The 70,062-nt window shown below is 48.5% G+C and overlaps 3 protein-coding genes across 6 annotated transcripts; 1 reads left to right on the forward strand and 2 right to left on the reverse strand.

Annotated features, from left to right (window-relative positions):
- Positions 1-573: 573 nt before the first annotated feature.
- LOC308506070 (uncharacterized protein C2orf92) lies at positions 574-10,728 on the reverse strand. Of its 4 annotated transcripts, none has more exons than XM_081068953.1 (7): positions 10,384-10,728; positions 8,336-8,428; positions 7,751-7,819; positions 5,700-5,777; positions 3,859-3,957; positions 2,311-2,461; positions 574-957 (listed from the first exon to the last, which is right to left on the reverse strand). In XM_081068953.1, exons 1-7 carry the CDS (start codon positions 10,397-10,399, stop codon positions 825-827), a joined length of 639 nt encoding a protein of 212 aa, XP_080925079.1. In that variant the 5' UTR covers positions 10,400-10,728; the 3' UTR covers positions 574-824. The 4 variants fall into 4 exon arrangements, 3 of the variants coding, with proteins under 3 accessions (XP_080925079.1, XP_080925077.1, XP_080925078.1); XM_081068951.1 differs by lacking the exon at positions 10,384-10,728 and adding an exon at positions 9,117-10,150; XR_013994658.1 differs by lacking the exons at positions 2,311-2,461; positions 10,384-10,728 and having other exon boundaries at positions 8,336-8,444.
- A 9,944-nt stretch (positions 10,729-20,672) lies between these two features.
- On the forward strand, positions 20,673-29,005 carry ACTR1B (actin related protein 1B). The gene is made up of 11 exons (XM_081068950.1): positions 20,673-20,949; positions 22,658-22,722; positions 23,894-23,969; positions 24,943-25,068; positions 25,355-25,479; positions 25,697-25,913; positions 26,021-26,113; positions 26,205-26,379; positions 27,447-27,508; positions 27,750-27,790; positions 27,983-29,005. Exons 1-11 carry the CDS (start codon positions 20,902-20,904, stop codon positions 28,083-28,085), a joined length of 1,131 nt encoding a protein of 376 aa, XP_080925076.1. The 5' UTR covers positions 20,673-20,901; the 3' UTR covers positions 28,086-29,005.
- Positions 29,006-33,012: 4,007 nt separating this feature from the next.
- COX5B (cytochrome c oxidase subunit 5B) lies at positions 33,013-34,554 on the reverse strand. The gene is made up of 4 exons (XM_081068954.1): positions 34,393-34,554; positions 33,806-33,879; positions 33,545-33,644; positions 33,013-33,204 (listed from the first exon to the last, which is right to left on the reverse strand). Exons 1-4 carry the CDS (start codon positions 34,493-34,495, stop codon positions 33,092-33,094), a joined length of 390 nt encoding a protein of 129 aa, XP_080925080.1. The 5' UTR covers positions 34,496-34,554; the 3' UTR covers positions 33,013-33,091.
- Positions 34,555-70,062: the final 35,508 nt, after the last annotated feature.

Raw genomic sequence — 70,062 nt, forward strand, 5'->3', positions numbered from 1 at the left:
CTCTCCCCACTCAACTCAGTCCAGTTCCCACCCACCTTGCCCTCTCTCCACCCCCCACTCCTACATCCCTCCCCCTCACAGGTGTCTTGGGCCAGTTCCTGCCCTCCATTGATTGGGACCCTTAGGCTGCACTCCTTCCTTGCTCACTGCCTCCCTCCTCTGACCTCTGATTTCCCTGTCCTTGCCCCTTGGAACCCCCACCTGGTGCTAGGAGAGCCTGTGCCTCAGCTTGGGTGTCGGGGTGGGACTGCTCTGCACCTGCTGTGCTCAGTCCTCCCCAGCTGCTGCTGTGACAGCCCAGGACAGCTCTCAGGACCCTCTTCTGACCTCTCCGGATCCGCCCTGCAGTGTCCAAGGGACCCTCCTGCCCCCCGCAACATCCGACACCAACTGGAGGGCCCCAACCTCAGAACAGAGCCCTAAGGGACCACCTGAGAGCTTCAGCCAGCCCCTGCCATCGGCTCAGAAACTTGCCAGGGTTGCACCTACCTCCCCTACCTTTGGTTGCCAAGTGTATTTTGATATTGTCTACATATTAGCTGTTCAGTTCATGTCTGCCAAGGAATGGCTGAATCGATGAATCAATGCTTTAATAAAGAAGTCCATTGGCAGGTTTGTCTGCAGGGAAATGCGCTAGGTCCCCTGCCTGCTCTGTCACAGTGCCATTCCACCGTAAGCATCCCGCGATGAGGCATTTTCTCTTGGTCCACCCAAGGTACGCATGCAGAGCACACCGCACAGCCAGAAATCCAGGGACCTCTCAGGGTGTGGCTAGAGACTGGCCGGGCCTAACAGCTCCCAGTCGCTTGGGCTGCCCGCGCGGCCTAGACACAGGAATCGCAGTTCAGCTGCTTCTGCTTCCCTGCAAACTTTTTGGAGTCCTTTTCTTCAGACTTTTGCCACCAAGTCTTTCCGTTCATTATAAAAATGTTATACGTTATGTGTGCCGGAGAGAATCTGAAACAAAACACAAGAGCCACACTGCACACCTGCACAATAAGAATCCCTGCTGTGCCCTACTGAGGGGTGGGGACTGTGTGTGAAGTCCATTCTGCCTCTGGGCAGCTCCTTCCCCCACGGCCTCCCCATTCAGGCTCCCACAGCTTTGATGGATCTCTGTGGGATAGAGCCCATCTTAATCCCGTCTTCTGGTGCCTCCAAGAGGCACGAAGGGAAATGGCGAAGCTAACGGATGAGCCCCCGTCAGAAATGGGGAGTGGCTCAAGGTTGTTTCCATGAGCTCCTTCCATCTTCCGTCTCTAACCCCTACCCCCTTAAGAGCTGTGCTTTGCTTCAGGGGACCCATTCCTATCTCAGAGAAGGAAGCTGGCTGTGAGACGGTGGTGACTGGCGGCAATGTGTCACCAGGCCTGGGAGCCCTGGCATTTTAAAGAACACCTTTAGGGAAAGCTGTGCCATGCTGCTGGGGAATTAAAACACTGCAGCCTCGGAGTCAGAGAGTGGGCAGGGCCAGGGCCGGACACTTAACACCTGGTGCCACACCACAGTCCCCTTTCTCTGTGCAGCTCAGCACCCAGCAGTGTCAGACAGGACCTGAGGGGCCTGCAGGGAGCTGCTGCTCCTGTGACCAGAGATGCAGAACAAGGGCCATAATTTCAAGGTGCAACGATACATGTATACAATCTTGTAAACGATGTACTTCCTGGCGCCTGCTGTGGTTAGAGCCACTGTGCCCGAGCCCTCCAATCCAGCGGGATAATCAAAATATTTAACATCTGGTACAGACAGGCACTGACCAGTCAGAGTGGCCACCGCTGGGCAGGTATTAACCCTTCATTGGCAGGACCACGGGGAAGACAGAGAAGTCTGTGGGAGGCTGTGGAGGGGGCATTTCCCAACCAGTAGAGCTGTCTGCCAATATCCAAAGCAGCAGTGCTGCTGGACCAGTGACGACAAGGCCTGCTGCCACCTCCTTTACCCTTTTACTGTACTTTTCCTTTTTTCTCCATCCATGTTCCTATTTTTTGGTCTTCCAGCCAGAGGCTGCATCATCTTTTCCAGTAGCCCTCACACAGAAATAGGGGTGGCCTAATCTGTGTGGCCTGTAGAGGCCAGCATGCCCCAAACCGGAGGCCCCCAAACCCCGCTGCACACAGAACTCCAAGGCAGCACCCAAAAACACCAGCCGGGTTAGTTGTGCTTTCGTGGCTCCTCCCAGGTGGTGCTGATGACGCACCACCAGGTTAGACGGCTACCCTCCTCCTGAACCCACCCAGGATCAGCAGGGGCATGGGACAAACACCCATGAATTCTGGGAAGGAAGGAAGGACGGAGCCGAGAGCCACTCACAATGGCCGCTTCCTCCTGCTGTATATGGTCAGCATGAGCAGCAACAAGCCTGTGGCCACCAGGATCCCTGCCACTGAGGCGGCGGCAATGACGATATTCCTCTGGAGGAAGCTCAGAAGCTGCGTGCACGGCACAGCCTTGCTTTGGGTGTCTAGATAAGAAGAGCCGTGGCAGGGTGAGCGGACAGGCTCCCACGCTGATCTGTAGGGACAACCTCTTACTGCTGCCTGTAGCAGACATGGAAGCTTAGCATCTGAGCTGCTGGCTCCAGAAAACTTCTCGGGGGAAGGAACTGGCTTTGTTCAGGAAAACACATTCATAAGCTTTTCGGGGGTGGAGGTGACATGTTCTGGGTGTGAGCTGCGAAACAGCAAAGCCACCAAGAAGAAGGTCCCACAAACCACACTTAGTATGAAGTGAGGAGAAGAGAGTTCAGATGCAGGGAAGAGGAAGTGGCACCAGGGGAGGTGACAAAGTCACACTGCAATGGCTTTTAGGGACAATGGCATCAGATACTCGTTTGAAGCTTTACCCAGGGCAGTGCTACAACCTCTCTCTGCTGTCCCCTTCCTCCCGTCCGCACCCCACTTTCAGGAAATTCTACCGTATACACAGCCTGCCTCATGTGTGTAGGTTTGGGGAATTTTGTGACATAATGCACACGTGATCCCAAGATGATCCCAAGCTCTTATGGCCCTCTGATGACATGCAGAAATCTTGAAGGTGGTGTGTGTGGGCTTGGGAGCACAAGGCAATCTTAGCTAGATCTCAAAGAAGGAGATCCCAGCTGATATCAGGGACTCCTCGAGCTTCTGTCACCCCGTTTGTAGTATGGACCCAAAAGGAAGAGGACTCTAGGAAATGGGCACAGAAGCACAATGACAGGAATCCAACAGTTTGGTGTGGAGAGCTGTTGAAGGGACAGTTGCTGGGTGATGCTGGTGGTGGTGCAGGCCAAGGGTCCTCCAGGGTTATGGGGAGAAAACCAGGCCTTTCCACGTGCTGCCTGCATGTTTGCCATGTCCGGAGGCAGCAGGCCACTGTATGGGCTCTGCTGGAATAAGTCAGCATCTAACTATCCGAGTCAGGAAGCCACAGCTGCGATTCTGACAGCGGGGGAGTGTGGGTGGGCAGCACTGGTTTGGGTACCCGCATGCTGCCGTGGTGGGCAAACTCCTCCCCATGCCGAATGGGTTCAGGCTCAGGTAATGCATGGCTGACGATTAGGGACTAGGTTCACGTGTGGCATTTAACTCTTCCTGTAGTGGGAGAGCCTCAGGGTCCCCTCCTGGGGGGGCGGGGGCCCAAGATGATGCCTGTGATATGCATGACCCTGGCTATATAGAAACAACATAAAAGTAGCATCTTTGTGAAAAAATGGCCTGATTCCTGGAGTTAAATTCATGTTTCACTGCAGTTCCTATGCTTTTGTGGGTGAACTAAAGGTGTGCCGACATTTACTCCGTTTAAATACCGTGAAAGGCCAACGGACACGCTCTGACTCCTCTGTATTTCAGTATCTCGTCGTGCTCACGCTATAGACATTACCTGGCTTTACTCTTCCTTGATCCACTGTAGCTAACTGCTCGCTTACAGCCCTGTCGAATAGAAAGGGTTCCTTACTCCTCCTCTCCTCTGAAATGTGACCTACAAGAGACAAAGGCAAACCGTGTTCCTTTAAAAACAACCATTGGGGGTTCGTGACTAGTTCTGTCTAGGATAAAAGTAACTTCCTCTTGAGCCCAAGTGAGGACTTAGGGAGGGTTTTGGAGAAGAGTTCAAATGTACATCAAAGTTATGTTCTTTATTTATTTATTAAATGATGATCTTTATTTTTTTTAAAGATTTTATTGGGGAAGGGGAACAGGACTTTATTGGGGAACAGTGTGTACTTCCAGGCCTTTTTTCCAAGTCAAGTTGTTGTCCTTTCAGCCTTAGTTGTGGAGGGTGCAGCTCAGCTCCAGGTCCAGTTGCCTTGCTAGTTGCAGGGGGCGCAGCCCACCATCCCTTGCAGGAGTCGAACCAGCAACCTTGTGGTTGAGAGCCCACTGGCCCATGTGGGAATGGAACCTGCAGCCTTCGGAGTTAGGAGCACGGAGCTCCAACCACCTGAGCCACCGGGCCGACCCCTATTTATTTTTTTAATTGAACAAATTTCTGGGTGAGCCACGTGTAGTCTGAGACAGTGGTTCTCACACGTGAGTGTGTGTCAGAATCACCAGGAGGCCTTGTTAAAACAGATCACTATTGAATATCAACTGTAATTGAAAAAAATTTGTTAAATTAAAAAAGAAAAATCGCTGGGCCTCACCCCCGAGTTTCTGATTCAGGTCTGGGAGAGCCTGGGAATGGGAGCTGATGCCAGTGGTCAGGCACCCAAGTGAGCGAGAACCTTCCAGCCAATTGTGAGCCTCTCTGAGCCTCAGTCTCCCCTCATATAAAACAGAGATAAGAACACCTACCTCACAGACGGTGTGATGTTCATGAAAATTTATAAACCAAAGTACTATAAAAATGTTTCTTGAATTTTAAGGGCAAGATAGGAAAATGAACTAGACTGAAATATTCATTTATGGGTAAAGGGACCGCAGAATGGTTTAGGAGAAAGAGGCCGGATTGAAAATTAGAAGTATCTGCATCCTACCTCTGTCATTGGCTGTCTTTGGCTCCTTTGCATACAGACCTGTCAAAGGGCCCGAGTGAGCTCAGCTTGGGCAGCCAGAAAGCTGTCTGCCCAACACAGGAATGGCCCTAGAAAGGGACTGAGGAAATTTCTGAGAACTTCCGGGCAACAAACTAGAACCAACGGGTAAGAGCTCTGGAGAGATCTGTTTGGACTGTTTACAGTTAGAAAGTAGGGCTGTCAAAAAGGGAATGGGGAAGAGTGAGAAGTAATGGAGCTTGTGCCCCCAGGAAACCTCAGGCCAGGCTGGAACCCCGGCCCAGATGGGAGAGCTCGGAGTGCCCAGGGGCAATTTTGATAAGTCTTCCTTGGCCTAGTTCATGAAGTAGAGAATGAGACTGTCATGAGGGGGTGTGATTACAGCCTCAGGAGGTCTTACTTATTTCTGGGCAAAGACAGAAATTTGGCTAAGAAAAGAGCGAAAGCTCCCAGTATAATATGACTCCTAATTACTTGACTTTGAATGGCCAGCTTGTCAAAGCAGAGCTGAGAGATTAACCACCACAGACAGAAAACTAGATAACATGGAGTTGGTCTACGAAAGGGCTATGTTTGCCTCACTTTTTCATGGAGTTGTAAAAAAGACAGACTCGTCACTTGAACACAAATGTTTTCCTTTCCTGGTCTCCGTACCACTAAAACAAAGAGGAGAATTAGGAGCCAGTGTCCCCACTTATCATCAGTGTGGTCCTACGTTTTCACTTACCTACGGTTCTTTGGAGAGTTTGAAGAATGTTTTCCACGTGTGGTGGGCTATGGTTTTGATCATTTGTGGGATTATTTTCTGTGAAGAAAAAAAAGCACAATTATCAAGTTTTGCATAATACAGTCAATTTCCAAACACCAACTTTAGAAACCCACTGGCTGTGAGAGCAGCAGCCCACTTCACTTCCAGAGCTGGCACAGAATGTGAGTCACCGGGACTTTCCCGTTGCCACTCACACCCCGGGCCTGGTCAGTGTCTTACAGGAGCACAGAACCGAGGAATTTTGGCTCTATGCTCAAGAAGTTGAAGTCTTACATCTTCATAATTTCTCTGTGTTATTTTAATAGTCTTAGGAGACTCTAGCATTGAAACGAGCCTTTGATTGTATGTGAACAGGACCTTATTGCTCCAGTGTTAGCTGAGGACTGGCATCCGTCCAGCGGACCGAGGATGAGCAGTAACGGGAACTCTGTGCACACCTGGGCACACCTTGTACAAGACACCTCACTCGTCAGAAGGTAATGTCCTCCCCCCGACTTCCGATCCAGACCTTCTAATCATTTGTTTGAATGGTCACCGTTGCTAACAGGTGAAAATCAGCCACAATGTGTCTTTAAAACAGACATTCGGCAAGGGTTAACTGCCGTCTCCTTCAGGCACCCTGAGTTCAAACACCAGCAGTGGCTCCTACTAGCTGCCCAGCCTGAGGCAAGTTACTTAAGTTCGTATGTAAAATGGGGGCATAATAATAATAATGTCACATACATAGGACTGCTGTGGAAATGAAATAACATAGCTGGAAAACTCCTATGGCTGGTCCATAGTGAATGCTCAGCATATTTTAATTTTCTTGTTATAATAGTGACTATTGTTGTTACAGACAAATGTACCATTCATTGGTTTACATATTTTCTCATTTAGCAAATGACTAAACATGTACTATGTGTCAGAGAGAGCTCCACTCCTCAGCCCTGGGACACAGTCTAATGAAGGCATAGATGTTGTTGTGATCTGTCTTATGGTCACTTCAGCATGTGTACTGGAATGATGAGAACCAGTGAATTTAAAGGGGGAAACAGACAGCCCTAAATACAACAAGGCATTGATTAGAAAGTAACTTTTGCAAAGATGAGAGGGAAACTCTAAATTAATTCTGATGTTAAAAAACCAAACGTTTTCTCCTGAGCCTCCTGAAGGAAACTATCCAAGTCAGTGGTTCCACAGGTCAGGGGCTGGTGGCTGCTGCCTGCAGACAAGTCACTCTGAGGAGATGTGCAGAGCCCTGGACTCCGCAGTTGGATTTTCGGGGGGTTCCAGGAAGCAGGGTTTCCAACAGGCTCTCCCTCCTCATCCTGCTCCCCACAGCTGACGCTCAGCTGCTCTGGGAACCACTAACCTGGTTCATGTTCCTGCACCCAGGAAGACCACACACTTGCTGGCCAGACAGTGACCTGTGGGTCTATTTTCCCTTTTCAATCTTTAAATCTCTTGAGGGAAGAAATGCTTCATGGGACTAGTTCCTCATCCTGTCTTCAGGCCCATCTGCCTCCTCCATCACTGGGACTGTGACATGGGCCTTTGCTAGCCAGCCGTCAGCTAGTGGGCAGCACTTTCCCACACTCTTCTGGGGCGTCCCTTCAGAACCATGCTCAGCCCCCCCCCAGTACCCCACCTCCGGGGAAGAAAGGGACTTCACTGGTAAGTTGGCTGTGCCTGCGGCCAGTACCTTCCTCTATTTGGCATCCATCTTCCCTGGGAAAAGCAAACAATCTGACCCGTTCCTCTATGTTGTAAATTTCACAGAAGCAAACTCTCTCACAGTGGGGGTCTGGAGAAGTCATGGGTCCCCTAAACCTCACCAGTGATTAGGGCACTTCCTAATTCAGGGTGAAGCACCCACATTATCCAGCCACATATTTCTCGAGAAGACAGGTTGCATTCCATCTGCTGGGCCCTTAGCTCAGCCTCACATATGGTTCTGAACTCAGACAAGAGGAAGAAGAGGTATTATGTATCGATCCAGAATGACAATTCTATCCGTTTGCAGTTACCATTATTGGAAATTCTGTCCACACGGCTGAGAAAAGATGCTGGTTCAGAAGTCCCTGCAATACTGGCTGCTTTAATGAAACACATGAAAAAAAAATGGAAAGAGAAAAGGTTTCATCAGTCTGTGAGCACCTCAGGCCCCCACTTTAAGTGTTGAAATGCTAATACCATAGACAATGCCTCTTGTACTTGGAAATGCGGATTCCAAGTGTGTGTCAGTGTTGGGAGAGGCACCAGTGACTATTGACTGTGAGGATGGAGCCCAGGCAGAATCCACGTGCAAAATTCCAGCAGCATCCCTCCCCACTGCCCAGGGCACTTTCTGCTGGCAATTTACACTATACAGTTGGGTCCTGGTGACCTGTGATCAAACACCTGTCTTAATTCCCAAAGTGCTGCCTTTGAAGGATAATATGAAGCTGCTTGAGGGAGGAGTATGCTCATTTCTGTCATTTTTCCCGTGTGCCGGGCTGCGATGGACTCGCCTTGGTCTCACCTGTGGAATGGGGTGCCCATGACCAATCCCACCGGCTCTCACCAGGGCCGACAAAGATACGTGCATTTACAGAGCTAGGACATATACTTGCTTTCTTCCATGGCTCTCCTTGTCATTGATTTGCCTGCTGTTCTTCTTGTCTCATGAAAGGGAACATTGGAAAACATCTGCAGGAGAATTTCATCTCGAGAGAAGTAAAAAGGGCACGTCAACACCAGCAGTGCAGCCCCACACTCTGCCACGCTGTATAGGGAGCAAGTGGCACAAGTTCAATGGACACGGGAAACGGTACTCCAAAATACCTACCCTTGGAAGGGCAAAGTCTAACTACCTAAATCACTTCGGAATATAATTCTGATTGCCCTATGTATCCTGGGCAGCAAACACTGTTCACTAAAGATATGTGGCTGGAAACATTGCCCAACATCTCATGATGTTTAGTGTCATAATTTCCCTTCTCATTCCTGTTGTCATTCTGACCACTTCTGACACCTTCCCCAGCTGGTCCATAAAAATGGGTGAAGGATATGTGGGTAAAAATAAAGAACAGGCTCTTTAAAATCAGAAAACACTTTCGTAATTCCTAAGATCTTTAGTTATCAAACTGTTCTGAATTTTTCACAGTTGTTTTTTTCTTTAAATATGTTTATTTCTCTTTCCCTTTTAAAAGTTTTTATTCTTCTACATCTCCCCGGGGAGAGCAGTTTTATTTTTCCTTCTACATTTACTTTGTAAAGCCATAGAAAACAATGATCACAAATTCCATTAATTTAGCATTCTTTGAATCCTTTTACAAAGGCTGTTGATACCTTGGTGGGTGGTCTACTCATCCCCTGAATAGATGCCGATGATAAGGACACAAAAAAACTAACCATCACATTCACTCATTCCAGATGATGAGTTCTCATGGCCAGCCCCTTCGTTGCTGAACGGGTTGACCTATGAGTTCCGGAATGCTGCTCAGACAGAACCCGGCAAGTTCACCAGCGGCCCACCAATGCCAAGGCCGACACTGCAGGGCACTGGACAGTCCAGAAGGCTCTCGAGGGAGATGGGATCCTCCCAAACCCAGAACCAGACACCCATCTTCAGGTGCACACATCCCCTCCCACATGTGCGGGTTCAGAGACACGGGGCACCTGCGAGGAAGAGAGCAGCCTCCTCCTTCCTACACGGGAACTGGAACTGTTGAGAGCAGGGACAGTGGGACTGCAGGAGCTGGCCGCACCCATTCCTTCATCACTCGCCACCCGTCAGCCAGCCAGACGGTCATGGCACCCTTACTGAAGGGTCTTTAACAGCACATGGGAGAAGGGTGCACCCAGAATTCCTCGCATGGGCCGGCGCCTGGAACAAAGGGCCACGTCTCCTATACAGAGACGTCCCCTTCCCAGCAGGACTGGCAGGCATGGCCCTGTGATCACAACACCCAGCAGCTCCTAACCCACAGGAAAGCATCCACAAGCCCGTCCCAGGAGCCCTTTTTTGGACCCAATGGCTCTCGGGGTCCACTCCTGACCCCACACAAGCACCAGCTGGGGTCTCACACCTTCCCCTCAGCCTCACCTCTGGCAGGACCCCCTGGGCCTACTTACTCTCCAGCAGTAAACAGGAGGCCTGGGCTAGACCAGAGTCCCAGCGGAGACTCACCTGGAGGGGTTAAACACTGCCTCACACAGAGGTTTCACCCCACACCAAGGAACCTCGTGGCTGGGGGGGTCTGGAAGTCTCTATGTGACAATCTCCCAGAGGACTGTCGTGCTCAGTTAGGCTGAGGACCTGGGCAGAAGGCCGAAATCGGCCTCAGGGCCTCACCACCTCCACTCCGAGCAGCACCTCCTGGGCACCTTCCAGGCAGCTGTGGTGCACCTGGTCCCAGCTGGCACTGAGGCTGCATTTCCGACACCTGCCAGAGGGTGGACCCCTCTGTGAGGAGCAGAATCCGTTCTGCATGTTGCTCTTCTATGCTTTTGATGATTTCTAGGGAATCTGCCTGCCACTTGGAGCACTGGTTCCAGCCTCCGGGCAAAGCACCTCCCTTCCCATCAGGGCAGCCGATAGGTCATCTGGGGGCCGGCCAGGGACGAGCAGGAGACGCTCAAACACAGCCCGACGGCTTCACGGGAGGGAGGTACTTACCAAATATTTTAGCCATACCTTCCTCCAGATTTTTTGAACTTGGTGAACGGTCAGTATTTGATCCTGTGGGGGAAAGTAAACCGTCGCTGTGAGTAAGTCTTTCTTTCACTGGCTCGGCGTGTAATCTCAAGTCGATCGTCTCCCGGTGGTGTTCCGAGAACAGCACCGTGCAGGGGCCTGCTCTAGGGGACACGGGTTCTAGGCCCCCTCTGAGTGCCTGTGGGTTTGGGCAGCAAAGTGCTGTGGGTTTGGTTTTCTCCTCTGAGACTGGTGAGCAACGTGCCAACCACAGGAGGCCTGCGAGGAGAGGAGATAAAAGGTGCTGATGTGCCTGTGGAAGGAGAAATGTCCTCGTGTCTCCCTCTCAGTGTCATCATCCGTTGTGACCTGCTGGCTGTGCTCAGTGCTCAGTGTGGGGACAACAGAGGAAGACAGACACACATCTCAGGTTCCTGAAGAGAAACTTTTCCCATCCAAGGAACGATGCCCATAGGAGGGACCGTCACCATTTTGAAATGTGGTGCTTACTTGTTTTGGAGGCGAGCAATATTATTGCGTACTCTGGGTCTATGTTTGGGAGGGACTCAGCTCTGAGGCTGTCCCCACTTGGGCTGTTTGCTCAGCCCAAGGAACGCTGATTTCATTGCCAAATGAAAACATGAAGGTACAAAAGAAATGGACTGGTCAATTCTCCTAGGACACTAGGGAATGAGGTTAAGACGTCTGCTCACATTCCCGTGGCTCCTCAAGGACACGGCTCAATTGGACCATAACACAGTAGCGACCTGGGTAGCTTTGGAGCTGTATTTTCAGGCTTCTCTTTATAGAGGTTGCGATGTCTCAGTGTCCAGACACATTTTCGCGATTTAAGGTCAAAGCCAGCCATTTTTTTCTTGCCCCAGGATAGTAGGTGACCACCAAGCAGGAGAAACACACTCCCTAATGAAGTGGTCGCCAGAGCCACAGCACCTCCTACTGAGTGCCACAGAGCAAGCATGCGTGTCTGCGGAATCTGAACTTTAACCCCAAACTGGTGACATCGCTGATTTTCACTTGTTTCCTGGCATACAATCTGCATAGCCATTGAGTAGTTTTGTGCACAAGACAGCTTTCTACAGGAAAACTGGTAGGACAGCCTGCATCGTAAACGCCAAATGACTTCAAGTCTGACTAGTTTGATCCGACAAATGACAAACACACAGGTCTCGGCCTTGAGACATTGGACACTCATTATGAATAGGTGTACTGAACCATGTGAGCACTTTGCTGAAAACGTATTGTTCATATGGTGTCAGCCAAGGGCGCAGAACCAAACCCCGCACAGGCACAGCCTTCTGACTGTAGTAAAACGGTCGCTGTTCTAATATGTGCTTCATGGAAGGCACTGGCAGGGCGTTAGTTATAAAATTGGTTTGCTCAGTCTTACAATTTCTATAAGGCATACATGCCTGCTTGTCCTGAAAACTAATTACCCAATTTTATTTTTTTCCCTATTGCAGAGTGTCCTCCTTACAGGGTGTCCCTGTCACTTGTGTGATTGGGGCTAAGGTGTATCTTGTTTCCATATGTGACCCCTGGCTTCCCCTCAGCTTTGGCATTTCACATCAGTGCAAAGGCAGAAATTGGCCCTGCTCCTCAGTGCAAGTATTTTCCAGAAGCTGGGGGTGGGGAGGGAGATGGGAAGGCTTCCCTCTCAAAGCCAGTGACCCAGGCACTCACGCACGCAGCACAGGCACTGCTGAGTGGAACACTATTAAACTACCCATGGCCAGTGTTACCAGGAACAGAGCATGCCGCTTGGAAGTCGGTTCCTGTCCTCTGAGCAGCCTGCACTGACAGAAGCTGCCCGACACCTGAACAGAAGAAATCAGCCCAAACCACAGGCCTATCCACACTGCACACCAGAGACTGCCATAGTTGCTAGAAGGGTAGAGAGAGTATTTCTTCCTTCCACATCTCCATTTGTGTTTGCCCCGACATACCTGGTTTAAAGGATGCTAAAACGATAGGGTAGTACCAGTAAGACAATACACAGGCCTGCAGAAACATGTGTGTCATAGTTTTAAAGATATATACTTGCTTTCTTCCATGGCTCTCTTTGTCATTGATTTGCCTGCTGTTCTTCTTGACTCATCAAAGCTAACACTGGAAAAAACTTGCAGGAGAATTTCATCTTAAGGGAAAGCAAAGAAAGGCAGGTTAATACCAGCAGGGCAGGAGTGACACAGTCTGTGCTGTGAGGACCTGAATTTGTCCAGGAGTACGGTGAGTCAGTGCATTCACTGACAAACGCATCTTTTATTGGATACGGAATGCCATGCTCTAACAGGCCTGGTCTTGGGCAGGGGAACTCCATCTGTCAAAAGCATTTCTGAAAAATTGTGATTTCACTAGCTACCCCGGACAGGAAACATAGACCTACTATAGAAACTGCTCCAAATCTCCTGCTATTTAATGTCATAATTTTTCTTCTTACTCGTGTCGTCCTTCTCCCCACCTCTGAGACTGTCCCCAAGCTGTCCTTCTGTCTGAACAAACCTCTGTCCTGTTTCTGTAAGAAGCACATAATTTCCTCCCTTGGAACCCGCTGCCCCTCCCAGGAAGCTGCTCACAGGGGAGTCTTGCTCTGGTGGCAGACAGACCTAGTCCGAGTCCAGAGACTGGCTGTTTACCAATGGGCAAATAAGTCCACCTCGTTCATCTTCAGATGACTCACTCATAGGACAGCAATACGATTCTTTAACTCATAGAACGTCTGTGACAATTGAGTACAAATATGTATATAAAAGCACATGACACGGGTCAGAGTGAGGACCAGGCTAAGGGCTCGCAGCTGGAAGCTGCTCCTCACCACCTGATTGTAACAAGGGCGCAGGATCAGGTAGTGCTTGTTTTCTGCTCAGTGGAACCCTGCACAAGTGGAATAATATGTGGGTAAGGAAGAAAAAAAGACATAAAGTACAAAGGAAACAAAGATGTAATTAACACATGACAGAAAAATATAAATATGTTCCGTAGATTCTGTGGCATTCCGTCACTAGCCACGCTCGCCCCCTTCCTGTCTACTGTGGTTGGAGCCTCAGGGGTCAGCCCTCAGACAGACACGTCCTTTCCACCCTCCCTGGTCGCAAGGGGTGGGTGGGGGGGCTGTGGGACTTGCAAAGTTCCTGAAGACTCCTGTGACCCTGGAAGAATCTTGCTCCTCCAGATGGAAGAGAAAGCAGTGCTGCGGCTGCACTTCCCCTCCCCTTACCTCCTGCCTCGAAGGTGGATGTGATGTCTGGAGCTGCAAAAGCCATCTTATGACCAAGAGACATAAGCCCCAAGGAAGGCTCTGATGATCTCAGACAAACAGGCCCCGACCTGAAGCCACTTAGCATGGCATCAAAGCCATGGCCCCCTCCCTCAGGCTGCTTGTGACAAAAGGAAAGTGAACTACTCTCTGTTGAAACCACTAAATTCAGGTCTCCGGTAATTGCAGCCAAGTGCATTCTTAACTGGCACGAAGGCGACTCTTAACTGGCACTGGCGACACCTGCATGTCCCTCACTCACATGACCTTGGCCAGTTTGTGTTTGTTGGTTTTTTTTAAGATTTTTTTTTTAATTGGGGAAGGGGAACAGGACTTTATTGGGGAACAGTGTGTACTTCTAGGACTTTTCCCAAGTCAAGTTGTTGTCCTTTCAGTCTTATTTGTGGAGGGCACAGCTCAGCTCCAGGTCCAGTTGTTGTTGTTAGTTGCAGGGGGCACAGCCCACCATCCCTTGCGGGAGTCGAAACGGCAACCTTGTGGTTGAGAGGACGTGCTCCAACCAACTGAGCCATCCAGGAGCTCAGCGGCAGCTCAGCTCAAGGTGCCCTGTTCAATCTTAGTTGCAGGGGGTGGAGCCCACCATCCCTTGTAGAACTCAAGGAACCAAACCAGCCACCTTGTGGTTGAGAGCCCACTGGCCCATGTGGGAATCGAACCTGCAGCCTTCGGCGTTAGGAGCACGGAGTTCCAACCGCCTGAGCCACCGGACCAGTCCCAACCTTGGCCAGTTTTGATGAGCCATTATTATATGGAGGACCCAAGCATCTAGGTTCCTAAAACTCATAAAGCCTATGCAAATTGGGACAGAATAGAAGCCTGTCATTCAGATGCCAAGCTTTTACTGAGCCCTAGCTCTGCTCAGAACTGTACAAGGAGCAATGGATGTTCAAAGGACTGAGACTTGCTGCCTGGTCCACGTCCTTGAGTCATCCAGACACGTGAGAGAAGCAGGTACACACAGACATGACCCGACACACCCACACACCCACAGAGCAACAAGGCCAGGGCTGGAGCAGAGAGGAGAAGAGAACAACCAATACAGCCCCAGGACAGCAGGAGGAGGAAGCGGGCCCTTCCAGGCCAGGCTGAGTCTGACTCAGTGACCACAGTCGTCACTGACACCCCAGGATCACTGCCGCCCACAGATGCTGGGTGCAGTAATCTCCCTTCACCTACACTCCGGTGCTCATCGTGGTACAGCAGCCCTGGTGGGTCAGGAAGAACCTGGAAGAAGCCCCTGGATCACTAAGCTGACGAGCTACAAGCATCATGCAAACTCCTTGAGCAGTCATCAGGCAGCTGCCGCAGACCAATGACAGCCCCACCAAGATGCCACAGGGCTCCCAGGGCCCAGAGAAGAACCTGGGTGGGGGTCGTGACCACACAATTCCATGTTCCAACAGGACTGCTGAGGACATGAGAAACCCAGAAGACATGGCTGCACTCAGAGGTTTCAAATCCACTTACAAATGTTCTCTATGAAAACTACACCCACAAAATTTGGGTGGAGGCTGGGTGGGAGAGGGGAGACGAATAACAGATTATATAAGCTCAGAAAACTTTTTATAAACTTGTTACTAATTTTTCATTGCCACATTTTTTGAAACATCAATTTCTCCTTCTCTTATAAAGTGTTTCGGTTTCTACCTGTCCCTGAAAACAACCATTTCATTTTCCCCTTCTAGGTTTACTTTGCTAAGCCACATTGATGTGATATTTATTCTGAGTCCTTTTACGAAGGCTGTTGATACCTTGGTGGGTGGTCTACTCACCCCCTGAATAGATGCCGATGATAAGGACACAAAAAAACTAACCATCACATTCACTCATTCCAGATGATGAGTTCTCATGGCCAGCCCCTTCGTTGCTGAACGGTTTGACCTATGAGTTCCGGAATGCTGCTCAGACAGAACCCGGCAAGTTCACCAGCGGCCCACCAATGCCAAGGCCGACACTGCAGGGCACTGGACAGTCCAGAAGGCTCTCGAGGGAGATGGGATCCTCCCAAACCCAGAACCAGACACCCATCTTCAGGTGCACACATCCCCTCCCACATGTGCGGGTTCAGAGACACGGGGCACCTGCGAGGAAGAGAGCAGCCTCCTCCTTCCTACACGGGAACTGGAACTGTTGAGAGCAGGGACAGTGGGACTGCAGGAGCTGGCCGCACCCATTCCTTCATCACTCGCCACCCGTCAGCCAGCCAGACGGTCATGGCACCCTTACTGAAGGGTCTTTAACAGCACATGGGAGAAGGGTGCACCCAGAATTCCTCGCATGGGCCGGCGCCTGGAACAAAGGGCCACGTCTCCTATACAGAGACGTCCCCTTCCCAGCAGGACTGGCAGGCATGGCCCTGTGATCACAACACCCAGCAGCTCCTAACCCACAGGAAAGCATCCACAAGCCCGTCCCAGGAGCCCTTTTTTGGACCCAATGGCTCTCGGGGTCCACTCCTGACCCCACACAAGCACCAGCTGGGGTCTCACACCTTCCCCTCAGCCTCACCTCTGGCAGGACCCCCTGGGCCTACTTACTCTCCAGCAGTAAACAGGAGGCCTGGGCTAGACCAGAGTCCCAGCGGAGACTCACCTGGAGGGGTTAAACACTGCCTCACACAGAGGTTTCACCCCACACCAAGGAACCTCGTGGCTGGGGGGGTCTGGAAGTCTCTATGTGACAATCTCCCAGAGGACTGTCGTGCTCAGTTAGGCTGAGGACCTGGGCAGAAGGCCGAAATCGGCCTCAGGGCCTCACCACCTCCACTCCGAGCAGCACCTCCTGGGCACCTTCCAGGCAGCTGTGGTACACCTGGTCCCAGCTGGCACTGAGGCTGCATTTCCGACACCTGCCAGAGGGTGGACCCCTCTGTGAGGAGCAGAATCCGTTCTGCATGTTGCTCTTCTATGCTTTTGATGATTTCTAGGGAATCTGCCTGCCACTTGGAGCACTGGTTCCAGCCTCCGGGCAAAGCACCTCCCTTCCCATCAGGGCAGCGATAGGTCATCTGGGGGCCGGCCAGGGACGAGCAGGAGACGCTCAAACACAGCCCGACGGCTTCACGGGAGGGAGGTACTTACCAAATATTTTAGCCATACCTTCCTCCAGATTTTTTGAACTTGGTGAACGGTCAGTATTTGATCCTGTGGGGGAAAGTAAACCGTCGCTGTGAGTAAGTCTTTCTTTCACTGGCTCCGCGTGTAATCTCAAGTCGATCGTCTCCCGGTGGTGTTCCGAGAACAGCACCGTGCAGGGGCCTGCTCTAGGGGACACGGGTTCTAGGCCCCCTCTGAGTGCCTGTGGGTTTGGGCAGCAAAGTGCTGTGGGTTTGGTTTTCTCCTCTGAGACTGGTGAGCAACGTGCCAACCACAGGAGGCCTGCGAGGAGAGGAGATAAAAGGTGCTGATGTGCCTGTGGAAGGAGAAATGTCCTCGTGTCTCCCTCTCAGTGTCATCATCCGTTGTGACCTGCTGGCTGTGCTCAGTGCTCAGTGTGGGGACAACAGAGGAAGACAGACACACATCTCAGGTTCCTGAAAAGAAACTTCCCTTGAAAGCACGTTAAATAAAAGACACCAGTCACAAAAGACCACATGACTCCCTGTATGAACTATTCAGAACAGACGAATCCATAGAGCAGACAGATTAGTGGGTGTCAAGGGCTGTGGGCAATGGTGAATGGGGAGTGGAAGGCAGTGAGTGTGACTGACTTTTTGAGGTGATGAAAATGGTCTAAAAGTAGATACTGGTGGTTCACAACCCTCTGAATATACCAAGCACACTGAATTCCACACTTTAAGAGTGAATTTTATGCTACACAAAAATATCTCAAACTGTTATTGAAAACAATGTGTGTGAGGGAGTAGTGACACGAGCTCGTCCTGATTGGCACGTGGAGGTGCATTCTACTAATCATTCTACTTTTGTGTGTGTTTGAAAACATTTATAATGAAAAGTTAAAATGTATGTTTATGTATGCTACCCTGCTGTGGGGCTCTGGGTTCTGAGAAAGCTGCAAAGTTAGGGAAAATGTGAAAGCTACTCCCTTCTCCTGAGCAGAAATTCCTACGGCAGATTTGGGGTGATGAGAGGCTCCAGGTTCACCACACTAGGGCCCGCAGGAGACTCACAGTGAGTCTCCCACGTCTCCATTTGCCCCAGAAATATACCTATGACCGTACCTTCGACCAGGGGGAAAGGGAGACGCATGTCTGCACACTGCCAACAGTCGAGAAAGAGGACAAATAAGAGGGCCCCTGCTCCTCTCATCTTTACCATGGTCTGGACGCCACTAGAGAGAAGCAAACCTCCTGAGATCCTCCGCCAGGACACTGTGAAGCCCGCCCATCTGTGAAGTCACAATCGGAATGGGTGCAGGTAGTTCTACAGCTGGTAGGGGGAGGGCCCAGGCTCTGTGCACAGGGAGCACAGGGGACTCTGGTGCCCGCAGGGCCTCCTCTGTCCTGGGAGCGCTGTGACCTGAAGGCGGTAGGATGTTAATCAGGACTCTCGAGTCGCGAGTAACAAAAACTCGACTAAATCAGCTTAAGTGAACTGGAAGCCGCTAGAGTAGCCAGGAAAATCTTAGGATAAATCAGGATATCACATTAAGTATTATTTATTGTGTTACATAAAATTATAACACCAAAAATATTACAAACAAAAGTATAAGCTGATGTTATCACTCACGTATCACTATTTCCCTTGTTACGTTTTATAAGTATTACACTACTTTCAAAGGAAAAATCTTTATATTTTAGCACCTTTAACTGCACTTTTTTCCCTGCATTTTCATTTTGTACTGGCTTGTGTGTGGCCATCTCCTCCCTATGTCTTCATATCTTCTTTCCTCCATATATATTTGTGTCCAAAGTTCCTCTTCTTATAAGGACACGAGTCCTATTGGATTAGGACCCACTCTAGTGACCTCATTTAACCTCAGTAACCTCTGTAAAGACACACCAAATAAAGCCACATTCTGAGGTACTGAGTGCTAGGACTTCAACATATAAATTTAGGGGTGGGAGGTAGGGGACAAAATTCAACCCATAACATTAGGTAATAGCAGCAACATAAATATTATTTCTCTAAAATATCTTCAAAAAAACAAACACAGAACAACAACAACAAAAGAACATATAAAACAACACAGAACTCACACTCTCAGCATAACCGGGAGGAGGTGGCATCAAGCCCAGGATCCCATCATCTCTTTCTTTTGGGGTCTGACTCTAGGGAAATTCTTCAAGGACCCCACCCTATGGGTTCTTCCATATGTGCTAAGAACTTACCTGCATCGGTGCATTTTGTCTTGTCAACAAAATGTTACTTACTGCCACTAATCCAAGGACAACAGGAATCCTCAATCCAGGGTGCAGTAAAAGGCAAGAGTTTATTCTGGGAAACTGAGGAAACTCAGAGGAAACCGAGTGTGCTTCTCCAAGACAAAGCGGAGGCCCGCTTACCTAGAGAAAGTGCCTGCCCTGGTCCCTGATCTGTCCATTTTTATGCAAAGAAAGATCCAAATTTTAAGTATGATTGGTCCAAAGGGCAATGTCCTGATTGGTTGGAATCACATGTCCTGATTGGTCCTTATGGAGCCACTCTGATTGGTCAGTAAATATGCAAATGAGTATAAAACTGTGCAGCTCTGATTGGAAGGGGCTGGTCTCAGCCCATTGGTCAAAATACATTCCAAAGAAGTCCTTTATGCAGGCGAGCTTTAGTAGGCCAAAACAGTGTAGGAGTCTTGGCATCCCAGGCTGTGGCTTTTCCCTGAGGTGCAGCAATACAGCAAGGCAGCTCTGTGTGGGGTTGGGCGTGGGGGCGCTGTAAACAATGGCTACTAGACTCGGGTTATGAATTTGGGCCCAGTTAACCATGAGGAGTCTTTTTGGACAGGTACAATCCTTCTCCCGACCACCAGTCCTTATTTTGTAAAGTGGGTGTAAGGAACAGTTACTGAGATTGAGAAGAAATCTAAGAGCTAGGGTGACATTCCGGAGAGAAGAGGAGGTCCTGTCTGGGAGGTGCTGAGAGGATGGCTCCGAGGAGCGGGAGGGAGTGGCTGCCCTACAGGGTTTGGAGGATTCTCTCCTGCACTGTCATTCTCTTACCCACCTCTCTCCCTTCCTCTCTCTTTCTCTTTGCTTCTCCCTCCAAAGTAAGGTTTCTGAGCTTCCTAGTTCTCTCAGTTGATAATTGAGGAGCCTGCCCTCCTGCCTCCGTAGCTGAGTTTTCTCTCTAGTCTTCAACGACATGTACAAATTATAATAAACCACTGAATGTATACTTACTGATTTCTGCACTTTATGATGTTTTTCAATTTTACCAAATTTAATCTCACCATCTAACGGGAAAGGCATATTTAGAGGCCATCACTACGGCTCAGTTTAATAAGTGAATTTAGGACTGTTGCACGTTGACTCCTGCGCGGCCGGAGGCTGCCTGCAGGTTAGTCCCAGCTGTTGTCAGCTCCATAACCTAGGGCAAGTTACACAAATGTGAGGCTCCTCAGTGCCCACAGCTGTAAAATGGGAATAATAATACAACTTCCTGGTAGACTTATTGCCTGGATTGAATAATGTAATCCACGTAAAGTGCGTCCAAGTGCTCCGCAAGCACCACAGCGGGCGCTGGCTAAACGCCAGCTACCAAGTTACCACGGAATTGCAATTGTTACAAGGGAGAGGGTCCTCCTCGGAGCTCAGTAAAGAAATGGTTTGAGTGATAATATCCAGCGCCGACCTCCTTGGGGACTGCGCGCCCACGAAGGTGTAGTCGGAGGCGCTGGGAACCCGGAAGACGTCTTCCTGGACAGGGGACCTCCCGCCCGCGAGCCTGACGTCTCCCGCGTCCCCTTTAAGAGCGGGGCCATGACGTCATCCCTCACACCGTGCAGCCTATCTTGGAAGCTCCAGGGCGGCTCTTCCCCGCGGCCGCAATTGGCTGGCGGGCTCCCTCTGCCCCGCCCCTTTGCCGGCAGGGGGCCGAGGGCGCGCGCCGTCGTCCGCCCGGGTGGGAACGGTGATTGGCCGCGGGGCGCGCCCTCGAGGGAGCCCCGGGCTCGCGTAGGCTGCGCGCTCCGGGCGGGAGGGGCGCGGCCCCGCGTCTGGAGCCGCTGCGGTCCGGTCCGCCCGCCTGCGCGTCCGCCGCTTTCTCCTGCCGCCCGCCTGCTGGGCAGGGCCGGCCCGGCCCGGCCCGGCCATGGAGTCCTACGACGTCATCGCCAACCAGCCCGTGGTCATCGACAACGTGAGGCCCGGCCGCTGGGGGAGGGCGGGCGCCCCGCGCGGGTCGCATCGGCGGCGCCGGGAGGAGCCCGCCTGCCTGAGCGGGTCCTCCGCACGCCGCGCCCGCCCGGGGCCCGCGCGCCCGCCTGGCCCCGGAGCCCGGGCCGTGCCCCAGCCGGCCCCAGGGTGACGGTCTCGGCAGCGCGGCAGTGACCGCGGGAGTGACCGCGGCGGCTGCCGCGTGCAGCCCTGTTACCCTTCTCCGGCTGTGCCTCTGGCTGCCCCTCTTGCTAGAGGAGGGTGGGCACGCGCCCTTTTGCGCACTGCTGGCCTCGCCTTTTGGGGAGGGTTGGCCTGGTGACCGGTAACAGCGCTTCCCAGGGGCCGCAGGGCCTCCGGGGTGCACAGCCCTGCCTGGGCTCTTCCCCTACGACTTCGGGGAAACGCAAGTGCAGCTCGCCCGGCCACAAATCCACCAGCACCAGGACGGCCCCTGCTGAAGTGCTCCCTGTGTGGAGCAGAAGTGCCACAGCCGCCGGGCCCAGGAGCAGTTGGGGATAATTGTTGGGAAGCCGCACAGAAAGATGCCTGGCTTCCTGCGTCTGTCCGACAGCCCTGGGACTCGGCATGCTGTCAGCTGCCCTCTGAGGATTTCTGGCCTCAGAAATTTCTGGTCCTGGGCAAGCAAATGAAGGGCAGGCGTCTATGGCATTGCCCCTCGCTGGCCGTCTGCCTGGTGTGCGAGCCTCGCAGTTTTTGATAACGACTGCCTACTCTTTCGGGGATCTGTCTCCCTCCCACATGATCCCCGTGTCATCCCTGAACAGCTGTCTTTTGTGAAGTACCCCTGTGGGCTCCTTGAGTCACACCAGGCGATGTTTACTAAGAATGCTAAAACAAGCTTAGGGGATGCTCTCCAGCAGGCGGCCGGAGAGACCAGGCCCCTCCCTTCTTGTTGGGCAAATCATTACTAGGCTAATCAACAAGTTTATGCCTTCAGAGAGCTACCTGCTGGCCTCCCTGGCCTGCAGCTACTCTGTAATTTGGGGATGGTTGTTCGTGCACTGCAGAAAGGAAGTGTCATGATGCCAATCTGGGAAGAGGGGGTGAGATGCTGATTCCTTCATTGGATGGGAGGGTGCATGGTCTCTGTGAGACCCGAAGTCCAGCTTCCAGGCGAGGGCAGTGGCAGGACAAGTTGTCCTTGGCTTGCAGTCTTTCAGAAAGCTGTCGAAGAGGTGCCAGTGTCCCCAGGCACCCAGTGGTCTTCCCAGTGGGCCCTGTATGCGGTCCCATCTGCTGGGGGGTCAGGGGACAGGAGCTGCTGAAAAAACCTGCGCTTAGGGACTGCTTCTAGCTGGCTTTGGGAGTAGCTGTCCCATGGATCTCTCCTGCCCGGAAGTGCCCCTGGAGTGTGCAGGGGGTGCTCCGTGGGCCTTGCTCTGGCATTCTGGGCTCGCTCGTTCTCACTTGTGAGGGGCTGGCCTGTGCATTGTAGGGTGTCTAGTGTCCAGTGTCCCTGGCCTCTACCACTGGGTGCCAGTAGCAACAAGACACTGTTGAATTTGGGGGAAGGGATGCAAAATCGCCCCCCAGACGCTGTTTTGAGCCACTGGTGTACTGGTGAATGAACGTGCCCTCTTGGCGTGATCTCGGCTTCCTCCCCAGCCACCATGGTCCCGTAGCCCGCACCCTCCATGCCAGCAGCTAAACATTGTTTTTTCTTGCAGGGTTCGGGGGTGATCAAAGCTGGCTTTGCAGGAGACCAGATTCCCAAATACTGTTTCCCAAACTAGTAAGTGTCGCCCAGGTAGCAGCCCTCACCCTTTTGTTTGCTTCCCGGGAGAACAGTGGTCCTGTGTCATAGCTCTCTTTGAGGCCAGCCTTACCCTCCACCTGTAGGGAAGGAAGGCACCAGATGTATGAAGTTCATGCTGCTGAGGGCTCTGGAGGAGCAGACAGGTGCTCTGGCTGCCCCCTCCTCTTTGGAGTCTGACCTGGGTCTCGGGTCTCTCCCTGAGCAGTGGAGGAGGAGCCGCCAGCCTCAGCCTGGGGACAGGGTGTGGTAGCAGCAGTAAGGATAAAAGGCAGACAATTTCCATGAGAAAGACCTGATCTCAGGAGGAAGAGTGGGGAGTTAGTGCACAGCCATCCCTTCCTCCTGGGAGAGCTTTTCTTTGGAAGTTACTTTTTTTCAGACTCTAGAAAAGATTTTGTTTCAGTCAAGGGGGTCTTTCCCAGAATGATGCTGGTGGTGGCAGGGGTCAGAGGAGGTGAAACCCAGAGAAAGCCTGGGGTGCGCCTTTGGCTACTCCAGCCCATCAGGAAATTTTCCCTGGCAGCGTCACCTCGCAAATCCGAGAGGCTTTTAGAGTGGTTGGCCTAAGCCCGGCGGGGGTCCTGAGGCCCCCAAAGTGGCTGGCTATGGTCTGGGGACAAGCCAGCATGAAGCACGCAATCAGGCTCCAGCTTTCCTTTCTGAACCCCACTGGGTGTAATTAAGGTTCCGGTTGATGTGCAGGGAACTTGGGTCAAATTGTGGAATCTCCATTCTGGAAGCCCTGGCAGTGGGAAGGGACCAGATCTACCGAGTGAGAGAGGGGTGCACATGGGGGCTGCCACCCAGCTTCCTGGGGCTATCTTCCTCAGGCCGCAGACAGTGAAGGCAGCCGGCCCTCCTGAAGTCAAGAGCATGGGCTGAGTGAACTGGCTGCAGCCGACCCTCGGCCACAGCGCTCTCTGGGAGGGAGGGTGGGGAGGGGAGGGGATGCCTGGGCCTTCTGTACTGCCAAGGCCCACTCTGTGGTCTCCTGTCCCATAGGCCTGGGTTTTGACCTTTGCCCCATGGCCACATCCTGACTTTGGGGTACAGTACTCCTTTGACCGCTGGAGTTGGCCTTCGGTTTTCTGGGGCTGGACTCAGCCGTGCCCCCCGCCCACCTCACTGACTTGACATGTCCTCACAGCGTTGGGCGCCCTAAGCACATGCGGGTGATGGCCGGAGCCCTGGAGGGGGACCTGTTCATTGGACCAAAAGCAGAGGTAACACCTATGGAGCCTGCCTTTGCCTGGGTTTGGGGTCTTCCCGGTCCCAGGAGCGTCTGTGGGCTCCGATCTATCCTGTGGAGGCCCCCAGGACTCTGTTTTCTGGACCATGTACCAGGTGCCCTCCTGGGCTGCCTAGGCTCCAGCTCTGAAGAACTCTGCCCTGTGATGGGGCAGTCGTTCGGGTGTTGGGGGACACCATGAAGTTAGACCACTTCATGCCTGTCTTGTGGAAGCTGCAGAGGAAAGAACATTAAAAAGTGACCTAAGGGTCTGAATCAGCCAGACTTGGTAACCAATCCCAACGAGAGGTGTGGGGCCACCTCTTGCGCCCCACTGTGGTGATTTGCCAGGGGCTGCACGGCTGGAGGAAGCCCCAAAAGGAGCAAATGTGGGGTGGGAGAATGACAAGCAAGTGCCGTTTAGGTGCCTGGGGAACACAGCGTTGGGGGCTTGAGCTGGGGGTGCAGATGGAGGCTTGCTGGACATGGCTCCAAAGAAGCCCAGTGGCATGCTGTGGGGGACATCGAAGGCAGGTCTGTGCAAGAGACGGGAACTGGGAGGAGGGGGTGACAGGTGAGCACAGGAAGGGACTGTCCGTGCTCGGCCACAGGGAGGCGCCTACTGTGACAGGAGCGGTAACGGTGAGTGGTGAGGTGGCAGCTGGGCCGTGTGTGGGGTGTGGAGGCGAGAACCTGCCAGCAGTGAGCATAGACCAGTGTGGGAGGGGAGGGAGCACATCGCAGTCCTCCTGCTCCCTGGCCTGCTCCTGGCTGGGCTCCAGGAGCCTGAGACGCTGGCAGACAGTTGAGCCTGCAGTGAGTTCAGGACCAGCGTGGGGACACTTAGTACGCAGCGGTGGGTTTACTCCGGGCAGGTGGAGGGCAGCTTCCTAAAAGGCAGAAGCAGGGGTTGGGGGAGGGCCTGGAGCCACAGCAGCCTACCCACTGTGCCATCCCTGTCTGGGCAGGAGCACCGCGGGCTGCTGGCCCTGCGCTACCCCATGGAGCACGGCGTGGTACGGGACTGGAACGACATGGAGCGCATCTGGCAGTATGTCTACTCCAAGGACCAGCTGCAGACCTTCTCCGAAGAGGTGCGGCAGCCCGAGTCCCTCCGGGCGGGCTCCCACATTTCCTGTACTGTGAGGCCCAGCCACCTCTTCACTGTGTGTGTCTGGGCACAGTGGTCAGGGGCGGCCAAGCAGAACCTTCCAGAGAGCTGGTTCTTTGCAGGAATAAGTGCCGGCAGATAACAGGCTAGTGCCCTGGTGAAGGAAGGACAGCGGGCTGCCGCCACGGTGCTGGCCTCTGGGTGGCTCCTGCCAGCCCCCTGCGGGGCCCAGGCTGCCTGCACATGCCCACAGCTGCCGTCTCTTGCAGCATCCTGTCCTTCTGACGGAAGCCCCGCTCAACCCGAGCAAGAACCGCGAGAAGGCGGCAGAGGTGTTCTTTGAGACCTTCAACGTGCCGGCCCTGTTCATCTCCATGCAGGCCGTGCTCAGCCTGTGAGTGCTCCCGGCCCCGTCCTCCCGCCACCCTCCCCAGGGGCCCCCAAGTGTCTGCCTTCTCTGCAGACAGCCCCCATGACTGTTCCTTTAGTGAGTTCCTTGTGTCCCTTTTTCAGACCAGATCATGCAGTTGTCCCGGGTCCCTCCGGGGGCGGGGGCGGGGGGGTCGCTGTGCCTTACTGGCGGATGTGAAGGGGTGCTGACCTGCTGACAGGTACGCAACAGGACGCACAACAGGAGTGGTTTTAGACTCGGGGGACGGGGTCACCCATGCTGTCCCCATCTACGAGGGCTTTGCCATGCCGCATTCTATCATGCGGGTGGACATAGCTGGCCGTGACGTGTCCCGCTATCTCCGGCTGCTGCTGCGCAAGGAAGGCGTCGACTTCCACACCTCTGCTGAGTTTGAGGTTGTCCGAACCATCAAAGAGGTGATGAAGGGCAGGAGGGCATGGACATATCCAGGAGGGGGTGTGAGGTCGAGCCTTGGTGAGTGTCCAGGTCCCAGCCTTCTGAGGGCGTGTCCCTGCCCCCACAGCGAGCTTGCTACCTGTCCATCAACCCCCAGAAGGACGAGGCCCTGGAGACAGAGAAGGTGCAGTACACCTTGCCAGACGGCAGCACACTCGACGTAAGTCGCCAGGCCTGGCCCTGGGTGACAGCAGAGCTGCTGGGACCTGGGGGAGCAGGTGGCCTGTCAGCTTCCATCTCATGTTCCGAAGGTTGGGCCAGCGCGATTCCGGGCCCCCGAGCTGCTGTTCCAGCCAGACCTGGTGGGGGACGAGAGTGAGGGGCTCCATGAGGTGCTGGCCTTCGCCATTCACAAGTCCGACCTGGACCTCCGCCGGACACTGTTTGCGAACATCGTGCTGTCAGGGGGCTCCACGCTGTTCAAAGGTACCCCTGCCGGCAGGTGGTGGCAGGGCCAGAGGCCAAGGCCAGCTGGACCCTCACCTGCAGCCTGGGCCGTGGCCCATTTTCTATAGGCGTTCTGGTACTCAGTGAGCATTTTTTAAAGAGTAAGATTTAAAATTAAATTTATTCACTTTGTAAATATAATATGTGGTAAGTTTATATGGGACATAAAATATGATAGATGAAGTCTCCCTTCCCCATTGTCCTGGCCACACAGGAGTTGCTGATTTCTCAGGTGGCTGTCAGCCACCTCCCTGCACAGCTGAGCAAATGTGTGCACCACAAACACTCACACACACACACACACACACACACACATATACACACATACATACACGGTAGTGTTCTCTACGATCCCGACGGGGCATGGGCCAACTTAGCGCCAATCTGAAAGGTCTTTTCCACCCGTGCAAAGTCTTTTATACGGCCGTGCAGTATTTCACCGAGTGGACAAGCCATTTAGCCGCTGTCCTGCTGATGGCCTTTCAGAGAGCTGCAGTCGCTTTCTAATCACAGAGGCTCAATGGCTACCATCCTGCACTGCCACTTACGTGGTGAGAATACACCTGAGGGCAAACCCTGGGGTAAAGCGGCTGACACAGAGGGTGTGCCTTTGTGATTTGGTGGATGCCGCCCACGTTCCCCTCCTGAGAGGGCCCCACCCGAGACGCCTCAGCAGACCCCGATGCTGCGGTGATCTTTGCCCCTCTGATGGGCAGAATGGTAGACGTTTCCTCCTGGTTTGTCATTGCCCTTGACTTTGCTTCCAGCGGGTTTTGGCTGCTGGAGTGGTGGGTAAGGAAGAGCGTGGGGGCCAGCAGCAGCATGTGACTTGGGGTTCCATCTCATGTTACCTTTTTTGGAAGCTGGATTCCCCTGCAGGTGTGGTGCTGGGTTTTTCTGCCCTTGGGGTGGCTCACCCCTGCCCTTAGTTCTGGAAAGAACTACTGAACAGAGGGCAGCAGCTGGGGGCACCAGGTTGGATATGGGGAGCTAGAGGTAACGGGGTTGGAAGTGCACCTCGGGCTCAATCAGCCTTGTGTTCACAGGCTTTGGTGACCGGTTACTAAGTGAAGTGAAGAAGCTTGCCCCAAAGGATGTCAAAATCAAGGTGAGGTTGCAGGGAGTCCCTGTGGGGCATTGGGTGCTGGGCAGCCTTGACCAGGGGAAGACAGAGCACCTGCCGCCTCCAGAGGCCCTGTCACATCCAGCCCAGCCACTCCTCCCTACCCACCAGCTCCGGGCTGGTGCACTTGCTGTCTGGCCTCAGGCCCTGCAAGAGCCACCCCCGAGGCTGGGACAGGGGCTGCTGTGTGGGGACAGGCAGTGATATTGCCACTTGCTCCCTCTAGATCTCGGCCCCTCAGGAACGGCTGTACTCCACGTGGATTGGGTGAGGCAGGGCTCACGGGGTGGGCTCTGGGAGGAGAACATTTTGCCCTGGACATTTGTCCCAGGGTTGGCCCAGGCCACATGGAGGTGGGTGGATTTTCCTCCCAGGTGAGGGGAAGGGAGCTCTGAGTGCCCAGGGAGGGAGGCCCGCTCAGCCCTCGGGTCCACAAGAACACCACCCTTCTGTCCTCAGTGGCTCCATCCTGGCCTCACTGGACACATTTAAGAAGATGTGGGTCTCCAAGAAGGAGTATGAAGAGGATGGCTGCCGTGCTATTCATCGTAAAACCTTCTAGTGCCCAACGAGGGGCGGCGTGTTGAGAGAATGGGAGGACAGGGAGCCACAGCCCTTGGCTCTCTCTGATCTGGGCTCATATTCCAGGCCTCAGGTCCCTTGCATGCCAAGCCCCAAGTAGGCAGTGCACACACACGTACACACACACGCGTGCACACACGGTAACATTTAGCTGCATGCGTGGGAGTCGAGCTAGAATATAGGAATTGGGGAGCCCAGCCTAGGGTGGTTCTGGGTGTCCCCGTTGGCAGGGCCAGTTAGATCCTTGGTTCCTGGCTCTGACCCTGAGGGATGCTTCCCCGAGCTCCAAGGCCAGACACCCAGATGCCTCCATTTCCCCCAATAGGGTCCCTCCCAGAGCCAGCATGCCTAGCTGCCTGTGTAAACAGCCTTGGGAGTGGGTGGAGGAGGGGGTGCCCAGCAGCTCCCCGCTAGTGCACCATTGCTTTTTGTGCCACCTCCTCTTATGACCTGAAAGGGTAGCACAGAAGGCCAGCCATTCCTAGGCGTCCCTGACCTTCCACACTCCGTGCCCCATCTCCCTGAGTGGACATCTTGGTGTAGGCTTAGTGCTGGGGTTCTGGCCCAGGGTTGGACCCTCTGGAGCTGGGCGGGCGATGCCCGGGGTCTGGGCAGCCAGCCTGTCACTCTCCCCTCTCAAAGCACTTGCTGACTTCTGCCCCCTCTCCTTTGCCCCAGCACCCTGGACAGGGAAGGGTTGAGGGCAAGCGACTGGATCAGGAGTCAGACCCGAGGGGTGAGGGGGCCACATCTCCTCTCCCAGCTCTCCCACAAAGGCGATCTTCAGCACCCTGGGCCAGGGCCCCCCTCCCCCTCCCAGATCTGTACAATAATTTAACACAGTTGCCTGAAGAAAACTTTTTTGTAAATCATTATAGTAATAATTATGGACAAGGCCCAGTGTGTGGCTGTTTCTTGCGCTGTTGTTTACGCACCCATCCCTGGGGACTTTGAAAGGACCAGTGAAATTGCAGCATGGCCTCTCCTCCAGAAGCCTGAGGGTTTCAGTGGTTGGCGGGCAGCATGGCACAGGGGGTCGCAGGGGGCTGGGCTGTTAACCTGGTGGCCGAATTCGCAGCCTGCTGCCCTCTGCCAGCAGAGGCAGAGAACAGGCTGCTGTCCTCGACCTTGTTCCCAGACAGGGCCTCCGGGCGGGCAGGGCTGGGGCGTGGTGCCCCCACGTCCACTCAGACGTGGCTGAGGCTGACAGACCCAGGCTCAGCGTCAGACAGGTCGGGAAGGAGAGTAACAGGGACATGGCAAAGGCTGTGTTGGTGAGCTGAGGACAGGGGGCTCTGAGAAGTGACAGTACGGAGAGTGCCCGCCCTTTCCTTCCTTCACCAAGTATTTGAACACCTAGTGTGTCCCGGAGAGTGCCACATGTTACGGCCAATGGTAAACAAGACGTATCTTTACCCTCAAAACATACAGGCCAGAGAAACAGACCGATTCAGTATGGAGTTGTGGGGGCCAGGGAGGGGCACCTAACCCAGCAGGTGGGCAGGCAGACTTGCACAGGTCAGGGAGGTGTCAGGTGGGTGGAGAAGGGTGTTCCGGGTGGAGGTAGGAACTCGAGGAGATGCCTGGAGCCAATGGGGCTGAACAGAAGGGCACGGACCCCAGTGATGCCAAGTCAGCAGGGAAGGGAAAGAGGTCCCTGGCTAGAAGGCAGGATACACCCAAAAGGTAGTTTGGGGCCAGCGTGTGGAGGGTCTTGAGAGTTCTAGCTTTGTTTTAGGTGATGGGTGGCCAGCCATGGAAGGATGGTTACTGCAGCTGTGTGTTGAAAGTAGTCGGAGTTGGGGCTGAGGGAGGGCCCAGAACTGAGATCAGGTAGGAGGGGAGAGATGACTGAGTCAGGTTGCCTTTATAGGGCACTTTGTGAGGCAGTGGTCAGAGCGCAGTTAAGCCCGTTCCCACCCTCAAGGTGGAAACAGTTTACAGAGAATCCTTTGTTTGGGGTTCTGTTCATGCCACTCTTTCCCACCCACACAAGTTGAATCCTTGTGGACTCCTTTCTTCCTTAGCTCCCCCACGTTCTGCCAGTTGCCAAGTTCTGTTGGTTCTCCTGTACCACCTCTCCTACCCATCATTCCTTTTCCATGATGGCCACTACCACCCTGTCTCCAGAGCACAGCTCCATTCCCTTTCCCACCAAATCCGTTTATTGTTGGAACTACCACCCAGGCAGCCTTGGTTCTGCCATTTCCTAATCCCAAATGGCAAGTGGTTCTCCCCTGCCTGGTGAATTCCCCTTCATGAACTACATGTTGCATTTGGTGCCCGCCCTTCGGGGTCTATCCCTTCCCTGTTTTAGCGTTCTGCATCAGCATGCCCTGCATTGCCTGCCAGCTCTACTCACTATTCTCCCTGCTGGGAATGATGTTCCCATATGTCGAGATCCCGTCCTTCAAGCCAAGCACGATGCAGCATTCTCTTTACTCCTTCCGGCAGGGATGGTGTGGTTACAGTCTGGCCCTGCCAAGTTTCTCACTGCTGGAGCAAAGCTACAGATGAGAAGGCGGTAAGGCTAGAATGAACCTGTGGGGGTGGGTTGGGATTGGAGTTAGGGACTCAATGGTTAATAGACATTCAGGTAGACACTGAAATTAATACGCATCTGTCTAAGTGCTAGGGTTAGAAATTTGTGTTTTTCCTAGCCCAGTCTGCTGGGAGGGCCTCGAGGCAGTGAAACCCCATGGCAATGAGCATATAGTGTTCAGATCTTGGTTTCTAAATACCATTCTTTGATAAAAAGGAACCCGAGCTCCTTGGAGAAATTCCCATCTGAGGCAGAGGGAGTATAAAACACGCCTGGAGTATCTTGTGGTGCATAAAGGACGTGCTCAAAACAGGAAGTGGGCTTGTCTGAAGGACACAGGAGCCAACAACTCTGGGAGGACCCAGTGGTCAAACTGTAATGGATGATAAGCCACTGAAGAAAATGGTCGTGATTCTACTCTGACATAATAGATGTATACATGGGGAGAAGGGACAGTTCTTCCTTAACATTCCAGTAAATGCTAATCTGCTGCCATAAAAAAATGACCACACACCTAGTGGCTTAAAACAACACAAATACAGTTGTACAGATGTCTGACATGGGTTTTACTGGCCTGAAATCAAGGTGGCCACAGGGCAGCATTTCTGGAGACTACGGAACAATTATTTTCTCTCCTTTGCCAGCTTCTAAAGGCTACCTGCATTTATTGGCCTGTGGCCCCCTTCTTCCATCTTCAGACCAGCAACACTGCATTGATGACCATTCTTCCAGTCACATTCCCCCGACTTCTGCCACTTTCGTGATTATTGGGCCACCCAGGGAACCAGAAGAATCTTTGTAAGTTGGGTGATTAGCAACCTTCATTCCATCTGACGCCATAATAACCTTTTACTATGGAACTTAACATATTCAGTTTCCAGACATTAGGACACATGTATCTTGAGGGAGCTGTTACTCTGTCCACCAGTTTGGACAAGTACTGGAGATTTTTCTTTTTTTTAGGGAAGAATTGGTTCAATTTTCTAAAAGACAAGGAAAAGCAGCAAAGTGGGCTTAGAGATGAGGGAGGAGACATCAGATCAATGGTACAGGGAGTCATTTAAGGTAGGAGTGGCAGGCATAGATTTCATTGTTCCCTAGGTGTTCCCCTCCCCAGAGGGAAAGGCCTTGAATGGCAGGTAAATGCCTGGGCATTTCCTGGAGACAAGAATGACTGACAGCAAGGAACGGAAGCAATTTTCACTGTACCTTTAAGAGGAGACATTGAAAACCTTGGGCAAAGGGTCTTTTCTCTTGGACTCTACCATCAATTCAAGTAAAAGATCTAGTTTAATCAGTCTTGTGGAGACGGTAACTAAAGCACCTCTGTGGCTAATCCCAACACAAAATGGAAAGGTACTGTTTCTATTTTACAGGTCAGCAGTTTTTCAGAACGTAACTGTCCAAATGTATACGTTCAATATTGAACGTATGTTGTCAAAAATATAAACTGGCTAAATTGGGCTGTTGGCTAGTTTCCTCCCCAACTCTTTCTTTGGCGCTGTTTTATTGTGATAAAGCCCAAACATATACAAGAGCAGAAAGAACAGTGAACCCCTCACATACCTGGCTACGAGGGATGACGTACACCCCAAAGCACTCTGTGTCTTCCTCTCAGTTTTAAAGCTAATCCCAGGCATATTTTACCCATCAGTACCTCAGTATGTATCTCTAAAGCATAAAAAATGAATTCCATTAACACACCTAAAAATGTAACAAATCCTTAAAACATCAAATATCCAGGGTTGAAATTTTTCTTCTTTACAAATCAAGATCCAAACAAGGTCCACACATTGCTTTTGCTTGCTGTCTCCCTCACATGCAGTCCGTTCCATAGGTTCTCCCTGCCCTTTGTTCTCCTTGTGAAATATCCGACAACCCCTGGTCATTGGCTTCTGGAATTGTCCCATGTTCTGGATTCTGCTAATGGTATTCTCATGAACTGTGCTTTGAACTTGGGTCCTTCAGGACTTGAAAACCCCCAAAAGTCTCTTCACCAGTTCATCCTGTCTTTATAACAATACTGTGAGGACCTACCATCTTCCAGGCTCCTTCTATGTTATTATGACTTCTGACACCTCACAAGGCATGTATCTTTTTTGCAGATATAACGTACCCTCGGAGAACATGTCCCTAGTGACAAAGTTAGATGATGGAGCCAACATGACAAATCCAGTCAGCCTCGCTCCAGAGCACATGCCTTTCCCTGTACAAGGTAGTCCCAATCGTGGCATTATGGGATCGTCAGTCTCAGTGTACTCAAGTGGATGGCAAGCTAATATCAACAGATAGCTATTCCTGATATAAGAATGACCCATATCTGTTCAAAAACACAGGAAAGAAAGAAAAGCAGCCAACTCTGGGAGACAGAGCCAAAGCAATAGCTAGCCTTTATTGGAAAGAAGAAACCTCACAGCTCATTGTGAGTGAGTGAGTGCAGGGGTTCAGTGGGCCAGCTGGTGGGGCACCAGCTTGTAATGGGTTCCACAGCTAGGGCAGCGCTGGGTCTCGCCTTTGTGCAGCCAGAACCAGATGACAGCACTGTTGTCCTCTTCACCTAAAAGGAAACAGGTGGTTGAGGACCCTCCAGCCTAGAAGGAGACCTTCAATATGCATCTCTTTTCCTGAGACACAAGGTTATGGTTGACCTCGCAGCAGATCAGTTCAAGCTCTCCTCCCTTTTTTCAGATGAAGAGGCACAGGACATCGAGTAAGGATGACCTACTTGGGCATAAGGAGGCTTGAGAGGGCCAGGACCCTTAGGACAACATATTTACACACGTACCCTGTTTGCACACATACATTCACACACAAGACGTGAAGCAGCTGACAGACATCCTGTGCGCACAGTAGGCATGCTGAACAAATGGCTGACACCACGGTGGGCGGGTACTTACAGATGCAGCCCACTATTCGCTTGTTGGTGATGGAGGGGACTAAATTAGGGTCTTCCTTCGTGCCGGAGGCTGCCTTCGGGGCTAGCATGTTGTACGGGTCCTGAAAAGCAAGATGCAGCCATTATGCTGGGTGACCCCCACCTGCGGGGCAACCACACTGTTCCCAGGTGTTCTGGACCGAGTGCTCCCGGACAGGACACTGCTCTGGTCCCACCCGTGGCCACGAGCCCCCGAGAACACAGAAAGGACTTTTGTCCTCACCAGTCCCTTGCGCGCGGCCATCATGACCTCCCGCTCCAGCCCCGTCGCCTGGTCATCATCGGTAGGGACACCACCTAAAGGAACACGTGCATTACGTCGTGTGACGATGACCGAGGCGGAAAAGGCCCAGGCGTCCATTCGCGCACGGTCTAAGTGGGCCCACACGCTCTGAAGGCTCCGGATACGCGGGGTCCCCCACGGACAGCGCTCCCGGAGCCGGCAGCACAGGGGCGCTGTCGTCCTTGTCCAAGCACGGAGGCCACGTTTTGTCTAGGCCAGTAACAGCCCCAGCGGGGTCCACCCGGCTTCGGCGCGCGCGGGTCCGAGAGGCTGCTCAGCCCCCGCCGCGCCGCGCCCCCGCCCCCAAGGTCACTCGGCCATCGTTTGGGGTTCTTCCCGAGCGGGGTCAACCCGGCGGGCGGCTGCGCGGGGCCGAGCGACAGGGAGGCGCCCGCGGAGCCCGAGGCGCTCGGGCCTGGGGGGCGCTCGCCGCGGCCCGGAGGAGCTGAGCCGCCCACCCCGCCGCGCCGCGCGGGGCCGCCCCCGGGGCCACGGCGCCGGTCCCTGCGGCGCGGCGGGCCGAGTACCTCCAGACGCCATGGAGCGCACGGCGGCCACCGCACCGGGGCCGCGGGCCCTGACGGCCTGCGCGGCCAGCGCTCCCGCTCCGCGAAGTAACCTTGAAGCCATCGCGCCCGCTACGACAGCAGCACTTCCGGCGCACACCCCGAGGCGCGGGACTTCCGGGGCGGGCTCCTTTCTCGGCGTCAGCCTTCCGCTTCCGCTCGGCGCCGCGCCGCCCCCTCACGTGACTGTGCCGGCCCGGAACGAGTGCGCGCGCCGGCGACGCCGGTGGCTGTGGGCCCGCCCGAGTCCTGGCTGCTGGCTCCGCCCTTCCCTAACGGAGTCTGGCGTTCGGGGCAGCTGCCTCCCCTCCGCGGGACTCCGTGCAGCGGGGCAGCCGCACTGGCCTTCGTGCGTGTGGCCTAGTGGTCGTGCTCGCCAAACGGGGACGCTGCTCAGAGCAGTCGTTAAGCCTGCGCTGTCGAAAGACTTGCTGGGTCCCAGATGGTTCACACTCAGGGGTGGGCTCCGGAAGGCCCCTGCGCTCGCTCTCGCGCGGCGCTGCTTCTCCCGGCGCTGTGGGAGCCGCCGCCCGCGGGCTGCCGGCCGGGCGACCGCGACGCGGGCAGGACGCCCCCGCAGCGCCGCCGGCGGCCGGGCGCCGGTACCGGGCTGCGGGGCTGCGGGCGCCGGAGGGAAGGGCCGAGTCCGGGCCCGGCCCTGGCCGGTGGGCGAGGGAATAGCTACACCGGGCGGGTGTTAACCGAACGAGACCTTCGGGAGCGGGGACGGGGAGGGGAGATGACAATGGGAAACGCAGTCCCGGAGCATTCTGAGCTCGCAGTTCTTGGGGTAAAACGGGAAACTCCGTCCGAGCTTACGTGACTCACAGGCCAACGTGTGCAAGCTTCTTAGCAGGCTGAGCATTCAAGGGCTTTGCGAACACTGCCCTCCATCAGCTCCCAGGACTTCGTCCCCTTGTTGTGTACCTTGTCACAGCCTGGCTTCCTGCGATGTCTGCGTTTTTTCTGCCAGAGAGAAAGCCCTCCCCGGGAAGGTGTTCTGATCTACGCCTCTTTGTAAGCCTCGGAGACCTCCGGAGACCTCGAATACAATAAGATCAAGTAACTTGTAGTGCACGTGCTGCTCGCACAGAATAAACAATGTGCTTTGTAGGGCCTTTGGACCGGTCAGTTTGAGGCAAGCTGGGACGGTTGAAGTGCTAGCAGTTCCCACCTGTCTCCTGCAGGCCATGATGTTTTCAGAAGCACCTGGTGGAGCATTCCTTCTCAGGAGCACATCTGGTGTTCCTTCGTGCCCGCTCCATCAAGAAAAAAATGGACTTTGTTCTGAGGCCAAAAATGTCCTCAAAGGTGGGTTTTGCTTTGAATGGCTGTCATTGCTACTCCATTACCACCACTGTAACCCCTCAATATGAGATTGAAAATCTCATATTTTCCTTAAATCCTAGGGACCTGAAAATATTTTTTTCCTTAAATCCTAGGAAAGATCCCCAAGACTCTATTATAATTAATTTGCACCTGTGGTTAGATGTCTAGTAGGGGGAAAAGGCCTGGGTCTGGAAGACAAGTGTTCTGGGATGGAACCCCAACAGCCACCAGCTTCCTCATCAGTAAAACTATGATTAGACTAGATCACTATTTCCCAAAGTACATTCCATGAATTCTAGTCTCAAGAGGTAAAAAGGACTTGGTCAGGACACCCTCTGCATTTGATGACCACGTTCTTGGAGATGCACATTGTAGCATATTAAAGACTCTAATGAGGCCTGTGTCGTGCTGGTCGGCCTGCGGGGTCTCAGCTCCCGCTCCCCTCATAAGAACGCAGGACATGGTGAGGCCAAAAGGGAACACCCACGGAGCCATAGGTAGGGGAGTCATATCACTATATTCTCGCTGGCGGCATCCGCCTCTGCAATCCGCTCTTGCTAGCTCAGCCACCACCTTCTTGCTAGCCCCCATTTGCCGCTAGCGTAGCCACAGCAGTTATATTAGTGGCCAGTGGCTCACTGGTTACAGCTGACGGCCAACTAGCCACAGCTGAAGGCCATCCAATCATAGTTGATGGCCATTTACTACCTGAGCCAGCACCTTTCTATGTGAGGCCGAGAGCCTGGAAACTGCACTCCTGGCTCTGTCCCCACAGCCTGGAACAAAGAATCCTATTTAATGTCCCAAGAAACACTAACCTCTCAGCAGACCCATGAGAAATTCAGACAGTTTAATTGATTTGTAGAGACTCTTTGAATGTTAGGGAGATTATATTGACTCCTTTCCATGGGCCAATGCTGGTCAGTGTTCCAAGAGTGAGCAAAATGTGGTCTCTACCTTAAATCACAAGAAAGTGGAAGAAGGGAGGTTATTCTTGATTTGGGTAGAGTTCACACAAGCTTGAAGTAATGGGGTCAAAAAAGGGACTTAATCTGCATCATTTCTGTTGCTGGACAAGCAGCTATGAGCTCTGACTAGACCACAGAGGCCCTGCCCACTTACAAAGTCACTTGGGCTGGTTTTTAATTACAGCAAGGGTGGGGGAGACAGTTGCTGTTTGCAGGCATCAGCCAGGGCAGCCCAGATGTTAGGGCCCCTCAGGTAGGCCTGAGGGAGGTGTGACAAAGTGCTGAACCTCGGCCGGCTGCTGGGCTCTCGGACCCTTCCTGCTGAACAGCCAGGTCAGAACAAATCAGACGGTTTTGTGTAGATGCCACAGATCCAAATAGGTCTTCTGGAACTGCTGTCAGCATGAGGTCTGCTGCAGCTGGGGCTCAGAGAGCTCAGAGCGGGATTGTTATTTAAAGTGTGTGTGTGTGTGTGTGTGTGTGTGTGTGTGTGTGTGAGAGAGAGAGAGAGAGAGAGAGAGAGAGAGAGAATCAGCCTGACAAACCAGTGGGGCAGCACAGGTCATCTCGCACAGGAGAAAACGTGACTTGCCACCCTTCCCCTCCAAGGACCCTTCTCTCACCCACTGACCTCCCTTCCCAACCCCACAGAGCCCCATTAATTACTCCAGATAGGAACCTGAGCTCCACTTGGAAAATCCTAGCTTCCTCTCTTTCCCTACATCCACCTCTTCCTCCCCACCTCCTCCCTCCCGCTCCTTCCACCTGCCCCTGCCTGGAAGCCGGTGGGACCTGTGCTTCCTAAGTCAGTCAGGGCCCCACTGAACCACACGGAAAGGGTTAGTAAAGGACTGTTTGCAGAGGGGTGACAGAGTTGAGGGAGTCTCAAGGAATGGTGAGGATCAGGGACAGCCACCCTCCACGTTCCTGCCAGTGAATGAACCCAACTGGGAACTAAAGGGTGAGGGAGTCCCTTGATGTGGGTTCTGGAGGACAGCTCCCTAAGCAGGGTGGAGGGTGGACCTGGAGGGGCAGACAGAGTGACAGCATGGTTCTCTGCCTGAGAGTCCTCTGCCCAAATGGTTCCACCACGCTGTCTCTGGCATTCTCAGTTCCTTACTCTCTTGTCTCATTGGTACCCAACACTAAATTTGTCCAACCCTTTGTTTTCTGGGTCCTTGCTTCGAGGTGGCGAGCACTGCTGGAGGAAGTCGTACACCATGACAGGCTGGTGTATGACTTCTTTATCAGCCCAGGATCGTCACCCTGGGCTGAGCCATTGATGTTGGGAGCTGGGTGGTTCTTTCACTCGCTGTCCTTAAGCCCCGGCCCTGCCTGTCTTGTATTTCACTCACCCTCCCCTCTTCTTCTTTTGCCCCTCTCTTCCCCTTCCTTCCCTCTGGTCTTGGAGGAACTGGATCTCCTCCCCAAGACTGCCCTTCACCTGCTGGGCTCTTTGCCCCCTTCCTGCATTAGGCACCTGCCCTCGCCTCCAAGGATGCTGAAACAGAAGTCTTCCCTCAGTACTGCACCTCTGTCATCAATCTGTCTTCCACTCGTTTGCAGACTTCTCAGAAGAGCTGCTCCCTCCCAGCATATACCTCTGCAGTGACCACTTACAGGTGGTGTCACCCATCCTGCCTTCTGACCTCCTTGTGCCCTCAAATTCTGTTGCTCAGGTCACGCCCGGCCTATTCGCCAGCCCCCAGGCTCTGTCTATAACCTCATTCTCTTAAACACCTTCCTGTCAATGTGCTGAACCTTGGCAGGCTTTTGGGAGCTAGGACGCCTCCTCCTTACTTTCCTCAAAACTAAGCATCCTCACCCTTGCCCGCTAACCTCTCATCTTGGCCCTTCTCCTTCTACTTGGTCCCCAGCCGCTGTTTCTCATTCAGGGCCACCAGAACTCTGTGTTCGCTCTGAGCCCACTCTCCCCAGTTAAGCTGCTGACCCCCATCTCGACCTTGTGGTGACCCAAATGCATCTTCTTTCCTCTCCAAGTTTCCTCCACCTCCTCTTTCCCATCCATCCCTTTCTGGCTGACAAACCTTACAAACTGCTCTCCCAGAGAGAGAAGGCCCAATGTCCTGGCAAGTCTTTAAAAGCTGCCTCCTGTGGCCCTTGCCCTTGGCCTTCCAGCCACACGTTTCTTGCAATTTTCCCAAAGACCTCACAGCTTTTTCCTTTGGGGACTTCAGAACCAGTCCAGGCATCTGCCCCCTGGGGTGGGGAATTACTCCTTCCACCATCTTGTTCTCTCACAGCAATTTACACAAATCTGCGGAGCTGAGTGTGGATCCAGTGTCCTTCTTTATTAGCTCTGTGACCTTGGCCAGATAGCCTTACTTCTCTGAACCTCTGTAAAATGGTGATGGAAATGCCCACCTTAGTCATTTATGGCCATACACATTTATGGCCAATTGATTTTCAACAAGGGCATCAAGACAGACAATGGGGGAAAGAATAGTCCTTTCAACAAATGGTGTCAGGAAAACTGCACATCCTCACATAAAAGAATGTGGACCTTTCTGTATCATGTACAAAAATGAACTCACAATAGGTCAAAGACCTAAACCAAAGCTAAAACAATAAGATTATTTTTAAAAAGCCTTAGTAAAAATCTTAGTGACCTTGGATTAAGCAATGTTTTCTTAGATATACCTAATGCACAAGCAAAAAAAAGTTGGATTTCATCAAAATTTAAAACTGTGTGTCAAGGACAGTATCAAGAAAGTGAAAAGACATATAGAAAAGGAGAAATTATTTGCAAATCATACATTTGATAAAGGTCTGGTAAAAAAGAAAACTCATAACTCAATAGAAAAACAACACAATTAACAAGTGGGCAAAGGATATGAATAGATGTTTCTCCAAAGAAGATATGCAAATGACCAATAAGCACATGAAAATATGGTTAACATTAGTCACCAAAGAAATGCAGATCAAAACCACAGTGAGAGACCACTTTATACCCACATCAAGTGGAAGCTATTGTAGAAATGAATAAAATAATTGAAAGTGTCACTCCCGGCTGGACTTTGGGAGAATAAGCCGCTACTCAGGGGAAGCCTTAGGAAGGAGCGAGGCCAGCTTGCCTAAAGTTCCTCTCCGGAGTCAGTCCCGTCACTAGGGTCACTATCCAAAGGACGCTTGGAAACAGCTTTTTCTCCCCGGTCTTACTGAGAAGTCGTTGGCATCCATCACTGCAAGTTGAAGGCGTGCGGCACGATGGTTCCATTTACATGGTTGGGAAATGACCACAATAGGCTCAGCTAACATGCATCTTCTCATACAGATACAATAAAAAGAAAAGAAAGGAACAAAACTTTTCTGTGAGAAGTCTTAGGGTTTACTTTCTTAACAACTCTCCCATGTACCCTACAGCATTAGCTCTAGGCACCCTGTGGCACACCAGTCACAGCGCTAGAACTTACTTATCTTAGAACTGGAAGCTCCTACCTGGGGTCACCTTCCTCCAGTTCCTCCTGCCTCACCTCCCACCTCTGGTAACCACACGTCTCTTCTCTTTTTCTGAGTTTGTTTTTCTGTTTTTACATCGCATATCAATGAGATTATACAGTATTTGTCTTCGACTTACTCCATTCAGCATAATGCCTTCAAGGTCTGTCCGTGTTGATGCAAATGGTAGGATTTCCTCATTTTTCATGGCTGAATAATATTCACATATATACATATATTTCATAATATATGTATTCCATAATATATATGCATCTATACCAGTATTACATATAAAGATGTCATATATCTATCTACATCTCTCTATATATTTTATTTTATTTATTTATTTATTTTTTAAGATTTTATTGGGGAAGGGGAACAGGACTTTATTAGGGAACAGTGTGTACTTCCAGGACTTTTTTCCAAGTCAAGTTGTTGTCCTTTCAATCTTAGTTGTGCCGTTCAGCTTCAAGTTGTCCTTTCAGTCTTAGTTGTGGAGGGCGCAGCTCAGCTCCAGGTCCAGTTGCCGTTGCTAGTTGCAGGGGGGCGCAGCCCACCATCCCTGCGGGACTCGAGGAGTTGAACTGGCAACCTTGTGGTTGAGAGCCCACTGGCCCATGTGGGAATCAAACCGGCTGCCTTCAGAGTTAGGAGCACGGAGCTCTAACCGCCTGAGCCACCGGGCCGGCCCATATATATATTTTATACATAATATATACATGTATTATTGTATATGTATATATATCTATCTTCTTTATCCATTTGTCTGTCGATGGACACTTAGGTTGTTTCCATGTCCTGGCTATTGTCAATAACGCTGCTGAAAACGTGGGAGTGCAGATATCTTACCGAGTTAGTGTTTTCATTATTTTTGGATATGCTCCCAGAAGTAGAACTGCCCAACCAGATGGCAGTTCTACTTTTAATTTTTTGAGGACCTTCCATACTGTTTTTCATAACGGCTGCACCAATTTACAGTCTCACCAACAGTGCATAAGGTTCCCTTTTCTCCATTAACATTGACACCATAAATAACATTGACACCATTATTTGTTATCGCTTCTATTTTTTTTTTTTTTTTAAGGGGAGCGCAGCTCACAGTGGCCCATGCAGGGATTGAACCGGCAACCTCGATGTTATTAGCACCACACTCTAACCAACTGAGCTAACCGGCTGCCCCTCATCTCTTCTATTTTTGATGATGAGCATTTATAAGTGTGAGGTGATATATCACTGTGGTTTTATTTTGCATTTCCATGATGACTAGTGTTGTAGAGCACGTTTTCATGTACCTGTTGGCTTTCCATATATCTTCTTTGGAGAAAGGTCTGTTCAGGTCCTTTTCCCATTTTTTAATTGGGTTATTTTTATTTTTTTTTGCTTTGAAATGTATGAGTTCTTTTTACGTTTGGGATAGTAACCCCTTATCAGATATATGGTTTGCAAATATTTTCTCCCATTTCATAGGTTGTCTTTTCACTTTGTTGATGGTTTCTTTTGCTGTGCAGAACCTTTTCAGTTTGATGTGTCCCACTTATTTTTTATTTTGTTGCTTGTGCTTTAGGTGTCATATTTTTTAAATCATTAGCAAGAACCATGTCAAGGAACTTTGTTTCTGTTTTCTCCTAGGAATTTCATGGTTTCAGGGCTCACTTGTAAGTCTTTAATCCATTTTGAGTTAATTTTTGTGAGTGGTGTAAGATATCGGTCCCGTTTCATTCTTTTACATATGAATATCCAATTATCACAGCACCATTTATTAAAGAGGCTGTCTTTTTTTCCACTGAGTATTCTTGGCTCCCTTGTCAAATATTAATTGGCCGTATATGCTCGGGTTTATTTTTGGGCTCTCAATTCTATTCCACTGGTCTATTTGTCTGGTTTTATGTTTTTGTTTTCGATTTTCTTTTTTTAAAAATTTTATTGGGGAAGGGGAACAGGACCTTATTGGGGAACAGTGTGTACTTCCAGGACTTTTTTCCAAGTCAAACTGTTGTCCCTCCACTCTTAGTTGTGGAGGATGCAGTTCAGCTTCAAGTTGTTGTCCCTTCAGTCCTAGTTGTGGAGGGCGCAGCTCAGCTCCAGGTCCAGTTGTCGTTTCTAGTTGCAGGGGCGCAGCCCACCATCCCCTGCGGGAGTCGAACCGGCAACCTTATGGTTGAGAGAATGTATTCCAACCAATTGAGCCATCCGGGAGCTCAGCGGCAGCTCAGCTCAAGGTGCTGTGTTCAATCTTAGTTGCAGGGGGGCAGAGCCCACCATCTCTTGCAGGAGTTGAGGAATCGAACTGGCAACCTTGTGGTTGAGAGCCCGCGCTCCAACCAACTGAGCCATCCAGGAAGCAGCTCAGCTCAAGGTGCTGTGTTCAATCTTAGTTGCAGGGGGCGCAACCCACCATCCCTTGCGGGATTTGAACAGTGGCCTTGTGGCTGAGAGCCCACTGGCCCATATGGGAATCGAACTGGCAACCCTTGGAGTCGGGAACACGAAGCTCCAACCACCTGAGCCACCGGGCCGGTCCCTGGGTTTTGATTTTTTTAATGCCAGTACCATACAGTTTTGATGACTATAGCTTTACAGTACAGCTTGAAATAAGGAAGTCTGATGCCACCTGCTTTGTTCTTTCTCAATAGTTTTTTGGCTATTCAGAGTCTTTTGTGGTTCCACATAAATTTTAAGAGTATTTTTTTCAATTTTGTAAAAAATGCCATTGGAATCTTGATAGGGATTACATTGAATCTATAGATGGCTTTCAGTGGTATTGACATTTTAACAATATTAAATCTTCCAATCCATGAACACAGGATGCGTTTCCATTTATTTCTGTCTTCTTCAATTTCTTTTATCAATGTCTTGTAGTTTTCAGCCTAGAGATCTTGTACCTCCTTAGTTAAATTTATTCCTAAGTATTTTATTGTTTTTGATGCTATTGTAAATGAGATTAATTTCTTTATTTCTTTTTCAGAAGTTACATTGTTAGTATATAGTAACACTACTAACTTTGTATGTTAATTTTGTATCCTGCAACTTTACTCGATTTGCTGATTAGATCTAACAATTTTTTGGTTGAGTATTTAGGATTTTCTCTATATAAAATCATGTTGTCTGCAAATAGAGACAATTTTACTTATTCCTTTCCAATTCTAATGCCTTTTATTTCTTTCCCTTCCCTGATTGTTCTAGCTAGGGCATCCAGTACTATGAGGTATGACAATTAAGTTCACAAACTCATCCTTGAAAAAGTGCTACAAACCTCATTTCTGAATATCACTATGGTCACCTTTGAAGTCCTCCCCTTGGGAATCTATGCACTGAAGCCAGTGCCTAGCCCACCCTTCAAAGCAATTTTGGAACTCTTTTTCTGGAATGGCCATTAGAGTTGTTGGTGTATTACCCTTGATGTCCTGAATGTCATCAAAATGTCTTCCTTTCAGTATTTCCTTTCTCTTTGGGTAAAGAAAGAAGTCATTGGGGGCCAGGTCAGGTGAGCAGGGAGGGTGTTCCATACAGTTATTTGTTTACTGGCTAAAAATTCCAACGCAGACAGGCACCACATGACCTGGTGCATTGTCGTGATGCAAGAGCCATGAATTGTTTGCGAAAAGTTCAGGTTGTTTTCATCTAACTTATTCATGCAGTGTTTTCAGCACTTCCAAATAGTAAACTTTGTTAACTGTTTGTCCAGTTGGTACAAACTCATAATGAATAATCCCTCTGATAACAAAAAAGGTTAGCAACATCATTTTGATTCTTGATTTGGACTGACAGAATTTTTTTTGGTTGTGGAGTATTGGCTGGTTTCCATTGTGCACTTTGACGCTTTGTTTCAAGGTCCTATTGATATACCTATATTTCATCACCAGTGATAACATGGCCCAAAACATCGTCTTGCCTCTCTAAAAGATCTTGACCAACTTTTGTTCTCCTTTGTTTTTGTTCATTTGTGAGCTCCTTCAGCACCATTTTTGCACACACCTTTCTCATGCCAAGATTTTCAATTAAGATTTTCCTAACTGTTTCTCTATCAATGTTCCTTGGTCTGCGATGCTTTTCACAGTCAGCAGACAATTTTGACGTACAATTTGATGAATTTTTGAAATGTTTTCATCAGTTCTGCTCGTTTTTGGCTGCCTTGACCTCTCATCATCAGTGACATGTTCTCTCCCCTCAGAAAAATGTTTAATCCATTTGTACACTACTGTTTTCTTCATGACATTATCCCCATAAACGTGGACTAACATGTCCCTGATTTCACTTCCACACTTGCCAAGTTTAACAAGAAATGTAATGTTTGTTCTTTGCTCTAATTCAAGCTCAGATAGTCTCACAACAGCACACAAAAACATGCAACAACAATAATGAACACCACTCAGCAAGACACCACCAAACGTCGACACAAACACAGCTGTGAGACACTGAAAAACCAAGGTTATGAAACCTTCCCGAGCTGTTTGTCCAGTGCTGCCAATGTAAGCACATGGTAGCAAGTTCACGAACTTAATTGTCAGACCTTATATGTTGAATAAAAATGGGGACAGTGGGTGGGGATAGTGGGCACCCTTGCCTTGCTCCTGAACCTAGAGGAAAAGCTTTCAACGATTTACCATTGAATATGATGCTAGCTGTGGGCCTGTTTTATATGGCCTTTAGTATGCTGAAATATATTGTTTCTATGCCTAATTTGTTAAGATTTTTGATCATCAATAGATGTTTAATTTTGTCAAATGCTTTTCCTGCGTCTATTGAGATGATCATATGATTCTTTTCTTTTACTCTATTAAAATGATGTATCACATTGATTGATTTGGGCATATGTTGACCCATCCTTGCATCCCAGGGATAAATTTCACTTGATCATGGTGAATGATCCTTGTAATGTGACGCTGAATTCTATTTGCTAGTATTTTATCGAGAATTTTAGCATCTATTTTCATCAGGGATATTGGCCTATACTTTTCTTTTCTCTTAGTATCCTTTTCTGGTTTTGGTATCATAAAATGAGTTTTATGATGAGGGAACGGCCTCATTAAATGAGTTTGGGAGTGTCCTCTTCTCTTTGTTTTTTTGGGGTGGGTGGGAGGGGGACAGGAAAATTTTGAGAAGGATCTTTGTTAATTATTCTTTAAATGTTTAGTAAGCTTTACCAGTGAAGCTGTCTGGTCCTGGGCTGTTCTTCATTGGCAGATTTCTTTTTTTAAATTACTGATTCAATCTCCTTACTAGTGATTGGTTTGTTCAGATTTTTTTTATTTATTCCTGATTCAGTCTTTCAGTAAATTGTATGTTTTGAAGAATTTTTTCAATTTCTTCTAAGTTATTCAGTTTGTTGGCATATAGTTGTTCGTAGTAGTTTCTTATGTTCCTTTGAATTTCTCTGGTATCAGTTGTAATGTCTCCTTTTTCATTTATAATTTTATTTATTTGTGTCCTTTCTCTTTTCACCTTGGTTAGTCTAGCTAAGAGTTTGTCAATTTTGTTTGTATTTTCAAACAAACTTACTTAGTTTAACTTTTCTATTATTTTTCTGTTCTCTATTTCTGCTCTCACCTTTATTGTTTTCTTCTGCAAATGTTGGGCTCGTATTGTTCTTTTTCTAGTTCTTTAAGGTGAAGACTTAGGTTGTTTATTTGGGATCTTTCTTGCTTCTTAATGTAGGCATTTTATTGCTATGAACTTCCCTCTTAGAGCTGCTTTTGCTGCATCCCATAAGGTATAGTATGTTATATATATATAGTATGTTTCCATTTTTGTTGTCCCAAGAAGCATTTTTATTTCCCCTTTAATTTCTTCTTTGAACTATTTGGTTGTTCAGGAGAGGGTTGTTTAATTTCCACATGTTCATGAATTTTCCAGGTTTTCTCTTGTTATTGATTTCTAATTTCATGCCATTGTTGTTAGAAAAGACACTTGGCATGATTTCAATCCTCTTGAATTTGCTAAGACTTGACTGTGGCCTATCATATAGTCTATCCTAGAAAATGTTCCATGTGCACTTGAGAAAAACGTGTATTCTGCTGTTGTTGGATAGAATGTTCTATGTATGAAATCTATTATGTCCATTTGACCTCTATTGTTGTTCAAAACCACAGTTTTTGTTATTGATTCTCTGTCTAGTTGATCTATCCATTGTTGAGAGTGGGGTTTTTTAAGTCCCCAACTATTATTGTATTTCTCTTTATTTCCCCTTTTAGCTGTGTTAGTTTTTGCTTTATATATTTAGCTGCTCTGATGTTGGGTGCATAAATATTTACAATTGTTATATCTTCTTGATGTATTGACCCCGTTATCATTATATATTAACCTTCTTTGTCTCTTTTTACCATTTTTAATTTAAAGTCTGTTTTGTCTAAGCATAGCTACACCTGCTTCTTTTGGTTATCACTGGCTTGAAATGTCTTTTTGCATCCTCTCACTCTCACTGTATGTGTGTCTTTAAAGCTAAAGTGAGTCTTTTGTAGGTGGCATATTGTTGGATGTTGTTTTTTTAATCCACTGAGTCATTCTATGTCTTTGATGAGAGAATTTAATCCGTTTATGTTCAAAGTAATTTTTTTTGACAGATTCTGCCTCAGCTTTATTTGTCCAAATAGCACAGGAGGACACCAGCAGCACGCAGACAGCAGCCCAGGGGTCACACCAGTCCTTCCATCCTCACATCGGCGGACAGAGGCCTCTGCTCTGGAGCCTTCATGAGGGCCTGGGAGCTGGCGACTGAGCTGGAGGCGGAGCTGCGGCTGCGGCTGCAGGCATGATTGGGGCCTTGGTTTGATCCTCGGCCTTGGACTTTGGCCGGAAGAGCCTGAGACCCTTGGCAATGTGGGCTCTAGCATGTTTCCCAAGTTTGGGGTGGGCAATGTAGGCAAGTCAACTGAGCTTGTGGCTGCCACCCTTTGGGATCTTGGGCTTGACCTCCTTGGGGTTTACAAGGTCCTTGATGGCCTCAGCCTTTACACTGATGGCCTTGGCGTTGTTGGCCTGCATCTTCTTCAGGCCCTTCTTGTTGTGCTTGGCAAAGCATATGTTCCTCGGGAACTTGGGGTCCACCCCCTTAAGGAATTTGTACCTTTGTGAGTGGGGTTTCTTGATGCTGTTTCTGTGCCATTTTCATGCCTGGTTGTGTGTAGTGTGGTTCTTGGACTTGGCCATGTCTGCACCCAAGCCCACAGCTCCCAAACCCCTCTCAAAGTAATTTTTGATAGGTAAGAATTTACTTTTGCCATTTTGTAATTATTTTCTGATTGTTTTGTAGGTCTCTTTTTAAAAAATGTTTTTATGTCTTTTAGTATCAGTACGCTTTGACTTTACCATATTCTTTTGTGTAATTGCCACAAGATTTTCCACAGTGGTTACCATGAGACTTCCACAATGGTCACCATAAAATATCTTCAATTTTAAGACCCTATTTTAAATTAACAACTTAACTTCAATAGAATTTGTATGCTTTACACTTTTATTTTATTCCCCCTCATAGTTAGGTTATTGTTGTTACAATTTACATGTAACAGCATGTGAATTGTTTAACTAATAACAAATTCTTGTATTTATGGTTATTTTTCCTCTGTTAATTTTTTTAAAACTAGAGTGTGAGTTATGCACCACTATTATCATATTACAGAATCTATGGCTATGAATTTACCATTATCAGTGAGATATATGCTAACTTTGTTTGTGTTTTTATGGTATTAATTAGTATTCTTTCACTTCTACTCAAAGAACTCCCTTTAGGACTTCTCATAAGACAGGTTTGGTGCTAATGAACTCCCTCAGCTTTTGTTTGTTTGGGAAAGTCTTTACCCCTCCTTTATTTTTGGACAGCTTTTTTCAAGTATAGACTTCTTGGTTGGCAGTTATTTTCTTTTAATATTTTGAATATGTCATCCCATTCCCTCCTGACTTGAAAAGTTACTGTTGAGAAATCTGCCAAGAGTCTTGTGGGAGTTACCTTGTATGTAACTTCTCTCTTTTCACTTGCTGCTCTTAAAATTCTGTCTTTGTCTTTGATTTTTGACAATTTAATTATAGTGCATCATGGTGTGGCCGTATTCATATTGAACCTATTTGGAGTTCTTTGGGCTTCATGGATCTGGATATCTATTTCTCTCCTGAAGTTCAGAATGTTTTCAACCATTATTGCTTTAAATATACTTCTGTCTCGTCTCTTTCTCTTCTCCTGGAATTCTTGTCATGTAAATATTCTTTTCACTGTGTCCCATAATTCCTGTTGGCTTTCTTCATTCTTCTTCATTCTTATTTTTCTTTTTGTTCTTCTGACTGGGTAATTCCCAATGTCCTATCATCCAGGTTACTGATTCTTTTTTCTGCATGATCTAGTCTACTTTTGAAACTCTTTTGAATTCTTCAGTTCAATTATTGTTATTTTCAACTCTAGGATTTCTGTTTTTGCTTTTGATGGTTGCTATTTCCTTGTTAAACTTCTCATTTTGTTCATGCATTTTTTAAAAAATTTCATTTAGTTATCTGTCGGTGTTTTCTTGTAGTTCACTAAACTTCCTCAAGAGGGTCATTCTGATTTCTTTGTCTGATAGTTCATAGATCTCTATTTCTTTAAGGTCAGTTACTGGAGCTTTATTAGTTTCCCTTGGTGGTGTTATGTTTACCTGTTTTGTTTTTGTTTTTGTTTTTATGATCCTTGCTTGATTCCTTACATTGGCATCTGCACATTGAATAATTGGGTTCCTCTTTCAGACTTTACAGGTTTCTTTGTTAGAGACAGTTCTTCACCAGTCAGTTCAAGTTTGGGTTCCTGGGTATGTCTGCTGGTAATGTATTTGGGAAGGTGGGACCTGCTATTATGGTCTATTTGGGGGCAAGGTAACTATTCAAGCTCTGAGGTTAGGGATGGGGGTGTGTGCTACAGGCTGAGAACAGTTGGATAGGACTGCTGGCTTAGTTCCTAACCCAAGTGAGGCTATAGGATGGGCTCCACAGTTGCCTGGTCAGGCTTACTAGAAGGTCGGGCTGGGTACTATATTCAGTAGTAGATGGGACTATGAATTAGCTTCCTTGTCCTGAAAGGGCAGCATGCCAGGGCCCAGGGCCTGTACAGCTCATTTGGAGGGGAGCCCTGAATCAGGCCTGAATGTGCACTGAATTTCCTGGTTACATGAGGCCTTCAGTTTTGCTCTGCAGATGGGAGAAGCCATGGGCTGTGATCTCTGTTCAAGTGCAAGTATATGGAGGGTTGTTAAATGCGCTATGCAGCTTCCCATGTGCTTGGGTTAGGTTCCCTGGTCAGATAAGCTGAAGGCTGTATTCAGTGATGAGCAGGGCTATGAATTAGAGTCCCTGCCCACAGAGAAGCAGCTCTAAAACAGGTGAAGTTCTTTGTTTTTTTATCTTAACTCAAGCCAACCCACACTCCAAGTTCCCTGGCCAAAGAGGGCCACTGGCTTTGCTCTCCAGACTATCAGCTCTGTTTGCCCTTCTCTTGGCTTGAGCGCCACTGGACCACAGAGTTTCCAGGAGCTGTCACCAGCTCTTCTGGTCAGATTGGTGGGAAGGCTCTCTCCATAGTGGGTGGGCCTGTGACTCAGCTCCTTGCCTGGGCATGGGCAACCCAGGCTCTAGGGCTGGGAAAACTCATTTGAGGACTGAATCAGGCAGGTCTGCACCTGTTGAGTTCCCTGGTCAGAGTATGCCCCTGACTTGGTTCTGCAGATGAGCAAAGCCTCTGGTTGGGATTCCTACTTGGGCATTAAAGGTATTAACTCAGCCTGCAAAGACCCGTGTGCACGTTGTAGCAAGTCTCTCCCCTCCTTCCCCATCACGATCAGATTCCCCTACAATCCCCCTGGGGCAAGGTCAGAGTAGGGCCTCCCACAAAGCAATCCACAATGCTGGGGGAGCTGGTTGACCCTTGGGGCCCTGTTTCCCCACTTGAGAAATCAGAGACTTAGGGGAGACCTCATGAGGTGTTGTGCGGGCCTTGAGGAGGGGCAATGCTGCTTCTCTTCCCTTGTAATACAGTCTGTCTTGGTCTGAGGTGCAAGGGAGGGCTTCAGCCTCACTCCCATATTCTAGGACTCTTTCAGTGGTATCTTGTTCTTGAATAAATGTTAATTGTTCTTCTTGTTTGGGGAGCAACGTCAGGAATGACCTGTGTTGCCATCTTGGTGATGTCACCCTCAGAATGTAGCTTTATAAGTGGCTAAGAGATCAAGTCACTACTAGGAGTGGACACATGCAGCATGTGGTCCCATGGAGCAAGGCTAAGGAAACAGATCTTAGGAATAGGAGGAGAAGGAAGAGGAAGAGGAGTAGGCAGAGGAGGGAGACAGGCAGGGCCTCAGCTGGGCATGGCCAGGCCATGCAAGGGCCCTCTGTTGGGGTCCCTGAGCCACCTGAAGCAGCCCTATTGGCCAAACCTCCTTTTCTCCTTCCAGGATCCTCTAGAAGGAATGTGGAGGCCTCAAGGACATATAGCCTGAATACAGACAGTGTTTGGAAGAAGTAGTCCCTAAAGTGAGGGCAAAATGCTGAAAGATCTAGGATTAGAAAGATAGGTCAGTAGCAATGGGAGCCCTGGGCTTAAATGCTGGCTCTCGTAACTCAGTATATGCCCCTGGGCCAAGTAGGTGGCTTCCAAACCTCAGTTTTTGTCTGAAAAATGAAAGTAGTAAGAATGTGTCAAGCCTGCTGTGAAGATCAAATGAGGTAATGTTGGTGGAAGCAATTTTTATACTGAAAATTGGTTATTCTTGTGTATGTTATTATTTTCAGTTTTGCCTGGGGCCAGCTTTGTCTCTTCATATTAAAATGGATCTACCTATGAATGTTTAAAACATTTTAAATGGGGGGCTAGCCGGGTAGCTCAGGTGGTTGGAGCGCTATGCTCCTAATGCGGAGGTCCCCAGTTCGATTCCCACATGGGCCAGTGAGCTACGCCCTCTACAGCTGAGATTGTGAACAACAGCTCTCCCTGGAGCTGGGCTGCCCTGAGCTGCTGTGAGCTGCTGTGGCCGGCTGCTATGTGCTGCCGGTAAAAGCTGCCTTGGGCTGCCGTGCCTCTCCCACCGACCACTGGCAACTGACTGACTCAGCCGGAGGGGAACGTAAGGCTCATAACACCAGCATGGGCCAGGGAGCTGTGTCCTACTCAACCAGACTGAGAAACAATGGCTTGAACCAGAGTGAGGGGGGAGGCGGAAGAGGGGAATAAAATAAATACATACATACATACGTTAATAATTTAAAATGGTAGTTCTCCAAAGAACAGTAAGGAGTTTGGATATTATCTTTTCAACCCCTGCGATATCCCTTTTGACAACTGGAATTCAGATGAACTGATGGGCCCAAACTCCTAGAGGAGCTGATCAAAGGAATTAAAGATCAAGCAGCAATGTCGCTACGGCCTCCTAGCACCCCAGAGCTGCTGCCTTCTCCCCGTCACCCCGACCCCAGAAGAGGGGCTCAGTCGGGGGATGGGCTTGGCCCGAGCCCCGGCAGTAGCATTGACCAGCTCAGCTCACGTCTGCCACACTCATGCCTGGCGAACCACGTAGAGGATCATTAATTATTTATTCATAATGCCTAATTAAAAATCAGTTCCCCAGAAGAGTAGGATGTGAGTTTTAACTGATGGCAAGGCTGGCGGAGGTAAGAGGAAATAAGTGTGTACGCGGCCAGGCAGATGCGGGGCGCAGCCAGTAGGAGCGGGAATCCCAGCGCCCACGTCCTCCAAAGCGCGCTGGCGGGCTCGCGCGCTCGGACCCACGCTCAGGACAGATGACCCAGAGCAAAGGCTAGCGAGGAAGAACGGTGGGTGGTGGTGCTGAGCAGTGTGCTCGCAGCATGCGTGCCTGGAGTGCTTCAGCTTTGCAAAGGTCTTAAATGGTCAGATGGCGAGTGGCCACTGTCTGTCCTGGGTTCAAATGTTGATGCCACCCCCTTCGGTCCTGGGCCCTTGGCAAGTGGCTCTCCCTCTGGGCCTCAGTGCCCTCCTCTGTCCCCAGGTGAGGATCCATGACGTAACGCACGTGGAGCTGCGGGCACAAGCCTATGGTTTGGGAAAGGGGACCGCGGCCGAGCAGCATCGCCGCTGCCGTGGGGCTGCGTGGTGGGGGCGCGTCTGCGGCCCACGTGGGGCGGGCTCCCACTCCTCGAGCCGGAGACTAGACGCTGGTGCTCTGTCGGGACAGCGCTGGGCGCAGGCAGGCCCTGGCTACCCTGCAGAGAGGGACCCGCGCCTCTCCCCTGCCGCCTGGGCCCCGCCCCGCCAGCCCCTCCCCTGCCCTCCCCCACCCTGCGCCCCGATCCAGGAAGGCTGCTCCTGCTTCCTGGCCCCACCAGCCGGCCCCCCCCAAGGCCTGTGGCCGCGTGTCCGGCGCCGCCCCTGGCCCTCGGACCCCAGCCCTTCCGCCCTTGGTGCCGGAGGCGGCCCACACAGTGCGGGCCAGCCGCGGCAGCTCGGGCCAGGAGGCGGCTCACACAGTCCGCGGCTCGGCCACACCCAGCAGCTGGGCGGCCGCACAGCCACCGCCGCCTTTTTGAGGCTTTCGCATACCCCTTCACGCGGCTCGTGTGTCTGCCATTGCCTGGGACCCCGCCTAACCCACACCAAGACGGCCGGGCCTTCCTTCCCGGGCGCCACACCTCCAAGGCATCGTTTACTTGGCTGGGGTGGAACTTTCTTCAAACTAATTTGAGAATGGCTTCATGTTTTGGTTGATTTGCTGGGGGGATTTTTGTTTGTTTTGTTTTGTTTATAATGTTCCTCAGGCACAAAAGGTAGCTGCTGTCTGTCTTTCCAGAAAGGCTTTCTGTTTCCAGCCTCTGCCCAGTTTGATAGATGTGCAGTTCATGATACTGCAGACTGTCTGACTTTCCTTTGTGCAAAAAAACTCATCCCGAGTCATCTTTCAAATTGCGAGCTGAGTCCTTGCTAACCAGAGTGGCTGCCTTTGGTAACATTCCTAAACTGTTAAATATTTGTTTAATAGAACAGACATAAAGTATGGCAATAGGAATAAGGCATCTTGAAAAAGTATTCATAAAAACAGGATAGTTGTAATATTCTGAGTTAATCTTAGATCTTTTTTCAAGGCTTGAAGCACTTTGATTCCATAATTACTCAGCCTCATGACCACACTTTAAGACAGATTATTTTTCTTGTAGACAGGAAAGTAAAAGAACAAAAATGTGAGGTACCATGTTGAAACCACACCGTGAGACGGTACTGAAGGGTGGGAGGCCGAGGTTAAAGCTTTGGCCTTAGGCTTGCAGGGCTTGGGGAGGCACTGGCCCTGCAGTGGGATGTGTCAGGCAGATGGAGCTGCAGTCCGGCTGGATTGGAGAGGAGCAAGCATGCCCTAGCCAGGGGGCCAAGCTCCGAGACGGTTTCAGTCCTTACTCTGGAAAGAATAGCAGTGAGATTGTTGGGTGTTGGGGACTTGGGAGGGAGAGGGCAGAAGGAGAACTGAAATTTAGATGTTGTTTCTCCCCATTTGACTGTAGGGGAGCCTTGATATCATAACTTTTCTCCTCAGCACGTTCCTGTCTCGACACCTGAAACAATGAGTGGAGCATGTCAGACTAACTAGAATTACCATTTTATATAGATTCTAGGCTGCATCTCTGTTCACATTTAAACAGCAGTGAGTTGAACTGGGTCCCACAGTGGTTGATGTCTTCCTTTGTGTCTTCGTTTACCTGGCAGCTTTTTATTTTTCTTGGTGGCCCAGAACCTAACAGTGGCATCTTAGCTGATGAAGTACTGCCTATAGTCAACTGTGGCCTTGGTCGGAGAATAGCAGGTTTTGGAATTGGAGTCTCAGGCAGAAAAGATTACCTTTTATCAGATTACCTTCTACTGTCATTCATTTCTTTGTTTTGAAAATGCAAATGTTTTCAAGGAATGTAAGAGGAGGTGTTGGTAAAAGCCCAGAATAGCAGGTACAAGTATGCAGAATGTGTTACTTTGTGGATTGGAGAGGGAAGAAACAGCTGGTGGGTGTGTCTCCTTTCCCGGTAAAACTGCACTGCCCTAGTCATAGCTTTTTGACTTAGGTGATGGTTACCTAGACAAGAAAAAGAAATAAAAGACATTCAAATTGGAAAGGAAGAACCAAAACTGTCACTTTGCAGTTGACATGATACAATATAGAGAGAACACTAAAGATTCCACCAAAACACTGTTAGAACTGATAAACAAACTCAGTAAAGTAGCAGGATACAAAATTAATATTCATAAATTGGTTGCATTTTTATACACCAGTAACAAACTATCAGAAAGAGAAATTTTAAGCAATCACTTTTAAAATGCATCAAAATATACTAGAGAGGTGGCCAGTTAGCTCAGTTGGTTAAAGCATGGTGCTGATAACACCAAGATTGCTGGTTCGATCCCCGCATGAGCCACTGTGAGCTGCGCCTTCCTTTAAAAAAAAAAAAAAGGAAAAAAAAATTTGAAGAAAACAAAAAACCTAGAAATAAATTTAGGGGCAGACAGCTGTCTCAGTTGGTTAGAGCACGAGCTCTGGACAACGGGGCTGCCGGTTCGATTCCCACATGGGCCAGAGAGCTGCACCCTCACAACTAGAATGAAGTCAATGAGCTGTGGCTCAGCTCCTGGGTGGCCAGATGGCTCAGTTGGTTGGAGGGCCGGCTCTCAACCACAAGGTTGCCGGTTCAACTGCTCAACTCCCACATGGGATGGTGGGCTGCACCCCCTGCAACTAAGATTAAACACGGCACCTTGAGCTGAGCTACCACTGAGCTCCCAGATGGCTCAATTGGTTGGAGCACGTCCTCTCAACCACAAGGTTGCCGGTTTGACTCCCTCAAGGGATGGTGGGCTTCGCCCTCTACAACTAACTGCAGCAACTGGACCTGGAGCTGAGCTGCGCCCTCCACAACTAAGACTGAAAGGACAACAACTTGAAGCTGAACAGCACCCTCCACAACTAAGATTGAAAGGACAACAACTTGACTTGGAAAAGTCCCGGAAGTACACACTGTTCCCCAATTAAAAAAAAAAAAAAGAAAGAAATTTAACCAGGGAGGTAAAAAATCTGTACTCGGAAAATTATATGAGATTGAAAAAGATACTAATAAATGCAAGCATATACTGTGCTCATGGATAGGAAGAATTAGCATCATTACGATGTCCATACTACCCAAATTAATTTATAGATTCAACACAATCTCTATCAAAATACCAGTGGCATTTTTCACAGAACTAGAACAAACAATCCTAACATTTATATGGAACCACAAAAGACCCCAAATAGCCAAAGCAATATTGAGAAAGAAGAACAAAAGGGGAGGTGTCACACTACCTGATATCAAACTACACTACAAGGCTATAGTCATCAAAACAGCATGGTACTGGCATAAAAATACACATAGACAATGGAACAGAATAGAGATCCCAGAAATAAACCCATGCCACTTAATCTGTGACAAAGGAGGCAAGAATATACAATGGGGTAAAGACTGTCTCTTCAATAAATGATGTTGGGAAAACTGGACAAATGCATGCAAAAAAATGAAACGGGGCCACTTTCTTACACCATAAACAAGAATGAACTCTAAATAGATTAAAGACTTAAATGTAAGACCTGAAACCATAAACCCCCTAGAAGAAAACATAAGCAGTAGATTATCTGACATCGTTCTTAGTGATGTTTTCTTTGGATATGTCTCCCTGGGAAAGGGAAACAAAAGGAAAAAGAAATAAACAGGACTATATCAAACTAAAAAGGTTTTGCACAGCAAAGAAAACCATCAACAAAACGAAAAAACAGCCTACTGAACCGGGGAAGATATTTGCCAACCATACATGTGATAAGGGGTTAATATCCAAAATATATAAAGAACTCATACAATTCAGCACCAGAAAGACAAATTGGTGCAGCCACTATGGAAAATAGTGTGGAGGTTCTTCAGAATATTAAAAATAGAACTACTATATGACCCAGGAATTCCATTTCTCAGTATTTATTTGAAGAATCCAAAATACTAATTTGAAAAGACATATGCACTCCCATGTTCATTGCAGCATTGTTTACAATAGCCAAGATACGGAAGCCACCTAAGTGTCCATCGGTAGATGGTTGGATAAAGAAGATGTAGTACATATATACAAAGTGTGATCAAACAATAAGGTGAATGTTTAAATAAATTTATTACAGTAAAAGACACCTTGCCATTAATACCCATCAAAATAATCCCCCTCACTTCGAACACACTTATCCCATCGTTCTTGCCACTTTCTAAAGCAGTTCTGGAAGTCCTCTTTCATGAGTGTCTTTAGTTGTGCTGTCGTGGCTGCCTCAATGTCCTGAATCATTTTGACTTTGGGGAAGAGCCAGAAGTCACATGGTGCCAGATCTGGTGAATAAGGTGGATGAGGACACAACATGTGTTTTTATTTGACAGAAATTGCTGTACCAGAAGTGATGTGTGACATGGAGCATTGTCATGATGGAAGATGAAACCATTTGCCCATTTCTCAGGCCATTTTCTACACACATCGTTTTTTAAACACTCTACTAAGTCCTTATAATCAGAATTCACCGTAGTGTTCCTGGGTTCAAACTCAGCTCACACAATTCCATCAAGGTCAAAATGACCTTGCAGCAGCATTCACCATATGTTTTAATCACACCTCATATACGAGGTGTGACAATTAATTTCATGAACTTGTTGCAGCAATGTTGCTAACCTTTTTTGTCAGAGGGATTATCATTATGAATTTGTACCAACAGGACAAACAGTAACCAAGTTTACTATTTGGAAGTGCTGAAAAGGCTGCGTGAAAAAGTTAGACGACCTGAACTTTTCGCCAACAATTCATGGCTCTTGCATCACGACAATGCACCAGCTCACACGGCACTGTCTGTGAGAGAGTTTTTAGCCAGTAAACAAATAACTGTATTGGAACACCCTCCCTACTCACCTGACCTGGCCCCAAATGACTTCTTTCTTTACCGTAGATAAAGGAAATATTGAAAGGAAGTCATTTTGATGACATTCAGGACATCAAGGGTAATACGATGACAGCTCTGATGGCCATTCCAGAAAAAGAGTTCCAAAATTGCTTTGAAGAATGGATTAGGCACTGGCGTTGGTGCATAGCTTCCCAAGGGGAGTGCTTCGAAGGTGACAGTAGTGGTTTTCAGCAATGAGGTCTGTAGCACTTTTTCTAGGATGAGTTCACAAACTTAATTGTCAGGCCTCGTATGTATGCATAACACACATACCGTGTTTCCCCAAAAATAAGACCTAGCCAGACCATCATCTCTAATGCGTCTTTTGGAGCAAAAATTAATATAAGACCTGGTATTATATTATATTGCATTGTATTGTATTATATTATATTATATTATATTATATTATACCCTGTCTTATAGTAAAATAAAGCTGGGTCTGTGGGGAGAGAGACAGGAGTGCAGTTTCCAGGCTCTTTGCCTCACATGGAAAGGTCCTGGCTCAGGTAGTAAATGTCCATCAGCTGTGGCTAGTTGGCCGTCAGCTGTAGCCAGTGAGCCACTGGCCACTAATATAACTGCCGTGGCTACACTAGCAGAAAATGGGAGCTAGCAAGAAGGTCGTGGCTGAGCTGGCACGGTGGATTGCAGGTAGCAAGTGAGGTTGGTTGGCAGAGAGAAGTGGACGGAAGGTTGTGGACAGAGTGGCTCCTGCTTCCTGTGTCTCCAACCCAGCCGCCAGCGAGAATATAGTGGTATGACTCACCTATGGCTCCGTGTGTGTTCCTTTTTGGCCTCACCACGTCCTGCATTCTTATGTGGGGAGCAGGAGCTGAGACCCCACGTGACACCCTGCATTACAGGGTCTTATATTAATTTTTGCTCCAAAAGATGCATTAGAGCTGATGGTCCAGCTACATCTTATTTTCGGGGAAACACGGTATGTAAAAATTCTTAAGATTTGTGCACATTGTCTAATGTGCACATCAATAGAAACAAAGAAAAAATGTATATTGTGTAGATTATAGACCTAAATGTGAATGGTGAAATAATACAAGTTCTATAAGATGACGTAGACTATGTTCATATCTCTGGTATAGAGAAGTGTTCCTACATAGGACACAGAAAGCACTAGTCATAGAAGCAAATGTTGATAGATTGGGCTACATTAAACTAACAAGCTTCTCTTTATCAAAACATGCCAGTAAAAGAGTGAAAAGACAGGCCACACAGGGGGAGGGGATACTTGCAGCACGTATAACTGACAAAAGGCTCATTTTGAGAATTTATAAAGAATGACCTGAGCAAGACCTTTTCAAAAGGACAACTCAATAGGAAAATGGGCAACAGACTTGAACAGACCCTTTACAAAAGAAGATATCTAGGTGGACAACATAAAAGGTGCTCAGTCTCATTAGAATCAGGGAAATGCAATGAGAAATACTGCTCACCAATTAAAATGGTAAACATTTGAGAGACTGCCAGTCTCAAGTGTTGGCAGGAGTGGAACAAGGGGAGCTGACAAACGACTGGCAGGATTTATCCTAGCACTTCGAAACTGTTTAGCCTTATCTACCATAATGGAGATGCCTATTCCTGTGAGCCATCAATTTGACACGTAGGTGCATTCTCAGCAGAAATGTGTGTGATTGTGTGTATAGGGGATCATAGAAGCATTATTCATAATAAAAATTGGAAACAATGGAGATGTCCACCAATAGTAAAACAGACCTATAGTCATGCCGTGGAGTAAATGAAGCAGTGAAAATGAACGCTCGCGAACGTTAATATTGAACAAAAGAAGCTGCACACGAAAGCATCTACACTATGTGATTCATTTGCGTAATAGTAAAAAAACAAAACAGGGGCGGCCGGATGGCTCAGCTGGTTAGAGCGGGAGCTCTCAACAACAAGGTTGCCGGTTCAGTTCCCACATGGGATGGTGGGCTGCGCCCCCTGCAACTAAGATTGAAAATGGCGACTGGACTTTTAGCTGAGCTGCACCCTCCACAACTAGATTGAAGGACAACGACTTGACTTCGAGCTAATGGGCCCTGGAAAAACACGCTGTTCCCCTATATTCCCCAATTAAAACAAAAAAACAGGCAAAACAAATCTCTGGTGTTGAGTCTTACCTTTGGGGCAGAAGGGGAGCGTCCTGACTGGGTGGGAGCATGGGGAGAACTCTAGGATGCTGTACTATGCTGGTTGTTTTACTTGGTTAATCGTTACCTAGGTGTATTCACTTTATGAAAATTCATCAAGCTGTATTCTTACCCCGGTAGTAGGTTGTACTTCTTTAATTTAAACTTGATTGATTTGATCTGATCTGTACCTAGTGTAGTGATATTTGGTATATTGCGTGTCACTATGGACTGAATTGTGTCCCTACCCGGCCCCCTCAAAAAAAGAAAATTCACGTGTCGAAGCCCTAATCCCCAGTGTGGCAGTGTTTGGAGTTGGGGCCTTTGGGTGTTAATTAGTGTTAGATAAGGTCATGAGAGTGGGATTAGTGTCCTTGTAAGAAAAGGAAGAGACCAGAGCTCATTCACAGTCTCCCTGTCACACAAAGAAGAGGTCATGTGAGCATAGCGCGATGGTGGCCTCCCCCAGCCATGAGGAAAAGTCTCAGAAGGAGACCGACCTTGCCTGTACCTTGAGCTTGCACTTCAGCATCCAGAACTATGAGAAACAAATGTGTTGTTGGAGTCCCCAGTATGGGGTGTTTTATTATGGCAGCCAGAGCAGACTAAGGCACACAGGGATGGACAGCCTGACCACCTCATGTCATGGGGACCCATCCTGAGCCGGGCCCGGGCTGCGCGCTGCCACAAGACAGGCTTTGTCTGGGCACTGGCGTGACTCCCGAGGAGAACTGACGCGTTGGTGTGGTCAAGATGCATGAGTGTTACGGGGGTGACTGGTGGGGCTGACATACCCAGTGTCCTCAGTCAGTGGGACATCTCTCACAGACTCGAAGTGCCCCCCTTGAGCTCCATCGGGAGCCGTGAATGCTGAACTTTCTGAAACCAGGGCGTGCTGCTTTTCATCATTTCATCAGGGCGGCCAAAACGGGAACAGCGAAGCCCGTGGGCGCTGCAGTGGAACAAAGGCTGGTGTGTTCCCCAGCCCAGCAGGCTCTGCATTGTTCGGAAGACACAGAAGCGCTTGTGCTCGGAAGAGAAGCCGAGTTCAGCAGGACAGCATCACCCACCCTCCCCTTACGCACACAGAACTGGTCTTGGACGGGGGTCACCAGTTTCTGATCTTTCTGTTTTATTTTATCATCTCTATGGATTTCGGTTTGGTTTAAGGCAGCTTTCTTTGGCAAATGTTCCAGATTCAACTTTAAGAACCCCAAATAAAAGTTTCTTTAAGGGCACTTTTCATCCCCCCCAAAATTCTCAAAGGCACTATCATTTACACAGACGTTTTCTGGACGATTTTAGTGACACGTTTTAGTCTGTCTCTCTCTCCCTTCTTCTTGATCAGCACCTGCAAGGTGAAGAGCCTTCTCGGTGCTTGCCTGCTTCCCGCTGTGCTGTCCCTTATCCTCTCAGAAGGTTCAGCTTTACTTCAGCCCTGACCTTCGGTGTTAACCCTCCTTGTACTTGCTTTGTTGACTGTTTACTTTTTAAAGTATGGTTGGCATGCATTGGATTAGTTTCAGTTGTGCCACACAAGGATCTACATTTGTGTACCTTCCGATATGATCACTGTGATAAGTCTAGTAACTATCTGTCACCATGCAAAGTGAGTAGGTTCTTGACTGTATTCCCTGTGTTGTACATTATGTTTCTGTGACTTACTTATTTTATCCCTGGATGTCTATACCTCTTACTCCCCTTCACCTCTTGCACTTCTTTCGTTGTGTAAAAACAGTTGTATTGAGATGTAACGCACATGCCACACACCACAAAGAGGCCTGCATCCCTTAGCTGTCACCCCAGCTTCCCTCCTCCTTCTTTCCCAGCCGTAAGCAGCCACCAATCTGCTTTCTGTCCCTATGCATTTTTTCTCTTCTGGACATTTCATATAGATAGAACCACACATTATGTGGTTTTTGTGAGTCTAGCTTCTTAGCATGTTTTTGAGATCCAACCATGTTGTGATGTGTGTCTGTACTTGATTTCTTTTAATGGTTGAGTAATATTCTATTATATGGATTTACCACCTTTTGTTTATTCAACAGCTGAGAGACATTTGAGTTGTTTCACTCTTGGCGTTTCTGAGTAATGCTCTGTGGACATTCATGTACAAGATTTTCTGTGGACATGTTTTCCCTTTTCTCTGGTATTCACCTGGGAATGAAATTGCTGGGTCATATGGTACCTCTCTGTTTAACTTGAGGAACTGCCAGCCTGTTCTCCAAAGCCCTTAATCTTACCTTATCAGTAAGCAAAGGAAACACTTTATTGCTCTTTAACTTTTGTAAATTTTACTACTGGCCAGTTTTGCAGTTTGTCCTTTAAAATGCCTCTGTAGAAGGCGGAGGTATAATGAGTGTGTGGCACCCCCTTCTCTCCATGAACTTCTCACCCTGTGTGGGGTCCTGGTCTTCAGTGCTCTGAGAATGGAGACACTGACCCCAGAGGCACCACTTCTTATGGGCCAAACACCCTTCCAGGTCATTCTGGTTATAAGATCAGCTTCTTTGGCTGCTCTTTACCTGTGATCTCACTTTCAGATTAAACCGTTGAGCATTTAGGTAGAAGGCTGCTCACAATTTTTGGTTGCTTGAGCTGATGTCTGGGTCATCTTTTATGAACATGCTGATGTCGTGGCCATATTGATAGCCAAACAATGTCCAAATCAGGACCACAGGGAAGACCTTGACTTTGAGTATCACCCTTTCTGATACACATAGAGGATTTGAAATGTTTTCAGACACCTCACTGCCAGCCTCCATCTGCTGTGGCGCTCAGGGCTGCAGCTGTCAAATGAACCATACATCCTGATTGGGAACCCCTAAAATTCATATGTTGAAGTCCTAACCCCCAGCACCGCAGAATGTGAATGTATCTGGAGAATGGGTCTTCAAAAGGGTAATTAAGGTTAAATGAGGTCACTAGGGTGGGGCCCTAATCCAGTATGACGGGTGCCCTTGTAAGAAGAGGAAATTAGGACACAGGCACACATGGAGGAGAAACCATGTGACAACACAGGAAGAAAATGGCCATGTGCAAGCCAAGGAGAAAGCTTCAGAAGAAACCAATCCTGCTGACACCTTGACCTTGGACTTGTAGCCTCCACACCATGAGAACATAAACTCCCATAGTATAAACCGCCCTATTTATGGTGTTTAATACATGCACCCCAGTATCCCTTTGCCCTGACACCTGCCTGCTCTCCTGCCCTGCGGGCCTGCTGGACAGAACGCAACCCTACGTTCCAGACCATATCTTCCGCTTGGGTCATCCTGAAGTCCCCATTTTGGCTCACCTTACCCTGGACCCCACCCTTGTCCTTCTTGTTTCCCTAGGTCCAAAGGTGGCACCCATACAGAAAGCATACCCTAGTCCAAGTATCACGCCCCTAGTGGGAGAGAAAATGCTATCGGAGACCCTGGTCAAGCCATGGACCTCTCACCACTCCCACTTCTTTACAAGGGGAAGTTCAGTGACTCCTCAGCACTTGCCAGGATCCCCTGTGGAGGGTGGGAACAGAAAGGTCAATAGTGGGTGCTTTATCCACAAAGGTGGCTTGGTCTTCCCAGGAGCATTCATCCCATTTAACAGAATTTGCACCTGTGCTTTCCTCCCTATGATTTCTAATGTGGAAATAATTATGTGTAGAAAAGCTGGTCTCAACATTTGCTAAGTAGAAGCTGGTGCTATTTCTGAAGTTAGGTTTACCGAGCTATAACTCACCTACAGTAAAATTCACCCTTTCTAGATGTGCAGTTCAGTGAGCTTTGACAATTGTGTGTAGTGTGAGTAACCAATACGGCCACAATCGGGAATGTTCCTCTCACGCTCAGAGGAGCCCGCGTGTACCTTTATCTGGGGACAGCTTCTGAGCACAGGAAGTTACACAGTTGAGCTGATGCTGTTAGAAGGTTGAGTGAGAAGCAATTTTCAGGAAGGATGGGAAGGAAAACAGACTGGTTATATTTTAGGGCAGAAAAAAATGGGAAAATTCCACTGACAAATGGGTGGATAGCAATCCTGGGCAGTAGCTCCCTGAGGGCCCAAAGGAGGATAGGGAGTCAAGACCAGGAAATGGGGTCACTTTTAAGGCCACCCTACCTCACTCATCCCCTGAGAGCATCTGATCCTGCCCTCCAGTGTATAGATAGGTGCAAATTGAAAACATTTCATCATTTAACAATTGTACAAAAATTACAACCATACATTTTTTTTAGTATGGTGATTTCATACTTCTCTAAGTATTTTTCTCTTTTTAATTCATGATTGCTACCAAGTTGTGTCGACTTCTACTTACTTGCCATTATTTTCCATGCATTTTTTCCAATGTATAAATTATATATTTATTTATATTTTGTGGTAAAATACACATTTTTAACTATTGTAAAATATATAATTCAGTGGCATTTGGTACACTCACAGTGTTGTGCAACCATTACCACTGTCTAGTTGCAGAATATTTCCATCATCTAAAAAGGAAACCTTGTACGCATTAAGCAGTCACTGCCCCACGCCTCCTCTCTGCCCTCCACCCCCCAGCACTAATCTGCCTTCTGTCTTTGTGGATTTTCCTATTCTGGGCATTTCACAGATGGAGAATTGTACAATATGTGGCCTTTTGTGTCTTCTTTCACTTCACATATGTTTTTTAGTTTTATCCATTGTTATAGCTTATATCGGTGCTTCATTCCTTTTTGTGCCTCAGGAACATTCATTCCATTGCGCTGAGGTAGCACACTTTGTGTATCCATTCAACCATCGATGTGCATTTGCATTGTTTCCACCTTCTGACAATGTGAGTAGTGCTGCTATAAACATACATGCATAAGGATTTGTCTGCACATCTATTTTCATTTCTCTTAGGTACATATGTAGTAGGAGTGGAATTGCTGGGTCATAGGTAATTCTATGTTTACCTTCCCAGGGAGCCGCCAAGCTGTTTTCCACAGTGGCTGTATGCTATTACGTTCACACCAGACATGCATGAGAGTCCCAATTTCTCCAGTCCTTACTAATACTCGTAATTTTGTCTTGTTTTGATGAAAGCCATCCTGGTGGGTATGCAGTGGTATCTCCTTGTGGTTTTGATTTGTACTTCCCTAGTAAAGTGACTAGTAACACAGTATCTTTTCATGTGTTTGTTGGCCATTTGTCCATCTTCTTTTGAAAAATACCCATTTTGTTGTTGAGTTGTAAGAGTTCTTCATATATCCTGGATACTAGACTCTTATCAGATATATGATTTGCAAATATTTTGTTCCATTCTGTAGGCTTTTTATTTTCTTGACAGTGTCCTGTGAAGCACAAAACCTTTAAATTTTGATGAAGTTGAGCTGATCTACTTTTTCTTTTGTTGCCTGTGTTGTTGGTGTTATATGTAAGAAGCTAATGCCAAATCTGTAGCCATGAAGATTTACTTCATGATCTGTATCTGAGTCAGACAGTTTTAACATAAATTTAGGTTTCTACCTGTTTTGAGTTAATTTGGTATGTTGTATTTCTGTTTTCACTTATTTCTAAGTGTTTTCTAATTTCTCCTATGATTTTTTTTGACCCATTGGTTAAGAGGTGGTATTTTGTTTGTATATATTTATGAAATTCCTAATTTGTCTCCTATTGTTTATTTCTAGTTTCTATAATGATTGAGAAAGATACCTTATATGATTTCAGTCTTTTAAAATGTTTTGAAACTTGCTTTGTGGCCTAACATATGATCTATCCTGAAGAAAACCCCGTGTGTACTTGCAAAGAATGTGTATTCTGCTGTTGCAGGGTGAGGTGTTCTATACGTCTGCCATGTCTAGTTGCTTTATAGTGTTGTTCGAGTCCTGTATTTTCTTTTGATCGTCTGCCTAGTTCCATTATTGAAAGTAGGATATTGAAGTCTTCAACTACCAATTAATATTTCTCCCTTCAACTCTGTCAATTTGCTTCACATTTTGGAGCTCTGTTTTTAGGCACAGATACGAGGTCTGATAATTAAGTTCGCGAACTCATCCCAGAAAAAGTATTATATACCTCACTGCTGAATATCACTTTGGTCACCTTCGAAGTACTCCCCTTGGGAAGCTATGCACTGATGCCAGTGCCTAGTCCACCCTTCAAAGCAATTTTGGAACTCTTTTTCTGGAATGGCCATCAGAGCTGTCGTCGTATTACCCTTGATGTCCTGAATGTCATCAAAGTGACTTCTTTTCAATGTTTCCTTTATCTTCGGGTAAAGAAAGAAGTCACTGGGGGCCAGATGAGGTGAGTAGGGAGGGTATTCCAATACAGTTATTTGTTCACTGGCTAAAAACTCCCTCACAGACAGTGCCCTGTGAGCTGGTGCATTGTCGTGATGCAAGAGCCATGAATTGTTGGCGAAAAGTTCGGGCCATCTTTTTCAAGCAGCCTTTTTAGCATTTCCAAATAAACTTGGTTAACTGTTTGTCTATTTAGTACCAATTCATAATGAATAATCCCTGTGATATCAAAAAAGGTTAGCAACATCATTGCAACAAATTCATGAACTTAATTGTCTGGCCCTGTATATTTATAATTGCATCTTCTTGATAATTGACCTTTACATCAACCTATAATGACTCTCTTTGTCTCACAGTAATTTTTGACTTAAAGTGTGTTTTGTCTGGTATTAGGGTAGCTACTCCAGCTCTCTTCAAGTTTTTATTTGCATGGAATATCTTTTCCATCCTTCCACTTTCAACCTATTTGTATCTTTGGATATAAAGTGAGTCTCTTGTAGACAGCATATATAGTTAGATCATGTTTTCTAATTCCATTTGCCAATATCTGCCTTTTGATTTGAGAGTTTAATCCATTTACGTTTAATTACTGATAAGGATTTTTGTTTCGCTATTTGTTTCCAACACAGCTTATATCTTTTTCATTCCTCAGTTCCTCTGTTACTGCCTTCTTTTGTGTAATCAATTTGTTTGTAGTGTACATTTTGATTCCCTCCTCATTTCCTTTTCTCAGTATTTTTTAGTTATTTTATTAGTGGCCACCTTGGAAATTATAATTTATGTCTTAAATTTATAACAAACTACTTTGAATTAATACCAACTTAGTTTCAATAGTACACAAACTGCTCCTATACAACTCCACTCCTCCCTTTGTTTTTATTGTCACAAATTATATCTTTAAACACTGTTCATTAACATAGATATATAATTACTGTTTTACACGTTTGTCTTTTAAATTATATGGGGGGAAAAAGAAGTTACAAACCCCAAATACAGTAATACTTGCATTTTATTCACCTATAAATAACACATAGTTCACAGTCTACTTCAGATTAATACCAACTTAATTTCAATAGGATGCAAAAACTTTGCACCTATATAGCTCTCTCCCTCTCCCTTTTTTGTGCTGTTATTGTCATATCAATTATATCTTTATACATTGTATGCGCATAAGACAAGATTTATGATTATTGCTTTATACAGTTTATTTTAAATCAGGTAGGAGAAAAAGAGTTACAATGAAAAAATACATTTATACTGTCTTTTGCATGTGCCCATGTAGTTATCATTATCAGTGTTCTTTTTTCTTCATGTGGATTCAAGTTACTCTAATATTCTTTCACTCCATCTTGAAGGACTTACTTCAGTATTTCTGGTAGGACAGGTTTTTTAGCAACAAATTTTGTCAGTTTTGTTTATCTGAGAATATCTTAATTTGTCCTTTTTTGAAGCATAGTTTTGTTGGATTAGTATTCTTGGTCCATAGTCTTCAGCCCTTTGAATATTTCATCCAGTACTTACTAATTTCCATGGTGTCTAATGAGAAATCAGCTGTTAATCTTACTGAGAATCCCTTGTAGATTATCAGTTACTTCTCTCTTCCTGCTTTTCAGATTCTCTTATTGATTTTTAACAGTTTGACTATGGTGTGTCTCAGTGTGGATCTCTTTGTGTTTATCCTACTTGGAGTTTTTTTAACTTCTTGGAAGTGTAATGTTCTCTCTCTCTCCCTCCCTCCCATTTCTCTATCTCTTTATTCCCATCTCTCTCTTAACTCCTGCTGAGACTCCTGTTATGCATATATTGCTATGTTTGATGATGTCCCACTTGTCTCTGAGGTTCTGTTTTTCTTCATTCTTTTATCATTTTGTTCCTCAGACTCAATAATCTCAATTGACCTACCTAGAAGCTCACTGATTCTTTCTTCTGCCTGCTCACATATGATATTGAAACCTTCTAGTTAGAGTCTCATTCCAGTTTTTGTATTTCTCAACTCCAGAATTCCTGTTTGGTTCCTTTTTATAATTTCTGTATTTTTATTGATATTCCCTACCTGGTGAAACATCATTCTACTGGTTTCTTTTAGTTTTATGTCCATCATTTCTTTTGGCTCTTAGAGCATATTTAAGAAAGTTGGTTTAAAGTTTTTGTCTAGTAAATCCAATGTCTGGGCTTCCTCAGGGGTGGTTTCTCTTCGTTTATTTTTCTCCCCATGAAAACAGCCATAATTTCTTGTTTCTTTGCATGCCTAGTAATTCTTGTTGAAAAATGGACATTTTGAATATTATAATACAGTAACTCTGGAAATATTCTCCCCAGGTTTTGTTGTTGCAGCTTATTATGAATTGTAGTTATTTAATTACTTTTCTAAACTATTTTTCTAGCGACTATATTATTTTGTTGTGTGTGGTCACTGGAGTCACTGTTCCCTTTAGTTAGAGGTCAGCTGGTGATTTGATAGAGATTTCCTTATATGCCAAGAGCCAAAACAGCAACAATAACCAAAAAACCCACCCAGCTCTCCTGGTCTTTGCAGACTGGCTTTGTGCTGGAGTTCTCTGTCAACTCTTAGCCAGGACTCTCACAACTCTGTCTTAGCCTTCATGTACTGACTAAGGTCAAAGCTGATGGTCTGCTCGGATCTTTCCTGTGCATGTGTTAGTCCTGGGCATGCATGTGGCCTGCCTGACCCTGGTTGTGTGAGAGCCTTCAGAACCTACTCCTCCATGCGTGTCCTCTCTCAGCCTCTTCCTTTCTAGGCTGTTCATTCTGCTTGCCCTATCTGTTATCCTTTGCCCCAGGTAGCTGTGGCTAGTAGATTGGCCTTTGAACACTTTTGACAAATGCTGCCCAGGAGGCCACTCTAGCCCTAAGAAAATTAAGGGGGTAAAAAAAGGCAGGACTCTGAGCTGATCCCTCAGGGGGTCAGCAGACATGTCAACACACACCAACCATCTTTGAGAACAAAGTTTGTACTGCTGCACACACACCAGCAAGCCATATCAGGAATGCAGTTCCTGGGGTGCCTCTGAGTGGGCGGTGATAGGGGAAATTCAAAAGCCAGACTGTAGTCTCACTGAAATTTGGCAGCTTTCTTCTTTGTTAAGCATCCCCCTGGTTGGTGTTAGTTTTTGGTTCGATTCCAGAGTTCTGTGCCTGTGGTTGGTTCTGACATTTTTTGCCAGCTTAATTGTTTTTTCTGTGAAGGGACAGATGTTTGGGGTTCCCTAATCCCAGGCATGGACATTTTTGCAGTTAGTGTTATATTGAGAGGTCACCCTCTAAAACGAATAAACTACCTTACGGTACAGACAGCAACGCATGTCCTCACAACCACGGAGACATCTGTGCTAAGTGTTTGAGTTCTTGATTATTTCATTCTTAGTGAGTAATATTTCACGGTCACGCTAATTTGAATTTCTGTCACTATTGCTGAGTTTGAACCCTTGCTGAGGTAGGGTCTGTTTTCTGTGACTGCTATTTCTTGAGATCATTAGAGTCCAATATTAGCCTTTCTCTTGCATTTCCCTTTACCTGAGCCTGGGCTTCATGTGACAGGAATTGTCTGTGCAAGTGGCATGGTACACCTTCGCTGGGGACAGGTAGCCCCTAACACTAAAGGAGGCTTGTTGGACCAGCTCTGGGGTCTCTTTAAATCATTCATTCATTCAGCGGAAATGCACTGAGCCCTACTGTGTGCCAGGCCTGTGACAGCCCTGTCCCCACCCCTTGTGAGCAAATAGCTATACAGGGGTGACACCAAACAAGCAAGATACACACGATGTCATCTCAGAACACACTTTCCTGTTGACCATCTGGTGTTAATTGTATACAGGTTTTTTTTAACATTGACGTCCTTACATTTACCCGTCGCATCCTTAAATGAGAGGTCAGACCGAGTCCCCGTCACCTTAGCAACATGATCTTTGTGGTGCATGTGCTCGGTCCTCGGGTTTAGCAGGAGGGGTGCCCTCCTGGGCACTGGTGGCTGGGGTACTGCTCTCTGGGAACCTAGGGTAACCTCCACCTCATCTGACAGGCGGTTCCTTCCAGGACAGAATTTGCATATGTCCAGGCCCCAGAAGACGGTTCTAGCCCTTCCTCCGAGAGAAGGCAGGTCTCTCACCTGCACAGGTAGAGCCACAAGGGAGTAGAAAAGACGTGGCTGAGGGGTTCCCCTGGAGTGCTGCCTGCAACATTTGCGAGTTGACCCCTCTCCTCACCCAGCATAATGCAGTGGTGGGATGGTGGCTGGTAGGTGGGGTCACTGTAGTACTCATCCCCCAAAGGGGTCTGGGCAGCTGCCACTATGCCCATCCTCTTGCCCAACCTGAGGCACAGCGGCTTCCACCACCCCCTGGACGAGAGGCTCCTCCAGCCCATCAGGGGCCTCTGCAGTTCCTCTTCCGCGCCAACTCCCTAGTGGCTGAAGATACAGGCCACCGGGGACATGCTCCCCACCACCTGGAGCCCACCGCCTGCTGAGTTCCTGACCTTGAGGGCACTGCAGGCCAGCAGGGGGCTGGGCACAGTG

This window comes from Rhinolophus hipposideros (genome assembly GCF_964194185.1).
Source record: "Rhinolophus hipposideros genome assembly, chromosome: 12".
Classification (NCBI taxonomy): Eukaryota; Metazoa; Chordata; class Mammalia; order Chiroptera; family Rhinolophidae; genus Rhinolophus; species Rhinolophus hipposideros.

What these genes read in the sequence shown, in the direction of transcription:
- LOC308506070 (XM_081068953.1), bottom strand. An exon ending in GGACAGAATTTCCAATAATG is followed by an intron (nt 5,778 to 7,750) that starts GTAACTGCAAAC and finishes TTTTCTTCACAG; the next exon opens with AAAATAATCCCACAAATGAT. An exon ending in AACTCTCCAAAGAACCGTAG is followed by an intron (nt 3,958 to 5,699) that starts GTAAGTGAAAAC and finishes TGTCTCTTGTAG; the next exon opens with GTCACATTTCAGAGGAGAGG.
- ACTR1B (XM_081068950.1), top strand. Translation starts at nt 20,902, where the DNA reads ATGGAGTCCTACGACGTCATCGCCAACCAGCCCGTGGTCATCGACAAC. An exon ending in CAGACGGCAGCACACTCGAC is followed by an intron (nt 26,114 to 26,204) that starts GTAAGTCGCCAG and finishes CATGTTCCGAAG; the next exon opens with GTTGGGCCAGCGCGATTCCG. An exon ending in CAAAGGATGTCAAAATCAAG is followed by an intron (nt 27,509 to 27,749) that starts GTGAGGTTGCAG and finishes TGCTCCCTCTAG; the next exon opens with ATCTCGGCCCCTCAGGAACG.
- COX5B (XM_081068954.1), bottom strand. Translation starts at nt 34,495, where the DNA reads ATGGCTTCAAGGTTACTTCGCGGAGCGGGAGCGCTGGCCGCGCAGGCC. An exon ending in TGGCCGCGCGCAAGGGACTG is followed by an intron (nt 33,645 to 33,805) that starts GTGAGGACAAAA and finishes CTTGCTTTTCAG; the next exon opens with GACCCGTACAACATGCTAGC. An exon ending in GCGAATAGTGGGCTGCATCT is followed by an intron (nt 33,205 to 33,544) that starts GTAAGTACCCGC and finishes GTTTCCTTTTAG; the next exon opens with GTGAAGAGGACAACAGTGCT.